Source organism: Lytechinus variegatus, chromosome 8, assembly GCF_018143015.1.
Source record: "Lytechinus variegatus isolate NC3 chromosome 8, Lvar_3.0, whole genome shotgun sequence".
NCBI classification, from domain to species: domain Eukaryota; kingdom Metazoa; phylum Echinodermata; class Echinoidea; order Temnopleuroida; family Toxopneustidae; genus Lytechinus; species Lytechinus variegatus.
The window spans coordinates 15,375,021-15,447,109 of NC_054747.1; the positions used below are offsets into that span (position 1 = coordinate 15,375,021).

Below are 72,089 nucleotides of genomic sequence, written 5' to 3' on the forward strand. Positions count from 1 at the left end.
AATAGGGTTTAATGTTATAGTTTAAGAATAGGTTTAGAATAGGGTATAAAGCGTTAAAGGTCAAGTCCACCCCAGAAAAATCAAACTAGCAAAACGCTGAAAATTTCATCAAAATCGGATGTAAAATAAAAAAGTTTGGACGCTTATTTTTCACAAAACGGTGATATGGACAACTCAAATGAGAAAGTTGATATGTCACTCACTCACTATTTATTTTGTTTCTTATTGTTTGAATTACACAATATTTCATTTCTTACAGATTTGACAGTAAGGACCAACTCGACTGAACCATATAGTTTTTAATCAATGCTAATTCCACATGTTTAGGGGGAAATTAATAGTTTCACTTGACAATGAGGAGAAAAATAGAATATTCCCTTTTCTATATAATGAAATACAAAAGAAGTAGTGGATGACGTCACTAGTCTCCTCATTTGCATACCGACCAGGGCGTGCATATAACTGTTTTGTGATATTAGGCAAAACTTTAAAAACATAGCTTTCTTATTTTACATCCGGCTTTGATGAAATTTTCAGTATTATGCTTTTTGGATTTTTCTCTTTTCATTCAAATCAACTTTTTGTGAGGGTGGACTTGTCCTTTAAATCCAGGGTTGAAATTGGTCATTCCATTAGTGTGGAGCACTTGTCGCCGGAGCAAATGTCATGGAACCCTCTATTTACACCGGTCAGCATGACAACATTAACAATCAATATATGATCAATGTTTGAGGGGTGGGTAATTATAGAGTTTTAATAATGTGATATGCGCTATACAAGAACTGTATATTATTATTATTATCATTATTATCAAAATAGAATACAGACTTTGTAACGCCATGTAGTACATCACTTGCTTAACCACCATGACCACTGCAGATGTCCATTTACTAATTACTAATTAGAAAATTTTAATTGCCAAAACTTCTTATTATTTAACATCGGAATTCTACAGTGCCATAAATGGGTTACAGTCCGATAGGCCGCGGGTCCGATAGGCCGTGGGTCCGATAGTCCGCGGTGTGTGTAAAATTATGATCAGGATATAGTGAGATCCAATGTCATTAAGAGGTCCAAAGGTCAATGATACGAGTCCATGGGGTTCTATAACGATGACCCAATGGACAATCGCCCCCTGACAACTACTTCAAGGAAAATATTATCCCCATATTTTTATCGTCGGGGACTGTTACCCCCCCCCCCGGAAATTTACCCTCTAGACGCCAATTACTCCTAGTACGGAACCTTTCAATTGCCATTGACTTGACGATATGGCGAGATACTTTATCTTGCCATGTCGACTAAATAAGCTTATTATGTGCGCATGGCGAGATACGTTATCCTGCCAAGTCCACATTTAAAAATTTATACGTCAACATGTTGAGATATTTTATCTTGCCAAGTCGACTTGTAACAAGTTATATGTCAACATGGTGATATATCGGAATTCTTGCCGGGACTTGTACACTTCATATCTCGCCATGTCGACATATCGACTTGACAAGATAGAATATATCGCCATGTCGAAATAATAAGCTTATTAATTATACATGGCAAAATAAAGCATCACGCCATGTCGTCACGTCCATAGCATTTTAAAGGCTCCGTACTGAGGGTAATTATCCTGGGTAATTGTCTGGAGGGGAAATTTCCGGGGGTAACAGTCCCCGGCGGAAAAAATATCGGGATCATATTTTCTTTGAAGTAGTTGTCAGGGGATGATTGCCCTAATTGGGTTATTGTTTTAGAACCCAGGCGCGGATCCAGGATTTCGTGAGAAAGGAGGCCTAAATTTAACCTGATTCTTGGCGCCCGTGTGTACTTTTCGAAAAATGGCACCAATTCCCTCCCAGCCAGGCTAACTTAAGTGCTTTATATGGATTTTGAATTATCTTATAATCACATTGAAAAAAAGGCAATTAAAGACCACTCTTTTAATGTGTTTTTGAAAAAAACATGAATAAATAATGAAATATCAATGGGAGCGTGAAGCGCGAGCAATTTTGGGGGGTTTCAATTTGGTTTAACTTCTCTCCAGAGTATAGGCCCTACTATTGTGTGAACGGGAGCTGTTGTTTCTTTACTAGTTGTTTTAGAATATCCTTCAATAATATTAATGATAATTTCTTGGGAATATTGCAATCTCGAAGCAATCGACTCATTCTGCTCATTAGTGGCGTATTTATCCAGCATGTGTGTACGGGGGGCAGGGGGGGGGGTCTTGTTGAACTTTTGTAGAGGGCACCAAGATAAAAAAATAATGAAATTGGGGGTAGAAGTTAAAGAATATCTGATAGAAGTTAAAGAGTATCTGATATTATTAAAAGCACATTGAGGTATTTCACAAGTCCTAAATAAATAATGAGAACGCAAAGCGCGATCTGACTTTTTTTTTATTTTTCAAGTATTTTATCCTAAAAGCCTAATTCCGGGGCGGACACAGCTTCCGCAAATGAGGGGGGGGGGGCGCGATTTTTTTCACCCATATTTTACCCGATCGGCCGCTCAGTGTTGATTTTTTTTTTGGTTTTGTTTCTTTGAAGGGGTTGTTCCAGTAGCGTAATGAGCCAAAAATTTTGAGGGGGCTCGATGGCGTATCGCATAAAATTAATAAGAAGTTTCCAGTGAGCGAAGCGAGCAAGCAAATATACTGATATTTTTAATACAAAAATACAAGGCTGTGATAGATTTTGACATTATATTTGGAAAAATATATTTCATCCTGATCCCTTTCCTTTTCTCTCTTTTTTTTCTTGGTCGTTATTTTTTCTTTTCTTTTCTTTTATTATTATCATTTTTGGGGGGAGGCAAAACGCCCATGTCCTAACAGCCATTTCCTAGCTATACTTTATAAACAACATTAATGTGTAATAGTCTCATAAGCCCTATGCAAGCTATAACAAATGAAATTTCATGTATTTTGTCCTGAAAATTGTAAATTCTGGGCAATGTTTGTGAACCTAAACAGAACGCGTTATGTAGCTAGATAATTACCATGAGCGCGAAGCGCGATCAGAAGTGTTGAATATGCAGTCTGGCCTAGTCGAAAAGGGACCTGTTAAAGAAGTTTTGCAGTTAGCCATTAAGACGATACATATTTCAACGATTACATAATGTGAGCGCGAAGCGCGAGCTGAACATTTTTGATATTCCAACCTAAAAAGATGAAATTTCAACCCCCCCCCCAACAGGACACTCGAGTCATGTTTTGTCAATCATGAAAAAGGATGGGTAATTTTTGGTATCTTCATAATGCGAGCACAAAGCGCGAGCAGAAAATTTTTTATATTCTGATCTAAAACTGGATAATTTTAGTACGTTTTGAATAAGATCAAGCTGCGTATCTCAAAAAACATGCGTGCGCGTGTTTTAGAGTTAGACAGAATCTGCATTCTGAATACATTTCATTTTTCATCATGAAAATTAATAATGCGAGCGCAGAGCGCGAGTAGAAAATAATATTTGAAATTCCGATATGAAATCAGTAAATTTAAGCACTATTTACAGCACTGTGTATATAGGGAAATTGTGACGTCGATGTGGATACACTAAATAAATGATGCCAGTGCGAAGCGTGAGCTGATATTTTATTATTATTTTAACCAAGGATTGAGAATTTTAGGCCTAAGGATATTTTGTCCTTATATAAGAATGATGACTATCTGCTATTTCTTTTCTTAAATCGTGTCGATACTTATTCATGAAAGAGGGACAATTTAGTTATAATGAATTCATAAAAAAAAATATTTCATATTTATTAATCTAATAAGCCTAATGGATGTGTGAAATTTGTTGACAGTGTATGAGGCCTGAAAACTGGAAAGTATTTTTGTAATCATGAATAGGATTAATTGGTTGATATATTTTTAGCAATAACGCGAGCGCAAATCGCGATCCAAAATTTTTAAATGGGGGGAATTTAAGTAGTTTGTTATAGAATTAATATAAAGGTGTACATAACTCACCAAATTGCGAGAGCACAGTGTTAGCATAGGCCTTCATTTTTTTTAGAATCGAGACACCTAAAAAGGAATATTTAGGTAATCTTATATGAAATACAAAAACAGAGGCCTCGAAACCGGGGGGGGGGGGGGGCTGGGGGGCTTCAGCCCCTGTTACACCCACAAATGTAATAATCGCCCACAAATGTAATAACGCCCACAAATGTAATAACAATTTACCCATAAATGTAATAATTACATCCGCAATTGCAATAATGCACTTTACCCACAAATGTAATAATTTTTGATCGCCCACAAATGTAATAATGACTTTACCCACAAATGTTATAAATTTGAAGGGCTTTTGGCAAATCCGTTTTAAACTAAAATCCTATAGTAATTCGTGCATATAGCACACAAGTGCAAAGTCTCTTTTCCTGACCTGGTTATTTAACAAAAAGCCCTTCAAATTTATAACATTTGTGGGTAAAGTCATTATTACATTTGTGGGCGATCAAAAATTATTATATTTGTGGGTAAAGTGCATTATTACATTTGTGGGTGAAATTATTACATTTGTGGGTGAAATTATTACATTTGTGGGTAAAGTGTTATCACATTTGTGGGCGTTATTACTTTTGTGGGTGCAACAGCCCCCCCCCCCCCCCACTTTTTTCCAAACTGTGTACAAAAACGCAAAAATGACCATACGATTGTGATTTTTTGCATGGTCAGCCACCCCACTTTTGGCTCAGCCCCCCCCCCCTCCCACTTTGAAAACCGTTCGGCGGCCCCTGAAAAAGACAAAAGGTAGGCCTACTTATCAAATAGTGCGAGCGCACAAAATGTTGTAAATGTTGATTCACACCATAAAACGGACATTTTCCAGAGCACTTAGAAATAAAAAATTGGTAAATATAACAACAAAAATGAAAGATAGATATCCGAGCTGAATTGTGTTTTGTATATTGACTGCAAAACTTGATATTTTGAACTATATATCAGACTATATTACATAGGCTATGTAGATTCGAATCAGTGATAGGTCAATACGCCATCACGTGACCATAGCTGCGAGGATCGCATTTGTTATATTCTAGGTTTTGACGTCACCTCAGGGAATATACTGCGTAGTATTTTCAATTGCGGCGTTATATCACCTAAGGTGACGTCACTCGCTGCATACAAGTTGCGCAACAAGATTTTAATTTGATGTACGCGCTAGTGTTAACGCATCGATTGCATGAAGAACGCGCTTGATGTATTTTCAAAAAAAATCTATTATGACGTAGACGGATCAGAGCTGTAGCAAGAATTTCGCTCTTGAACCAGATGATGAATGCAATTTCTGATGGCGAATCCACATATATTATATAATATAACAGATATTGCCTGGTCTGTCGTTTTAATAAATAACATTTCAACTCCCCTCCGAAGCTATATTTTTCCCTCGGGATAATATTTTCCCTCAGCGCTGTGCGCTTCGGGCAAAATATATTCCCTTGGGAAAAATATAACTCCATCGGGGAGAGGAAATGTTATATTCAAACTCTAGGTAGGCAATATCTGTATAATATTGACCGAGATATATATCTCTTCGAACAGGCAATGCGAGCGTGATGCGCGAGCGAAATTTTAATATAGTGACATTAAATTATTTTCCAAGTCTTCTCCTGACCTTATTTTATTCACTCGTCTTCCTCCTTTTATGTTTCGTCTTCTTTTTTTCTCCTATCTTTCCCCTTCTTTTTTCTTTCTTTTCCCGTTTTTCCCAATTTATTTGCTCCTTCAATAGGGGGAAGGGCCCTCGGGCCCTGGATCCGCCTATGTTAGTAGTTGTTATGATGAACACGATGCATATCTATTAAGAAATGAATGCGAAAGCGAAGCGCTAGCTGAAAACTTTTATAATGATGAAATGAAAAATACATTTTCAGTTGTCAGCTTAGAATATCAAATATTTACAGCTTGTGCTTCTCGTTCGCATAAAAAAAACTGTGAGGTTGGGATGCGTATATAACTAAACAATTTATTGATGCCAGCTCATTTTTTTATATACTGACTTAAGAAGGACTAAGGTATAATTCCTATTCTAATTGCTTGTCCTTTTTCTCTTCTTTTTTTCTGTTTCTTACTCTTTTTTTGCGCCACCAAGGGGGGGGGGGGGATCTTTGCCCCTTGGATCGGCCATGTATGTTTACTTGAAAAACACTAACACATGTGGGATTGATGCAGAGGATGCATACCTCATTGGTGAAATATTGCGAGCGCGTAGGGCGAGCTGAGTTTGATAATAACCTTTTTTGTGACCCTAAACAGATATCTATCTCGCTAAACAGACTTAAAACTCGAAAACATTGTTTTTGTCTATTATCGTAAAAACGGGATATTTTAGTTCAGCCGTAAAGCTATTTGGGCATGACATATATTTCACTATAAACAGGCAATACGAACAATGTTGCGTCCCCGGTGGAAAATAAATTTGCATGAAGCCCCCCTAAGTTCGAAGTCAATTTGACGCCCTCGGTTGATTATAAACTTTGCGCCCACATGTAAAATATAACTTTGCCCCGCCCCCTCTGAAACATGTATTTGTCGCATTATGGTCACAATTCAAATTGGCGCTCCAATAGTTCGAACATCAATTTGGCGCCACCCTCCCAGTTCAAACATCAGTTCGGCGCCCCATAGATCTAACGTAATTTTGGCGCCGCCTAGTTCGAACATCAATTCGACGTTCAACATCTCCCTTCGTTTCCCATCTCCTATTCTTTCTCTCTTTTTTCTTCTTTCTCTTATCCTCATTCCCTTTCCTTTCTCTTTCTTTCCCCCTCTTCCTCTCCCCTTTTCTTCTTCTCTTCTTTTCCTTCCTCCTCCCTTCCTCTCTCTGTCTCCCTCGCTCTGTCTCCCCCTCTCTCTCTGTCTGTCATCTTTCTTCTTCCCTCTCTCCCTCCCGACTTTTTTCTCTCTTGTCAGGAAAAAGAAACAGAAAATATATATTTAGACAAATGATGTTGTGAGGAAGTGACGTCACAGAAAAAATTGTGTATTTTTAAGTTCTCTCTCTTTTCTGTTTTTTTGATCTCTCACCCCTCCCTGCCTGTCTCCTGTTACAATACCTATTATCCGTGTGAGCTCTCTTTTTCTCAACTTTTCCCGTTCTATTCAGTTGGACATTATTCATATTCATCATCTCATCATCATCATTCTTTCCTCGAAGTACAACATATTTAATGCAGCATTCATTCACCTTGTTTATTTCCATATTTGGAAGGTTTAAAATCAGTAGTACAAAAACTTGAACATTCCTCAAACAGTTGTAGAAATACGTTATACATCATGATAGTATAAATGACAATTTATACTTATATTATGCATGTTATAATAACTTTCTTGTGAAGAAACCAATCAACCCCACAACCAGGCATTTGGCATGAATACCACATCAACGATGCAATAAAAGTAGATGTATATGTAATTAATAAACATGTAGACGAATGTATGATACGTACATGGAACACATACAAATAAACTGTGTACATACCCGTATGGATACGAATAAACTGTGTACAATATCAGTATACGAAAGACGAAAAAAAATAGGCTACCATATATTTATCATTAACCATTCCCAATCCTTTTTTACCACTCACAAACACATCCTCACACACAAAAAATAATCAAGTGTATTGCCTTGATGTGCATTTCTTAAGCCATCGCCAGTAATTATCCTAAAGTAATGACTTCGTGATCTTCCTAGTCGTTTCACAGGTTATATTGCGGGTAAGGCAATACAAATCTAATCTCTTATGCGCTCTTAACCAATCAGACTTTCAAAAGGGGTTTATTTCATTAACTTCTTAAGTGACCCTATTAATGTTCAATGAAAAAAAGAAAGACTTTAAAGCCTGGTGAAATGACATTGTGACCGTTCAGCTCAACTGCGATGAAACATATAACCTGTGCACTCATTCAATTGAAATCTATTTGTTGAAATTCATTTACATTGTATTAGACAATTATTTGCGCAAACAGCTATAATCTTCATTAATACTAATCAATAAATTGAAAACGAAATAGATAAAATGATTTTGAAAATCAATGTGAAAATATATCCGTAGTAAATCATTGTATGAACTGCTCGTAAATCTACAGGAAGTATAAATATTTACAGGAAGTATAATATACAAAAAAGTGATTGTAACAAAGGGAATTATGATGATGTAGTACCATTATGTAGATCATTGAGATAGTGTAATTAGAATTAAAGTCTCTCTAAACTTCTAACGCAAAAATTAAATACCATCACTTACCTCGGAGTATCATCCGATATTCCCATCTTGAAAAGGTGCCATGGAGATTATAATCAACATTAACCCGTTTTAATTTATCTATTCTTGAAGAAAATTGAATATATAGCGCATCCACTTTTATTTATGTTTTAAAATCCGTTCTGAACCGTTATGTTACAAAATTGGTGATTTCATAATCATGTAAAGAAATAAACAAAGAGTATACCCTTAAAGGACAAGTCCATCCCAACAAAAAGTTAATTTAAATAAAACGAGAAAATCCGACAAGCACAACACTGAAAATTTCATCAAAATCGAATGTAAAATAAGAAAGTAATAACATTTTAAAGTTTCGCTTAATAAAAAAAAATAGTTAAATGCACATCCCAGTCGGTATGCAAATGAGGGAAGTGATGACATCTCTCACTCACTATTTCTTTTGTAATTTATCATATGATATATTCTAATTTTCTCCTCATTGTCTTGTGAAACAAAGTTTATTTTGCCCTGACCGTTTGGAACTACTATTGTTTAACATTTTATGTTTCAGTCAAGTCGGTCCTCATTGTCAAATCTGTAAAAATTAAAATATTGTATAATTCCAACAATAAAAAACAAAGGAAATAGTGAGTGAGGGACATCATCGATTCTCCCTTTTTGTGAAAAATTAGCAAAACTTTAAAATGTCCTAACTTTTTTTATTTTTCATCCGATTTTGATGAAATTTTCAGCATTATGCTTCTCCGATTTGTCCTTAATGGTTCAAATCAATATTTTTCTGAGGTGGACTTGATCTTTAAATTATCAGTTAAAATGGATTTTGCCTCAAAGGAAATAAAAATGTTTCGAAATATAAGCATCATAAATTTCCTTTCATTTCACCGTTTCCATAACGGGGACTTTCATATTCATACATTGTAGTAATATACATAAAAAGTGACACCACCGTTCGCGGCGGGTACAAACACAAACTAACATGATTAAGAAATACCAGTACCGGTACCAGCATTGGTTATATCTAAAACAAATGGTCGCGAATTATTATACTTCACATGTGATTACCATAATAGCCAATACAAATTACATTCCATGAATATCGCTATAATATCATACTTCGACTACAAGGTAGGAAGTTAAATGTTGATCTTCACTGATTTCTAGATGTGTATACTTTCACAAATTTATTTTTTTTAGTTCAAATCTCTTTATATACATTTAAACCGTAGCCTACTGAGGTATTTATGGTTGACTATCATGATTGTTGGGGTCTATATAAATGACAAATACATCTTCTTATTTTAAATGGAATTATCATGTTCTGACTTGATGCCTTTTGTAAAAGTAGGGAAGTATAATTGTCATAAATTTCTACATATGATATGTACATCCTATTATGCAAATAAAAATATAAGATGAAATTAATACATACATGTCCAGTGACATCAAAACCGATTTCAATCGATATTGTTATATTAAGATGATATGAACTGTTATAATGATACAGCTACGGCTCATGTTAAATTATCTCTTTAAGCATATTAAAGGGGTGGTCTAGGCTGAAAGTATTTATAACTTAATAAATAAAGTAGAATTCACTGAGCAAAATGCCGAAAATTTCGTCAAAATCGGACAACAAATAGCAAAGATATTGAATTTTAAAGTTTAGTAATATTTTGTAAAAACAGTCGTAATGAATATTCATTAGGTGGGCTGATGATGTCACGTCTCCACTTGTTCTTTTGTAGTTTATTATGTGAAATTAGGTTTATTTAATTTTTTCCTCCAAGAACTAGAAAAATTGGATTGACAACTGATTTGCATTAGATATTTATTGCTGCAACTTTGCAACTTATTTCATTATAAGGAGACACATTATTCACACAAGTATGATATAATAAAAAAAATATGATTTTATGTAATAACATAAGAAAACAGAAAGTGGAGATGTGACATCATCGCCTAATGAATATTCACGACGACTGTTTTCACAAAATACTGCTAAACTTTAAACTTCAATAACTTTATTATTTGTTATCCGATTTTGATGACATTTTCGGCATTTTGCTCAGTGAATTCTACCCTGTGTATTAAGATATAAATACTTTCAGCCTGGACCACCTCTTTAAATATCTTAGTTTCATACATTACCTATTATACATCATGGTGGGAGAAACGGCCTCTGCAACCCAGAATTCTTACATTCAATTAGATTTTTTTTCTGCCGGGTACAACTCATTAACCTATTCCAATGAGAGATACAGATAACGTTTGAAAAATATTGTTTTTAACTTGTTGAACCCCACCCTCAACAAAATCAGCTCGAGAATTCCCTTCTTGGAGTGATATAATAGTCAATTGTTATCATGGTTACTAAGCTTGAACAAGGAAAAGTGAAGCTATGCTAGAGCTGACAGCCAGTTAATATTATTCAACATTCATGATGCAATGTCAATCATACTGGAGTATCACCAGTAAAGAATGGAAATGATCAATAGGGTCATTTAACAATTATGATACATATATAGGTGTACAAGAAAGGAATATTGCAACTTATGCCACAAAAGTCTCTTCTAGTCTTTAAAATAGAGTTCATGTTTGATGTAATCAGAAAACAAGAGGAATAACATCATCGTCGATTTACAGGAATAAAAAAGGTTATGAATTCTTTTAAGTTTTCATTATTCAAAATCATATGCGAGCAGTCATAGTTCATATAGTGCAAATCTATAAGCTGCCATTTATTTGATAGTGAGTTAACATTCAAATTGATACCTTTATTATGTTTTGATGGATATCCGTCTAAAAAAATTATTTCACTTTCTGAGTTGACGTCATGATAGAAAACTCGCATGAAAAGTCGGATGCTTGATTTTCCTCTCGATGCAATTATATTGGTATGCGGTTTACACTATCCATGATATTTGCATGCCCTTAAAGGACAAGTCCACCCCGCCAAAAAGTTTATTTGAATAAAAGGAGAAAGTCGAGTCGGCAAAACTCTGACAATTTTGTCAAAATCGGATGTAAAACAAGAATGTCATGATATTTAAAAGTTTCGCTTAATTTTGCAAAAACAGTTATATACACATCCTTGTCGGTGTGCAAATTGCCAGACTGATGACGTCACCCACTCACTATTTCTTTTGTATTTCTTCATATGAAATATGAAAAAAAAATTCTCCTCATTTTCATGTGAAACAAAATTTTATTACTCCCTGAACATGTGGCAATTACCATTATTTTAACAGTTTATGGTTAAGTGAAGTTGGTCCTTATTGCCAAATCTGTACAAAAAATAAAATATAGTATAATTCAAACAATAAAAAAACAAAAGAAATAGTGATTGAAGGACATCATCGACTCTGTCATTTGCATATTGCTGAGTTGAGTATTTAAATGTTTGGTAAAAAAATAAGCGAAATTAAAAAATGCCATAACCTTCTTATTTTAAATCCGATTAAATTTGTAGCGTTAATTTTGTTAATATTGTTTAATTTTTTTGTTAATCATTCAAATCAACAATTTTCTGGGGTGGACTTGACCTTTAAAATTTCATTTCTTATATTCACATATGACTCCTCTAAGGTCTGAGTTCTCTAGAGCTGTATCAAGATCCAACATTAATCCACCTCTATTTTTCCATTCCTGCAAAACTTCTTTGAAAGCAGCAGTCGAGTCCTGTAAATGTTTGGTCTTTATCTTTTGTGTGTAGTTATAATCAAAGCCCAACTCTTCGCAAAACTCGCTGTATTCTCCATCAGGTAGAAGCCTAGATAACTTGGTGATCTCTCCATTCGTAACTACTCTTCCGGTTGTTCTACAAATGAAAAATATAATATCAAATGTTATGTTCAGGTTTGATTTTAAAAAAAAAACGGATGAAAACATAGATTTGTGATTTCGTTTTGTCCTTAGATGAAAGGGAGAGAGATCAGTGTCTTTCATTTAATCATCATTATGATACTTGTTCAACTTGTCTACCTCACTTTAAAATGTTTAACGCATCGAGCAATTATGGACTTTCAATAACACATAAGCTACGAGCTCTGCATTGTACAGAGCATTCTTGACCGCAAGTGATGTCATGACTAATGAGAAAGGATAGCGATACGTTAAATTGCTTTAAGGCAAAAAAAAGAGGGGCCATACAAGTAATGGTTTGGCGATAAAGAAATAAACGTTACTTTTTTGGCTACGGTTTTTTTTTGCGGCTGCGGTAAGTTAGTTTTGAGCAGAAAAAAACTGAGTGTGATGTTATCATGTGTGGAGGGAATGACAAAAGGAGCAGATATGGGGTGTGATGATGATGACCGTGGGTGGGATAAGACGGTGTATGGGATAACATGATTGAGGGTGAGTGTGATGATGTATGTATGGTGTGTGGGAGTGATGCTCATGGGGGGGTCTCGGGTGTGATGCTGATTAAGCATGTGTGAGCGTGATGGTGGAATGATGAATTGAGCGCGTTTGCGGGTGCGATAATGATTGAGCGTGTATGGGTGTGATGTTGATATAGCCTGTGCGGGGTGTGATGGTGATGGAGCGAGTGCGGGCTGTGGTGATGCTCGACCATATATTGGTGTGACGATGATTAACCGCGTGTGCGTGTGATGATGATCCAGCAAGTGCGGTGTGATGACGGTGATTGGGCGTGTGTGGGTGTGATGATGACTGATGAGCGTGTGAGGGGTGTGATGATAATAAAGTGTGTGAGGGCAGTGGTGATAAATGAGCGTGGGTGTGATGGTATGGAGCGTATGAGGTGATGATTGAGCATGTGTTGGGTGTGATTATTGAGGGTATGTTGGTGTGATGATTAAGCGTGTGTGCGTAGGTGTGATAATTGAGCATGTGAGAAATATGGTGGTTTGATTTCATTTGTAATCATTTTTAAAATATTTGTAATTTAATTGATATATTTATTTGTTTGACTGTTAATTGCTTGTATACATGCAAAGAGTCTTTATTTATATGAATTGTGATTGTCAACTTATTGTTTTGAAAGAGGAAGAAAATAAAATATTATAAAAAAAAAAAAAATGTGTGGATGTAATGATAATCGAGCGTGTGTTTGGTGTGATGATGATTGAGAGTGTGTAGGTGTGATGATGATTGAGAGTGTCTGGGTGTGATGATTATTGACAGTGTGTAGGATGTGATGCTGATTAAGCGTTTGTGTGTGCGTGTGATGTTGATATAGCCTGTCTGGGGTGTGATGATGATGGAACATGTGTGAGGGATTTCATGGTGATGGAGAGTGGGTATGTGTGTGTAATAATTGAGCATTGTGGATGTGATGATGATTGAGCGCGCGTGTGGATGGGATGATTGAGCATTTGCGGGTGTGATGATGATTGAGAGTGTGTGGGTGTGATGATGATTGAGAGTGTGTGGGTGTGATGATGATTGAGCATGTGTGGGTGTGATGATGATTGAGCGTGTGAGGGTGTGATGATGATTTAGAGTGTGTGGGTGTAATGATGATTGAGCATGTGTGGGTGTGATGATGATTGAGAGTGTGTGGGTGTGATGATGATTGAGCATGTGTGGGTGTGATGATGATTGAGCGTGTGAGGGTGTGATGATGATTGAGAGTGTGAGGGTGTGATGATGATTGAGCATGTGAGGGTGTAATGATGATTGAGAGTGTGTGGGTGTGATGATGATTGAGCGTGTGTGGGGTGTAATGATGATTGAGCATGTGTGGGTGTGATGATGATTGAGAGTGTGTGGGTGTGATGATGATTGAGCATGTGAGGGTGTGATGATGATTGAGCATGTGAGGGTGTGATGATGATTGAGCGTGTGAGGGTGTGATGATGATTGAGCGAATGAGGGTGTGATGATGATTGAGCATGTGAGGGTGTGATGATGATTGAGCATGTGTGGGTGTGATGATGATTGAGCATGTGTGGGTGTGATGATGATTGAGCATGTGTGGGTGTGATGATGATTGAGCATGTGTGGGTGTGATGATGATTGAGCATGTGTGGGTGTGATGATGATTGAGAGTGTGTGGGTGTGATGATGATTGAGCATGTGAGGGTGTGATGATGATTGAGCATGTGAGGGTGTGATGATGATTGAGCATGTGAGGGTGTGATGATGATTGAGCATGTGTGGGTGTGATGATGATTGAGCATGTGTGGGTGTGATGATGATTGAGCATGTGTGGGTGTGATGATGATTGAGCATGTGAGGGTGTAATGATGATTGAGCATGTGAGGGTGTGATGATGATTGAGAGTGTGAGGGTGTGATGATGATTGAGCATGTGTGGGTGTGATGATGATTGAGCATGTGTGGGTGTGATGATGATTGAGCATGTGTGGGTGTGATGATGATTGAGCATGTGTGGGTGTGATGATGATTGAGCATGTGTGGGTGTGATGATGATTGAGCATGTGTGGGTGTGATGATGATTGAGAGTGTGTGGGTGTGATGATGATTGAGCATGTGAGGGTGTGATGATGATTGAGCATGTGAGGGTGTGATGATGATTGAGCATGTGAGGGTGTGATGATGATTGAGCATGTGTGGGTGTGATGATGATTGAGCATGTGTGGGTGTGATGATGATTGAGCATGTGTGGGTGTGATGATGATTGAGCATGTGAGGGTGTGATGATGATTGAGCATGTGAGGGTGTGATGATGATTGAGAGTGTGAGGGTGTGATGATGATTGAGCATGTGTGGGTGTGATGATGATTGAGCATGTGTGGGTGTGATGATGATTGAGCATGTGTGGGTGTGATGATGATTGAGCATATGTGGGTGTGATGATGATTGAGCATGTGTGGGTGTGATGATGATTGAGCATGTGTGGGTGTGATGATGATTGAGCACGTGTGGGTGTGATGATGATTGAGCGTGTGTGGGTGTAATGATGATTGAGCATGTGAGGGTGTGATGATGATTAAGCATGTGTGGGAGTGGTGGTTGAGCATGTGTGGGTGTGATGATGATTGAGCGTGTGAGGGTGTTATGATGATTGAGCATGTGTAGGAGTGGTGGTTGAGCATGTGTGGGTGTGATGATGATTGAGCATGTGAGGGTGTGATGATGATTGAGCATGTGTGGGTGTGATGATGATTGAGCATGTGAGGGTGTGATGATGATTGAGCGTGTGAGGGTGTGATGATGATTGAGCGAGTGAGGGTGTGATGATGATTGAATATGGGTGGGTGTGATGATGATTGAGTATGTGTGGGTGTGATGATGATTGAGCATGTGAGGGTGTGATGATGATTGAGCATGTGTGGGTGTGATGATGATTGAGCATGTGAGGGTGTGATGATGATTGAGCATGTGTGGGTGTGATGATGATTGAGCATGTGAGGGTGTGATGATGATTGAGCGTATGAGGGTGTGATGATGATTGAGTATGTGTGGGTGTGATGATGATTGAGTATGTGTGGGTGTGATGATGATTGAGCATGTGAGGGTGTGATGATGATTGAGCATGTGTGGGTGTGATGATGATTGAGAGTGTGTGGGTGTGATGATGATTGAGCATGTGAGGGTGTGATGATGATTGAGCATGTGAGGGTGTGATGATGATTGAGCATGTGAGGGTGTGATGATGATTGAGCATGTGAGGGTGTGATGATGATTGAGCGTGTGAGGGTGTGATGATGATTGAGCGTGTGAGGGTGTGATGATGATTGAGTATGTGTGGGTGTGATGATGATTGAGCATGTGTGGGTGTGATGATGATTGAGTATGTGTGGGTGTGATGATGATTGAGCATGTGTGGGTGTGATGATGATTTAGCATATGTGGGTGTGATGATGATTGAGCATGTGAGGGTGTGATGATGATTGAGCATGTGTGGGTGTGATGATGATTGAGCATGTGAGGGTGTGATGATGATTGAGCGTGTGAGGGTGTGATGATGATTGAGCATGTGAGGGTGTGATGATGATTGAGCATGTGTGGGTGTGATGATTATTTATCATGTGTGGGTGTGATGATGATTGAGCATGTGTGGGTGTGATGATGATTGAGCATGTGTAGGGTGTGATGATGATTGAGCATGTGTGGGGTGTGATTATTGAGGGTATGTTGGTGTGATGATTAAGCGTGTGTGCGTAGGTGTGATAATTGAGCATGTGAGAAATATGGTGGTTTGATTTCATTTGTAATCATTTTTAAAATATTTGTAATTTAATTGATATTGATATATTTATTTGTTTGACTGTTAATTGCTTGTATACATGCAAAGAGTCTTTATTTATATGAATTGTGATTGTCAACTTATTGTTTTGAAAGAGGAAGAAAATAAAATATTATAAAAAAAAAAAAAAATGTGTGGATGTAATGATAATCGAGCGTGTGTTTGGTGTGATGATGATTGAGAGTGTGTAGGTGTGATGATGATTGAGAGTGTCTGGGTGTGATGATTATTGACAGTGTGTAGGATGTGATGCTGATTAAGCGTTTGTGTGTGCGTGTGATGTTGATATAGCCTGTCTGGGGTGTGATGATGATGGAACATATGTGAGGGATTTAAAGGTGATGGAGAGTGGGTACGGATGTGTAATAATTGAGCATTGTGGATATGATGATGATTGAGCGCGCGTGTGGATGGGATGATTGAGCATTTGCGGGTGTGATGATGATTGAGAGTGTGTGGGTGTGATGATGATTGAGAGTGTGTGGGTGTGATGATGATTGAGCATGTGTGGGTGTGATGATGATTGAGCGTGTGAGGGTGTGATGATGATTGAGAGTGTGTGGGTGTGATGATGATTGAGCATGTGTGGGTGTGATGATGATTGAGAGTGAGTGGGTGTGATGATGATTGAGCATGTGTGGGTGTGATGATGATTGAGCGTGTGAGGGTGTGATGATGATTGAGAGTGTGAGGGTGTGATGATGATTGAGCATGTGAGGGTGTAATGATGATTGAGAGTGTGTGGGTGTGATGATGATTGAGCGTGTGTGGGTGTAATGATGATTGAGCATGTGTGGGTGTGATGATGATTGAGAGTGTGTGGGTGTGATGATGATTGAGCATGTGAGGGTGTGATGATGATTGAGCATGTGAGGGTGTGATGATGATTGAGCGTGTGAGGGTGTGATGATGATTGAGCGAATGAGGGTGTGATGATGATTGAGCATGTGAGGGTGTGATGATGATTGAGCATGTGTGGGTGTGATGATGATTGAGCATGTGTGGGTGTGATGATGATTGAGCATGTGTGGGTGTGATGATGATTGAGCATGTGTGGGTGTGATGATGATTGAGCATGTGTGGGTGTGATGATGATTGAGAGTGTGTGGGTGTGATGATGATTGAGCATGTGAGGGTGTGATGATGATTGAGCATGTGAGGGTGTGATGATGATTGAGCATGTGAGGGTGTGATGATGATTGAGCATGTGTGGGTGTGATGATGATTGAGCATGTGTGGGTGTGATGATGATTGAGCATGTGTGGGTGTGATGATGATTGAGCATGTGAGGGTGTAATGATGATTGAGCATGTGAGGGTGTGATGATGATTGAGAGTGTGAGGGTGTGATGATGATTGAGCATGTGTGGGTGTGATGATGATTGAGCATGTGTGGGTGTGATGATGATTGAGCATGTGTGGGTGTGATGATGATTTGGCATGTGTGGGTGTGATGATGATTGAGCATGTGTGGGTGTGATGATGATTGAGCATGTGTGGGTGTGATGATGATTGAGAGTGTGTGGGTGTGATGATGATTGAGCATGTGAGGGTGTGATGATGATTGAGCATGTGAGGGTGTGATGATGATTGAGCATGTGAGGGTGTGATGATGATTGAGCATGTATGGGTTGTGATGATGATTGAGCATGTGTGGGTGTGATGATGATTGAGCATGTGTGGGTGTGATGATGATTGAGCATGTGAGGGTGTGATGATGATTGAGCATGTGAGGGTGTGATGATGATTGAGAGTGTGAGGGTGTGATGATGATTGAGCATGTGTGGGTGTGATGATGATTGAGCATGTGTGGGTGTGATGATGATTGAGCATGTGTGGGTGTGATGATGATTGAGCATGTGTGGGAGTGATGATGATTGAGCATGTGTGGGAGTGATGATGATTGAGCATGTGTGGGTGTGATGGTGATTGAGCATGTGTGGGTGTGATGATGATTGAGCGTGTGTGGGTGTAATGATGATTGAGCATGTGAGGGTGTGATGATGATTAAGCATGTGTGGGTGTGGTGGTGATTGAGCATGTGTGGGTGTGATGATGATTGAGCGTGTGAGGGTGTTATGATGATTGAGCATGTGTAGGAGTGGTGGTTGAGCATGTGTGGGTGTGATGATGATTGAGCATGTGAGGGTGTGATGATGATTGAGCATGTGTGGGTGTGATGATGATTGAGCATGTGAGGGTGTGATGATGATTGAGCGTGTGAGGGTGTGATGATGATTGAGCGTGTGAGGGTGTGATGATGATTGAGTATGTGTGGGTGTGATGATGATTGAGTATGTGTGGGTGTGATGATGATTGAGCATGTGAGGGTGTGATGATGATTGAGCATGTGTGGGTGTGATGATGATTGAGCATGTGAGGGTGTGATGATGATTGAGCATGTGTGGGTGTGATGATGATTGAGCATGTGAGGGTGTGATGATGATTGAGCGTGTGAGGGTGTGATGATGATTGAGTATGTGTGGGTGTGATGATGATTGAGTATGTGTGGATGTGATGATGATTGAGCATGTGTGGGTGTGATGATGATTGAGAGTGTGTGGGTGTGATGATGATTGAGCATGTGAGGGTGTGATGATGATTGAGCATGTGAGGGTGTGATGATGATTGAGCATGTGAGGGTGTGATGATGATTGAGCATGTGAGGGTGTGATGATGATTGAGCGTGTGAGGGTGTGATGATGATTGAGCGAGTGAGGGTGTGATGATGATTGAGCGTGTGAGGGTGTGATGATGATTGAGTATGTGTGGGTGTGATGATGATTGAGCATGTGTGGGTGTGATGATGATTGAGTATGTGTGGGTGTGATGATGATTGAGCATGTGTGGGTGTGATGATGATTTAGCATGTGTGGGTGTGATGATGATTGAGCATGTGAGGGTGTGATGATGATTGAGCATGTGTGGGTGTGATGATGATTGAGCATGTGAGGGTGTGATGATGATTGAGCGTGTGAGGGTGTGATGATGATTGAGCATGTGAGGGTGTGATGATGATTGAGCATGTGTGGGTGTGATGATGATTTAGCATGTGTGGGTGTGATGATGATTGAGCATGTGTGGGTGTGATGATGATTGAGCATGTGTAGGGTGTGATGATGATTGAGCATGTGTGGGTGTGATGATGATTGAGCATGTGTAGGGTGTGATGATGATTGAGCATGTGAGGGTGTGATGATGATTGAGCATGTGAGGGTGTGATGATGATTTAGCATGTGAGGGTGTGATGATGATTGAGCATGTGTGGGTTGTGATGATGATTGAGCGTGTGTGGGTGTGATGATGATTGAGCATGTGAGGGTGTGATGATGATTGAGCGTGTGAGGGTGTGATGATGATTGAGCGTGTGAGGGTGTGATGATGATTGAGAGTGTGTGGGGTGTGATGATGATTGAGCATGTGTAGGGTGTGATGATGATTGAGCGTGTGTGGGTGTGATGATGATTGAGCATGTGTGGGTGTGATGATGATTGAGCGTGTGTGGGTGTGATGATGATTGAGCATGTGAGGGTGTGATGATGATTGAGCATGTGAGGGTGTGATGATGATTGAGCATGTGTAGGTGTGATGATGATTGAGCATGTGAGGGTGTGATGATTATTGAGCATGTACGGGGTGTGATGTTGATGGAGCAAGTGCGGGCGGGGATGATACACGACCGCATGTGGGTGTGATGATGATTGAGCATGTGTGGGTGTGATGATGATTGAGCATGTGTGGGTGTGATGATGATTGAGCATGTGTGGGTGTGATGATGATTGAGCATGTGTGGGTGTGATGATGATTGAGCATGTGTGGGTGTGATGGTGATTGAGCATGTGTGGGTGTGATGATGATTGAGCATGTGAGGGTGTGATGATGATTGAGCATGTGAGGGTGTGATGATGATTGAGAGTGTGAGGGTGTGATGATGATTGAGCATGTGTGGGTGTGATGATGATTGAGCATGTGTCGGTGTGATGATGATTGAGCATGTGTGGGTGTGATGATGATTGAGCATGTGTGGATGTGATGATGATTGAGCGTGTGTGGGTGTGATGATGATTGAGCATGTGAGGGTGTGATGATGATTGAGCATGTGAGGGTGTAATGATGATTGAGCATGTGAGGGTGTGATGATGATTGAGAGTGTGAGGGTGTGATGATGATTGAGCATGTGTGGGTGTGATGATGATTGAGCATGTGTGGGTGTGATGATGATTGAGCATGTGTGGGTGTGATGATGATTGAGCATGTGAGGGTGTGATGATGTGATGATGATTGAGCATGTGTGGGTGTGATGATGATTGAGCATGTGTGGGTGTGATGATGATTGAGCATGTGTGGGTGTGATGATGATTGAGCATGTGTGGATGTGATGATGATTGAGCATGTGAGGGTGTGATGATGATTGAGCATGTGTGGGTGTGATGATGATTGAGCATGTGTGGGTGTGATGATGATTGAGCATGTGAGGGTGTGATGATGATTGAGCATGTGTGGGTGTGGGGATTAGTGAGCATGTGTGGGTGTGATGATGATTGACGTGTGTGGGTGTGATGATGATTGAGCATGTGAGGGTGTGATGATGATTGAGCGTGTGAGGGTGTGATGATGATTAAGCATGTGTGGGTGTGATGATGATTGAGCATGTGTGGGTGTGATGATGATTGAGCACGTGAGGGTGTGATGATGATTGAGCATGTGAGGGTGTGATGATGATTGAGAGTGTGTGGGTGTGATGATTGAGCGTGTGTGGGTGTGATGATGATTGAGCATGTGTAGGGTGTGATGATGACTTGGCATGTGAGGGTGAAATGATGATTGAGCAAGTGCGGGGTGTGATGTTGATGGAGCGAGTGCGGGCTTTGATGATGCACGACCGTATGTGGGTGTCATGATGATTGAGCATGTGTGGGTGTGATGATGATTGAGCACGTGAGGATGTGATGATGATTGAGAGTGTATGGGTGTGATGATGGAGCGTGTGTGGGTGTGATGATGATTGACCATGTGTAGGGTGTGATGATGACTGGGCATGTGAGGGTGAAATGATGATTGAGCAAGTGCGGGGTGTGATGTTGATGGAGCGAGTGCGGGCTGTGATGATGCACGACCGTATGTGGGTGTCATGATGATTGAGCATGTGTGGGTGTGATGATGATTGAGGACGTGAGGGTGTGATGATGATTGAGCATGTGAGGGTGTGATGATGATTGAGAGTGTGTGGGTGTGATGAATGAGCGTGTGTGGGTGTGATGATGATTGGCCATGTGAGGGTGTAATGATGATTGAGCATGTGCGGGGTGTGATGGTGATGTAGCGAGTGCGGGCTGTGCTGATGCACGACCATATGTTGGTGTCATGATGATTGAGCATGTGTGGGTGTGGGGATTAGTGAGCATGTGTGGATGTGATGATGATTGAGCGTGTGTGGGTGTGATGATGATTGAGCATGTGAGGGTGTGATGATGATTGAGCGTGTGTGGGTGTGATGATGATTGAGAGTGTGTGGGTGTGATGATGATTGAGCATGTGTGGGTGTGATGATGATTGAGCATGTGTGGGTGTGATGATGATTGAGAGTGTGAGGGTGCGATGATGATTGAGAGTGTGTGGGTGTGATGGACATTGAGCATGTTTGGGTGTGATGATGATTGAGAGTGTGTGGGTGTGATGATGATTGAGCATGTGTGGGTGTGATGATGATTGAGCATGTGAGGGTGTGATGATGATTGAGCATGTGAGGGTGTGATGATGATTGAGCATGTGTGGATGTGATGATGATTGAGCATGTGAGGGTGTGATGATGATTGAGCATGTGAGGGTGTGATGATGATTGAGCATGTGTCGGTGTGATAATGATTGAGCATGTGTGGGTGTGATGATGATTGAGCATGTGTGGGTGTGATGATGATTGAGCATGTGTGGGTGTGATGATGATTGAGCATGTGTGGGTGTGATGATGATTGAGCATGTGTGGGTGTGATGATGATTGAGCATGTGAGGGTGTGATGATGATTGAGCGTGTGTGGGGTGTGATGATGATTGAGCATGTGTGGGTGTGATGATGATTGAGAGTGTGTGGGTGTGATGATGATTGAGCATGTGTGGGTGTGATGATGATTGAGCATGTGTGGGTGTGATGATGATTGAGCATGTGTGGGTGTGATGATGATTGAGCATGTGTGGGTGTGATGATTGAGCATGTGTGGGTGTGATGATGATTGAGCATGTGAGGGTGTGATGATGATTGAGCATGTGAGGGTGTGATGATGATTGAGCATGTGTGGGTGTGATAATGATTGAGCATGTGTGGGTGTGATGATGATTGAGCATGTGTGGGTGTGATGATGATTGAGCATGTGTGGGTGTGATGATGATTGAGCATGTGTGGGTGTGATGATGATTGAGCATGTGTGGGTGTGATGATGATTGAGCATGTGAGGGTGTGATGATGATTGAGCGTGTGTGGGGTGTGATGATGATTGAGCATGTGTGGGTGTGATGATGATTGAGAGTGTGTGGGTGTGATGATGATTGAGCATGTGTGGGTGTGATGATGATTGAGCATGTGTGGGTGTGATGATGATTGAGCATGTGTGGGTGTGATGATGATTGAGCATGTGTGGGTGTGATGATTGAGCATGTGAGGGTGTGATGATGATTGAGCGTGTGATGGTGTGATGAGTGGGTTGTGATAATGATTGAGCATGTGTTGGTGTGATGATGATTGAGCATGTGTGGGTGTGATGATGATTGAGCATGTGTCGGTGTGATGGTGATTGACTGTGTGCGCGTGTGATGATAATTGAGCATGGGCGGATTGTGATGATGAGTGGGTTGTGGTAATGACTGAGCATGTGTGGGTGTGATGGTGATTGCGCGTGTGTTGGTGTGTGAGTATGTGTTAGTGTGATGATGATGGAGTGTGCGTTGGGTGAGATAATGACCGAGTGTGTGTGGGTGACATGGTGACAGAGTGTGAGTGGGATATATACATGAAGCTGATTGGGCGTGAGTAGCTGTTGTGCTGATGATTAACCGTTATTTTTTTATTATTATAAACAGTTTTGATAAGAAGTGTAATTCATTCTTGTTTGATTTATTGACATGAATGTACCGATGATTATATTGGAATGAAATAGCCTCTTGAAAATGTCGGGTACGAAGGTTTTATTATACCGAAATTGAAAGATAACAACTTACTTTGATGTTTCTTCTGTTTGTTGATTTGGTGTTTCATCTGGAGCACAAAAAAGGTCAAGAGAGAAGTAGCCAGGAAGGTAAATATTGTTATTTTACTAATTTCAAGGGAATTCTGAGTTTCATCTTTCCTTTATTCATGGAAAGGTTATTGTATGAAGACGTCAGTGAAGTTGGTTTTATACTCTGATCATCCCTCGACTGGTTTTACACTCGGATCATCCCTCGATTTTGATTTTTTGTGTTTGGTAACAACATGGGCACAGAGGAATACAGTTACTTTGCCTTTCATTTTAAGAGCTATGCTCCGTTTCCTTTTAAAATGTATGATTTCATTGTTATAACACAATATGTATATATGTATATTTATGTGTGTATATGTATATATGTATGTAATGAAAAAAGTGCACTAAATAATCGAAGAAAATTAAATTTCAACTGGTTTCGATATACTATTTAGAAAAATGGGAACTAATTAGACTAAAACTTTTATTACATTGCATTTTTTTCGTTAATGTTCATTTATGTATCCATGATATGAAAATTGAATTACTTTTTCCGTCAAAGATAGAAAATAATTGAAAAATAGCCGAAAAAATGTCACTTTTACTAAAGAAATTCTGGCTATTATTCAAGCATATACAATATGACGGGAAAATATAACTTTTAAGATATTTGAAAATGAAACACAAGTGTAAGCAATCTAGCGAAACGATGGATACCTTTGTAATGAGTTTTCTTGCTGGAGGATATGCTTTGGGATGCAAATTTTAACAAACAAAGTAGTTTTTCCAGTGGTTGCCCTTCCTGGCCGACTTGTAGGTTCAGTACCACTCTTTCAGGTTGACTGGTCAGGTCCAAATTGAAGGATCGCATCCTGTCTTTACCTCTCCATAAAGTATCGTACTTGACAATCTATAAAAGTTACATTCAATATTTTAAATGATTTATCTTTGGTCCGCCGAACATATTAAATGATAGCAAGAGCCACAACGACTACTGCATTTTTTTTCTTTTGGAGTATGCCGATGATAAAGCCATGCCAACAAAAACAGTGAGGAAGATACTTGTAATATAATACGTCCACTTCTAGTTGTGGGAAGATGTGGATATACAGTGCGTCCCAGAAAAAAAACGAAACCGCAAGTCACTGTTTGTTTGTTTTTTCATCATGATCATAAATTTTCTTCATGGAATGTAATTGAAAGGAAGGATAGTTTCTCTTCTTTCATTTGAAGTTAATTTCAACATTCATAATGCACGCATGGCAGAGTAAGAACAATGAAAGTGGTGATACTAGGTTTTCATTTGCACGACCAAATAACGATTTCTAAAGCCCCTTTTACACCTTCACGGATGCAACACGGATCATCACGGATCTCATCCTTTCCTAGCATTCCCGGAGTGAGTACGGAGTTAACTGGTTATTAACAAGGATATGTACGGAAAAGTACGGAGTCTACAAGGATAAACAAGGTAGCAATAAGGATCCTCTTTGATATGCTCCCGGAGCCAACACGGAATACCCGGATGATCACGGATGTTACTGGGTCTTTACCCGGACCTTACCACTTCTTGTCGCCGGCATCTTGCTAGAATGAAGTTTCGTCCCTTTTTGCAGCATCTGGAGCATGCTCGTGCTTGTTATGTTCTTGTTCATGTACGCAAACAATACAAACATTTGACCCTGGATAAAGCCGGTATCAACAAGGATCACCCGGTTCTTACAAGGAGCCTCCCGGATGCATTCGGTAGCTACACGGACGTACAAGGAGGCTACAAGGATGAACACGGATGATTATCAGTCCGTGTACTCCGGGATGAAAAATTGAACATAATCAATTTTTCTCCCGGACATGCCGGTACATCAAGGATGGCGCCGGATGAGTAGCCGGAGTGTACACGGTAGTCCCGGACTGTACACGGATGACCCCGGATTGACAATCCGGGATGATCCGTGTTGCTTCCGTGAAGGTGTAAAGCCCCTTTTACACCTTCACGGAAGCAACACGGATCATCCCGGATTGTCAATCCGGGGTCATCCGTGTACAGTCCGGGACTACCGTGTACACTCCGGCTACTCATCCGGCGCCATCCTTGATGTACCGGCATGTCCGGGAGAAAAATTGAACATGTTCAATTTTTCATCCCGGAGTACACGGACTGATAATCATCCGTGTTCATCCTTGTAGCCTCCTTGTACATCCGTGTAGCTACCGAATGCATCCGGGAGGCTCCTTGTAAGAACCGGGTGATCCTTGTTGATACCGGCTTTATCCGGTGTCAAATATTTGTATTGTTTGCGTACATGAACAATAGTCTGTATTCATAACCAAGCACGAGTATGCTCCAGATGCTGCAAAAAGGGACGAAACTTCATTCTAGCCAGTACAGAATGTGAGCAACCGTGAAGGTCCGTGTGAAGACCCAGTAATATCCGTGATCATCCGGGTATTCCGTGTTGGCTCCGGGAGCATATCAAACAGGATCCATATTGCTACCTTGCCTATCCTTGTAGACTCCGTACTTTTCCGTACATATCCGTGTTAATAACCAGTTAACTCCGTACTCACTCCGGGAATGCTAGGAAAATACAAATTTGGCACCCCGGATCATCACGGACTGAGATCCGTGATGATCCGTGTTGCATCCGTGAAGGTGTAAAAGGGGCTTAAAAGGGGCTTTAGTGAGTTAGTTCTCTTGCTTTTGCTGCCATCTATCAGCGAAAAGAGTTCATATCTTAAATATTCATCTTGTCTTCTTTCATAATTATGATACCTTATTAGTAAATTATGAATACCGCATGGTCGAGAAAAAGTTGCATAAAGACGTGCTAAAATTCTACCTATTTCGACTGATCGTTGAAAAACAAGCGTTTTGTTTCCCAACAAAGCAGCAGACAATGGGCCAGCGGTGAATGGATGCTGTTCGGGCCGGGAAAAGAAACCCCTTTATTCTTGTCATTTATGGGTTCAGCTACGATTATAAAAAAATTGATAATTATCAATCTCACAATTCCCTCAACAGTTTTATTCGTCGCTACATTTCACAGGGGTGGCGGATTAAAGTTTGAAGGGGTGGGGCATAGCAGAAAGGGGCACATTACTTCCACCGGTGCAAGGGGAGCCCTTTTTGGCTCGGAAGGTTTTTTATAAGGCAGCTCCACATTCAACATTCCGCAGCCCCTGCCTATTCCTAGTCTGCAGGTACAGACCCCGATTGAAACTTTGATCAACAAGTGTGTCTCCACCCAAATACTAGCACATACAAAACCTGCTGTTTCAATTCAGGGCGAGAGCATGGAGCTATAATATGGCTCCATGGCGAGAGGGCCTTCACTTCACAGGGCATGAGTAGGCTGCATTAAATAAATAAATAAATAAATAAAAGTTACATTTATATTGCGCATTACATTAACATTTCAGTGCGCTCTACAATAACAAATTGATTTACATGTATATAATACTTTTTAAAAATCTGAGTTCAACATAATTATATACATTACTGATAACATGTTCTGGTATTATTATTATTACATCAATTAAAATTCAGTCTATTCATTTAAGTAGGACTAAGGTCAAAATGTTAGGTCATTCTCAGAAAAATGCACCAATTGATGGGGGAAAAATCGTCAAAATGAAGTCTACAGAATGGGTTGAAAGATGCATATTGTGAAAGTACCAAAGTACTTATGTTACTCAATTAAATCTCTTTTGAAATGACTGGAATTGAAATGCACAAAATTTAGTTTAAGTGTGGTATCAACAATTTTATTTCTGAAGCCAAAATGTTTGCAAGATGGAAAAATATTCAATATTGTTTTTCAGAAGCAGGATTTTACCAAATAACATATAACAAAAAGTACCATAAAAATCATTGCACATCTTTCGTTCAGTATAATGTTCATAATTTGAATGAGGCAACTTTAAAATAAGTTTCATCCATAACCTGAGATCCTAAGCAATAAATGACCAATGCTGGGAATCCAAAGATAGTTTACCATTAAATCCTCTCGATGTCATTTAACTTTGTCAATCTTCGTTACGGAAGTTAAAATTAATTTTGTTACCTTAGGAACATCGATATCAAGGTATTCGTATAACATTTTTTTAAAGATTAATGTGGAACGCATTTCTTAATTTTCCCACCACCCCAAAAAAAAGTACAAAAAACGGACAACTGTTATTTTTGTTGTCGTTCTTGTTCACAGTTGGAATGAGAAAACCGAATAACCGGGCCACAGAATTGTAGTTCATCTTATACGTTTCTGGCCTCACGTAATCCATACCTGAGATCCTAAGCAATGCATGACAAATTCTGGGAATCCTAAGATACTTCACCATCAAATCCTCGAGTGGCATTTACCTTTGTCAATCTTCGTTACGGAAGTTAAATCAAGTTACAAATGGCAATATTTATTTGTTAGCGTATGAAAATCCATATTTAGGTATTCGTATTACCTTTTTTAATAAATAAAGATAAATGTAGAGCGCATAGCTTTATTTGCCGCTCCCTAAAAATGTGAAAAACATAACAGGAAACGGAAACTGTAATTTTATTGTCGTTCTTGTTCAAAGTTGGAGAAAACCGAATAACAGGGCCACGGAATTGCAGTTCATCTTAAAAGTTTCTGGCAATTAACAAAATATAACAATCGCAGTCCCGTAACCAGGATAAGTTCTCTGGGTTACGAGGAATCCCACCGCTTGCCAATAGCAAAAAAAGATAGAGAGAGAGAGAGAAAAAGAAAAAAAACATCTAAAAAGGTCATGGTGAAATGAATAATAATAAAGTGAGGTGAATGAAAGAAGAGGTTGAAAAAAATAACAAATACATAAATTATTAATGGAATCTATTTGATCTAATCGTGATTTTTGTTTCATTATTTTGTTTCATCGAGATACGCAATTACGCATCCTGTTCGTGATTTACAAAAATGATGAATAGCCAAAATGTTTGATTACCGAAATACGTATTTCATTTATAAATTCTAAACAAACCTTGAGTGTCTGAATACCCCTTTCTACGTTCTCATGTCAGTAGACCTATATCAAACATTTCAGCGCTTTTCATGCGCATTAAAGGGGTCATCCAGGCTGAAAAAAATATGTTCTGAACAGATAATAATCTGACAAACAAAATACTGCAAATATAATCAAAATCGAACAAGGAATAACGAAGTTATGCCATTTTAAATATTTTCATTATTTTAGTGAAACAGTTTGGTCTATGCATACCTTCATGAATATTAAAAGAGTTGATTGATGGTGTACATACATGTAACCCCACCTGTTCTTTTGTATTCTATTGCATGACATTATTTTTTTATTCAATTTATATCCTCTTTATTTGAAAGCGTGCTTAAAATGTCTGGTTTTTATATTGGAATGACACATATTTTCAGCTCGCGCTTTGCACTCGCTGCGCATCAGTTCCTTAGCAAGACACCCATCATTTTAGTATTACAGAAAGTTAATAGAATGTCCCGTTTTGGATTCTAAACCTCAAAATGCACACGTTTTACCTTTTTCAATAATTGTATATTGGATATATATCTTGTTCTCAAATTAAAACGTCAAAAATAATTGTTTTCAGATCAAAACATAACAAATTTACAGTCGCATCAATTAAGATACCCATCCTCGTAATTGGTACAAACACTGTTTAGAATGTCAAGGTTTCAGTCAGAATACTAAAATCAGCTAGCACTTTGTACTAGCATTAATAGCTTATTCAGATATCATCCTGATCATTTTTTGCAAAAAAAAGCTTAGAATCTCAAGTTTTCAGGTTAGACTATACACAAGTTTTAGCTCGCGCTTTGCGCTCACATTTTTGATCGGTGAAATAACCCTCCTCATGAGTCATTGCAAATAGTTTTCCTTTCTCTTTCCTTGTCCATAAAAGCTTAATTGTTTCTCCTTCTTCCCTTTCTTTCCACCGTTTCTGCCGACTTCAGCATTAGACAAAGCCATGTCACCTGTTCTGGAACTAGAATCGTACTATCAATCTCAGTAAAGTACAGCAAAGAAGTGTATTAACTTCCGTAACAGTAATTGTTACGGAAGTTAATGCACTTTATATAGCAAAGGAAGTTAGAAATGTTAAGTTCTAAAGAAGATGCCAATATTCCAAATTTGTAGTATGAATTATTTAAAATTCCAAAAGCATTAAATATCGTATATAATTCTCGGGAAATTGTTTTCGCTGGCAATTTTCCCTCTTTAGAAAGTGATGTTGAAAAAAAGGTGTGCAATAATAATTTTACATGAATAGCTATTGTTTTTATGGGTAAGTAGGTGGAGGGTACCTTATGTGATTTATATCTGTATTATCCGGAGTGATTCAGTATAGCACAAATTTGTAGCATATCCAAGAAAAAATGTTACGGAAGTTAATGCGTTACGGAAGTAAATGTCTTTATGCTTTAATGTCCAACGTGGTCCTTATTTAGCAGCCCTACCTTTGAAAACTGTATTTATTACGAAAAGGTGTCTCTTATTCTATATAATACTGAATCCTCAACAGAACTGCCAAAGTGTATATTTTTTAAGGTGCGTTACGGATGTTAAAGCTGTTTAGTCATACATTTCATTTAAGAATAGTCCTTTATTTTCTTGTAAAACAGGAAACACATATGATAATACCCTATCATTTATTTCTTAATGATTATCACTCTACTTGCAGACACATTGTCATATAATATAATTTAGTTTGAAAGGGAGAAAAAACTTGTGGCAGTATTCGTTTCGGAGGTTAAAATAAATTTGGGACAAAGTTAAAAGTGAAATTAATCACAAAATGATCATCAAATACTAGGATAAGCGCAGTATTTCAGACGTTTACACCATGTTGCCCTCACCAGACATTAATGTGGGTAAGAAATACAGAGTACTTTAAGAGAATGATAGTAAAATCCAAAACTGACCCGAGAGACAAAAAGCAAAAATAAAAGGCTTTTGTAATAAAATTAGAGCCTTACAAGTCACTGGTCGCATATGCTTTGTGAAGCTAGTCTATTATTGTCATTTTCTGGATATTTTTTTTCAAATGTTCAGGGTTGTGAAGCTAGCGGCCATAAGAAAGTCGAGACACGTTTTTTTGTGAATTATATCATTTTTTTTAGAATTACCCTGTTACGCCCTATCATTGGATACACAAAAATTGCAATTCAGACCCCTTACTCTAGTGAAGGGTTTGCACAGCAGACTAGCCTCATCCAATCATTCCAACCAATTTGTTTAGAACTAATCCACACATGGCATTCAAGCCAACCGAGAGATCGCATTCACTGCGCATAGCCTATTATCTACTGCTCTGATTGGGAAAACGAAATTGTTGTTTTTCAACGATTCGTCGAACAGTTAGAAATTGAGCATGTTTCCATGAACGTTTTTCTCAACCATGTTTCATTCATACTTTACGCATAAGGTCTCATAAGAAAGAAGAAAGATTGATATTCAAATAATGATTTTTTCCCCCGAATATTTTGCAGCAAAAGTGAGAAAAAACTCATTCAAAATCGTTACAGTCAGTCGGCAAGCCCTCAAAAAGTGGCTTCTTTTATCCAAGCGATATTCATGACTAGAGTGTTTTTGCATTATTAATGAGCTTGGTGCGAACCAAGACACCTTTTTTTATTCGGCCATTTCTGCTCTAAATATATTAACCAAATTTCATGTTTTTGGTATCTCAATTATAAAGAAAAAAAATAATTCGTTCAGGTTATGTGTTTGGACTTTTAGCTCAAAAAAAAGAATACTGCGCTCTGATTGGTCATAGAGACCACACACCCACGCAAATTCCAATGTTTCCCACACTGGGGTTCTGAAGGTCACACTCACCATGTGGTAATCTTTTCAAATTACCCGCGCCTGTTGTTTTGAAAACATTATTCAGCCAATCAGCCAATGGAAAAATAAAATAGTTCAATATTTTATTTTGATGCAATGTTTTCTTTTCCTGACCAATTGTTTAACTTACCGCCTCTCCAACACAATCATCTTCAATGAAACAAGTCATTGTGACGTCATCTTCTGTCACGTTGATTGGGACTTCTGTAGAAGGGTGAATGTGGGCAAATCCTACACGATTTTCCTTTTGTATTACCATCTGCCATAACAATCAATACAATAAAATAATGGGATAGACGAGATATATTTATATGTTGATAACAATTCAGAATGAAATTATAATAAAGATTGTGTCATATTTTATCAGTTCAGTTCCGAAAATACTTTTTTCCAACGTGTCCTGCTTAACATGATAATATCAAGTTTAGCGTTGATTTAGAGCCCTTAATCATATGCACCCATAGTGTACACAATATCTAAATTTTAACAAAGGTGAAACAAGGTTTGTTTCATGGACGATTTTTTTTCTTCTGTCTATATTTTTTTCATGAAACTTCACACATGGCTTCAGAGTGACAGAGTGACACATCCAAAAAGACACGCATACCAAAATAATCATTCGAAACAGCACAATGTAGGGCCTAGGCTTTGAACTTTCTTCTCATTTGCATGATTTTCGAATATTTTGTGCTCACTGAAGCAGCAGACATCGGGATTTTCGTAAAAATCAAATCAAATGAACTATGAAAGAAGGTTTGCGACAGATATCCATAGTAAGCAATTGCATTTTTTATAACGTAAAAAGAGCTCTTCACATTCCACATGTTCATTCAAGCGCGAATGTTTAACTTAACGCATTAGCATCGTTGAAAATGTTAATAGGTCATGAACTTAACTAAAATGGTTAAGAAGATAATTTCAGTTCCAGAAATGAAACAAAACTTGCCTAGAATATTTGAAAAATCGCATTTTTTGTTTTCACTTAATGTTCATTGAACCATGAAATGATGAACATTGTTGATAATACTCTTCTAAAAAATGAATGTCATCATATTCGATTAGTTTTGTCGTTCTAAATGTGATGAAATTCCAATTATAGGACATTTTGACTTCAAAACGTAGGTAAAGTATTAGTAGTAATTGGTCACTTTTAAAGAGCCCAGCAACTGACAAATCATGGGGAAATACGAAATTTGCAAAAGGCCAATTGACTTGCATAATATAATCCGTCCGTCATGAGCGCCCGTCGGACTAATGCGATAAAAGTTCGGACTGCACGAATTTGACCAAACTCATGATGGTTATTTACTTCGGATCATTGCAGTTCCAGTTCCCAACAATTCCTAGACTTATGGCAGGTCTCTTGATTGCTAAACCAAAATAAATAAACACTGTAAAGTTCCATGATTCAAAGTGAAAACATGCAGTTTACATCTGGTTGGTTAGTCTATTGCTCTCAAGACCTCCCAGACATGCCGGCGTCTATTACATAACACCCCCAGGCATGCAGCCGAGTGGAATCCCTTCTCTGTTCTGAGATAAGCCCCCATCCCAGTATGATCTCGTTCGTTGACTGCGCAATGGGCGGGAAAAACTCATGAACGCTACATGTACGCATAGCAAATTCTAAAAAGCTGGATAGTTAGATTCTCCTAAAATTCTTGTAACCAGCTATGCTATTTTACAAATAAAATTAAGCCAAATAAAGCCCCTAACTGCATTTGTCACTCACGGACTCTGGATCAAATTTCCCTTTTAAAATGTAGTAATAATCATAAACAACATAAAATTGCTTGAGTTCAATCATTAAAAGTTACACAAGGATTTTTTGGGAATTTTTCTCATTATTTTTGTTTGAGGGGCTGGGAGGGTAAAAAAAATAAATTGGATTTATACATGAATTCACATTGACGAGTGGATACCATGCGTGACCATGGGGTATCGAAAAGCACCCTAAACAAATATTTTCCATATTATGAAAATGCACCCCATAACAAGTATTGGCGTGCGAAACCATATCCTTAACAAGTATTGGAAACGAAACGATACTCTTGCAAGTTTTCCCTGAATTGAACCCCTAAACAAGTACGGCGATATTTTTATTGTTATGTCACGGATCGACGTCGGTCGTCGGTTTTATCTTTACCTACATCATTGGGTGTAGTATACGGCCCCCACCTCCGACACCTCGCGTAGATCGTACTCTAATCACGTAGTGTTGACTGTTGGGACAAAAAAGTACATCCTTTATAAAACTTATATTCTCAATATTTATACCCTCTCAAATTTGACCCTAAACACGTAGCTTTCCTAGCAAAATTGATACATTTTTTTTTCATTATTTTAGTGTTTTTGACACCCTTATTACGTTACGTACGAAATCTTGAAAAAGACATCCTTTTACGTGTTTTTTTTTCTTGTCGCGCATGGTATCCACTCGTCGATGTAAGTACCCCCCCCCCCCGAGTTTTTCCTATTGACGATTTATAGCGGAATATATCGAGAAATAGTTGAATCAGACCCCTCTCCAAGTCTTTAAAGGTCAAGTCCAAGAAAATCACACTAGCATAACACTAAAAATTTCATCAAAATCGGATGTAAAATAAGAAAAGTTATGGCATTTTAAAGTTTCGCTTATTTAAAAAAAAAAGTAATATGCACAACTCAGTGACATGCAAATGAGTTAGTCGATGATGTCCATCACTCACTATTTCGTTTCTTTCTTATTGTTTGAATTATACAATGATTAATTTTTACAGATTTGACCATATGGACCGACTTGACTGAATCATATAGTATTTAACAATGCTAATTCCACATGTTCAGGGAGAAATTAATAACTTTTTCACTTGACAATGAGGAGGAAATAAGAATATTTCATATCTCATATAATAAAATACAAGAGAAATAGTGAGTGGATGACGTGATCAGTCTCCTCATTTGCATTCCAACCAGGATGTGCATATATCTGTTTGTGAAATTAAGCAAAATTTAGAATGTCATAACTTCCTTATTTTACATCCGATTTTGATGAAATTTTAAGTGTTATGCTTGTTGGAATTTTCTCTTTTTATTCAAATCAATTTTTTGTTGGGATGGACTTGTCCTTTACGGTTAACCTTCTACACAGAACTTAGACTGATATACGACCAGATTGTCTAAGAGATTATAAAACTGTTATCATTACAATTTTGTTTCTACAATATCTGAAAAAAATAATTTACGAGACCTACATATATTGCCAGTTGTCATAATTGATTTCTAAGTTTGTTTTGCAAAGATTCCAACCGTGACGGTTTTAATAAGAATTGATACCTCTTCGTTCCCTTTGATGTCATCATAGAGATGTACACGCAAAATGACGGGCACCCTTTCCTCTGGTGGTGGCTTTTCGGCAAATGGCAAACAACACATTTGTTTCCCTCTGAAGAAAAAATTGTTGATGAATCCCAAGTTAAACCAAGAGAAATGATCCATCTGCAATCTAAGAACATCTTCTTCGATGATACAGTTTGGTATTCCTGACCTTGTAAGTAGGATTCGTTCCTTGACTTCAGCATCTAAAACAATGCCAGAATGATTTATATACATGTAGTGCGTATCAAAAACGAAGGGTTGACTTTGAAATATTCCTATGATATATTTGTCACATCCTGAAGATTTTTCCCACATTTCCATATTGGCATTTGCTTTCCTTTTTCAACAAGTGCACAACTAGAAGAGCATTGCCTATTAAATGCTTTGCTCACGGGCAAAGGTGCCGTGGCCGGGGTGTTGCACCCACAAATGTAATAACGCCCACAAATGTAATAACACTTTAACCACAAATGTAATAATGCACTTTACCCACAAATGTAATAATTTTTGATCGCCCACAAATGTAATAATGACTTTACCCACTAATGTAATACATTTCACGTTTTTTTTTTGTCGCGCATGGTATCCACTCGTCGATGTAAGTACCCCCCCCCCCGTGGTGGGGGCGAGTTTTTCCTATTGACGATTTATAGCGGAACATATCGAGAAATAGTTGAATCAGACCCCTTGTAACTAGGATTCGTTCCTTGACTTCAGCATCTAAAACAATGCCAAAATGATTTATATACATGTAGTGCGTATCAAAAACGAAGGTTTGACTTTGAAATATTCTTATGATATATTTGTCACATCCTGAAGATTTTTCCCACATTTCCATATTGGCATTTGCTTTCCTTTTTCAACAAGTGCACAACTAGAAGAGCATTGCCTATTAAATGCTTTGCTCACGGGCAAAGGTGCCGTGGCCGGGGTGTTGCACCCACAAATGTAATAACGCCCACAAATGTAATAACACTTTACCCACAAATGTAATAATGCACTTTACCCACAAATGTAATAATTTTTGATCGCCCACAAATGTAATAATGACTTTACCCACTAATGTAATACATTTCACGTTTTTTTTTGTCGCGCATGGTATCCACTCGTCGATGTAAGTACCCCCCCCCCCGTGGTGGGGGGCGAGTTTTTCCTATTGACGATTTATAGCGGAACATATCGAGAAATAGTTGAATCAGACCCCTTGTAACTAGGATTCGTTCCTTGACTTCAGCATCTAAAACAATGCCAAAATGATTTATATACATGTAGTGCGTATCAAAAACGAAGGTTTGACTTTGAAATATTCTTATGATATATTTGTCACATCATGAAGATTTTTCCCACATTTCCATATTGGCATTTGCTTTCCTTTTTCAACAAGTGCACAACTAGAAGAGCATTGCCGATTAAATGCTTTGCTCACGGGCAAAGGTGCCGTGGCCGGGGTGTTGCACCCACAAATGTAATAACGCCCACAAATGTAATAACACTTTACCCACAAATGTAACAATGCACTTTACCCACAAATGTAATAATTTTTGATCGCCCACAAATGTAATAATGACTTTACCCACAAATGTAATAACACTTTACCCACAAATGTAATAATGCACTTTACCCACAAATGTAATAATTTTTTGATCGCCCACAAATGTAATAATGAATATACCCACAAATGTTACAAATTTGAAGGGCTTTTTGGCAAATCCGTTCTAAACTAAAATCCTATAGTAATGCGTTCATATAGCACAAAAGTGCAAAGTCTTTTTTCCAGACTCGGTTAGAGGCAAGGGACAGACGCCCCCCCCCCCCCAGCATCCAGGACCCGTTTCAAGACGGAGGGCCGCCACAATATTTAGCCCACCTACCCGATGTATATTCTCCTTCTCCTGTGTAAAGGACTGCCTCTAAACCGGAGTACTGTTTTGCAACAGCGCAATGAGGTATTGTGTAAGTCACCGGTGACCTCAGGACCAAGTCACCAGGAGCTAAGCACTGTACACCAAAGCAGACTGACATCTCTCCTTTGGTGTCACCAAGATCAGGAGTATCGGTCAGGACATGAAGAGAGATTTCCTGTGGCTCTTTGCTGTCGATTGCACCAGGAGGTATCTCCAGTTCAATCCCAAAGGACTCTAGCTGCAGTCTGCCACCATCAGCTCCAAGTCTCTTGCAGCACTCCTTGGTCGTTTCGACATCTCCTTTATCAGGTACTAAAAATTATTTAAAATATTTCTATTCCACTTCTTATTGCAAACCACTTACTTCAAAATTCTCATATATCATTGTCGCTCAGCACTTGGGGACATTCTGATATATATATATCAAGAGGAATATAGTATTTTAATAAGATTTTTCCAACTTTATAAACATTCATTTCCCCATTGATGCAATGTAGTTTTTGAATTGAATTATAAAAAACTATAAAAAAAAATAGTGGAGTAATATGCTAACCTAAATATATGTTGTATACCAATGACATGACAAATTGTTATCTGATTGTTGTAGTTCAGACCTTAAAATCAAATTATACAGAACCTTTTTCGCGGGGCAGGCCTCCTTGTTTGACGTCAGATTCATCTTGTTTCTCTTCCCATTCCATTTCTTCTTCTCCACCTTCAGGGTTCTGCCTGTCTGTATCTTCACGAAATTCAACTTTTTCCTCAACGAGTTCATCTGAATGCAAAAAAAAACAGGTTGATTTAAAAGACCAATACTCCTGAAAACTACAACTTTCATCTTGTAGTATCCCGTAATTAGTAACCATCTGGACTAAAATTATTTGAAATGTTTTTTTGACTGTATTGAGTAGTTATGGGTGTCAACATTAACCAAAAAAAGTAAAAAAAAAAATAAAGATATAATGATCTTTAATGTATCATGTGTACTTTTAAGAGTAGCAGAAATTATGTAAATTCACAATCAACAGTATTCCTAAATTAGACCTCAAAATAGCCAATCTCGAATAAAATTATTGGAAATAGTTTTTCGACTGATTTGAGTAGGTATGGGTGTCAACATTTACAAAAAAAAGTTAGGAGGAAAACGGGTTGGGGAAAGTTTTTTTTTCTAGGTCAAAGGCCTTTTTCAATATATTGCATCATAGTATCTCCCAGATAAAACATTACAGGTTGGAGATCATGGTGTCAAAATGCACATATTCTTACAAGAATATCAAATTAAATCAATCAAGTACCTTAATGCTCATTCACCCATGAATCTCAAGGTCAAAGCCTTTCAAAGGTCAATGACCTTTTTTACATTATATACCATATACGGTATAATGGTATCTCTGAGATGAAAAGGCGCAGGTTGGTGATCATGGTTTCAAACTGCAGAGGTTCTTACAGGATGATCAAATGAAATAAAATTAAGTACCCAGAATGTACATTAAACATTAAATATCAAGGTCAAAGCCTTTCAAAGACCAATGACCTTTTTCTTTATATATTATATAGGTCTACCATATACGGTATAATGGTATCTCTGAGATGAAAAGACGCAGGTTGGTGATCTTATTGTGAAAATGCAGAGGTTCTTACAGGAAGATCAAATAAAATAAAATTAAGTACCCAGAATGCACATTAAACTATAACATTCAAGGTCAAAGTCCTGCAAAGGTATTTTTTTTTACATTTTGTATAATACTGTATAATAGTATCTCTGAGATGAAAAGGCACAGGTTGGTGATCGTTGTCAAAGGTCAATGACCTTTTTAATATACTGTATCATGGTATCTCCCAGATATCAGAATGCTCATTCACCCATGAAATTTAAGGTCAAAGCCTTTCCAAGGTCAACTTTTTTTTACATTATATATCATACTGTATAATAGCAAAAACAAAAAGATTACAACTGTCAATTGATACACAGTGTAAATTATTTGATAGAATGATTTTACCAATACTGACATATGGTTGTGAATTATGGGGCTATGAAGATTTTCACAGAAAGTTCTTGAGAACAATTTTACGGGTAAATAAGTTATCTCCAGACGCCATGGCATATGGAGAAACTGGGCGCCTCACTTCATTTAGTCATATAAGATGTAGAATGATTGGATTTTGGCTCAGAATTGTGACAGGTGAGGTGGACAAGTACACTTTCTTGATTTATAGCTTGGTTTTTAATATGCACCAAGATCCAACAATGCAGCTCACGTCAAAATGGATGAGTTGCATTGAAGATATACTACAGAAAGCAGGTTTGGTAACATATTTTTATCACAAGGGAAGGGAATTGGGACTGATTGGTTTCTAAAAGCCTTGAAGTTGCGTTTAAAGGATATGTCCGAACAAGATTGGCATGCAGCAACATGGTCTAATCGTATTTGTTCGAATTATAAGATGATGAAAAAAATGGGGTTTGAGACATATTTCCTGATTTTAAGTGACACTGATGCAACTACATTGTATAAATTCAGATGCAGGTCTCATAGGTTACCCGTCAATAACAATGGTTTTCTTGAGAATCAGTGAATGATGATTTACGTCCATTATGCTTGCTGAATGAAGTTGGAGATGAGTTCCATTATTTATTTGTGTGTCTTTTCTTTAGTAAAGAAAGACAGATGTACATACCCAAAGAATATTTTATAAGACCATGTGCTTACCAAATGGGAAGATTGTTCAGTGTAAATAAAGGTGCCATTTGAAATAAAAATTGTAAAGTTCATTAGAATAGTAATGTTATACTTCTCTAAATCATTTAATGATGAAAGGCTTTTTGATAATACAGTTACCAGAGTGAATGTAAATACTAGAAGTGGCAGGGTGGTTAAACAACCAGTGCGTTATCCAATATAATTGTGTTAAACACAGGAAAATATGAGTTTATAGTGGGTTTTATTGTTGTTGTTGTTGTATTAACCTGTTGCAACTTATATTTTTACAATGCAAACAATTGTATTCATCATTGTAAATATGTTCATTTTGATCCGCATATTCATTATTGTAAATATGTTCATGTTTATACGCGTATTCATTAATGTTAATATGTTTATTTTTATACACATATTCATTATTGTAAATGTGTAATAATAATAATTATAACAATAATAATAATAATTATCATTATTATTATTGAATAAATTCATTTTCATACGCAAATTCATTATTGTATATATGTTCATTTTTATACGCATATTCATAATTGTAAATATGTTCTTGTTGAGACTCTCATACTCCCGATCGGGGGTCGATAGAGTTTAATAAGATGTTATTTTACCTCTCAGATGAAAAGGCACATGTTGGTGATCGTTGTGTAAATATGCACAGATTCTTACAGGAATGTTAAATAACATAAAGTTAATCACCTAGAATGCATATTAATCCATAAAGTTCAAGGTCAAAGGTCAATGACCTTTTTACATAGGCTAGATATCATATAATGGTATCTCTGAGTTAAACGCTGCATGTTGGCGATTTTGGTGTCAAAAAGCAATTTTCGTAAGAAGACAAAAAGGCACAAAATAATCATAAAGAATAATCATTCACCTTTGATATCCAAAGTCAAAGGTCAAAAATTAATACATATTTATATATCCGTGCATGATTCCCCCCAAAAAGAAATGAATCCACTATATTCACATTTTATTTGTGAATAATAGAAAGAAAGATAGCTTTTTGTAACAAAAACTTGGTGTTTAATAATTTCACTCTAAAAATAAGGATAAATAATGGCCATGAAAAATATATTTAGGGGTTAGAGGTCAATCAACTATGTTAATAACGTCAGGGAATTTAAGTAAATAGGTCGATAACCTGATCGTGGCATGTAGGTATAGTGATTCTGATGGGATAAAGACGGGCCTGCGTGGAAAATGAACACAAATTAATTGTTGAAACCTTGACTAATGATGATGTCAAAATACAAGTTTGAGATCAAATAACACATTTAAATATGTGTTGTAATGCATTGCCAAAAGTGTTAAAAAATGTATTAAATAATTTGAAATGGTGAAGCTGTTTTAAGTAGCAGCATTTAAATATGCATTTTATGAATGTAAATCACGGTACTAATTTCTCTGTAGCAATAGGTCACTAACCTCAAATGCTACAATCAATACTATAAACTATAACTTAATGTGTAAATGGAAAGGATGGGCCTAACTCTCATGGCAAGCTTCATCCGAGAACATTTTCATATAGCCAGGGGCAATGATGAAGAATTAAAATAGGGAAATGATTAGAACTGCAGCTTTTGTCATAGTAAATGAAATTAAGTGTCTCAACTTCAGCAAAGAGTAATTAAACTCTTGAAACCTTCTGACATTTTCAGGATTTTGATCTGGCCCATTCAATGAAAGCCTCGCGTTCTGTCAAGGGATATCAGACCAGGATCTATATTATTACTGATATGTTGCACAGCTTGATTCTCAAGAACTGGAAGTGGTGCTGCAGGAGTTTTGTTAGTTAGGTCGATGGATGTTTACTTGTTATCTCCTTTTGAATTTCATTATTATATGCCTAATTTGTGCATGATAATAATCAGTTGTTCTGACCAAATACACGATCCAACTTATACCTAGTAGAAATAGCATCATAGGTGACGTAAGGCAGAGAGCAGATAAGTTTTGTCTTGCAGCATTAGCATCTCAAGAGATTCTGGCAGCTCACAATGAGAGGCAATTAATAATAATACGGGAATTCATCTTTGTTGAAGTTGAGATAATGTCAGACACTAACATGCTTAATGCAATTTACTATGACAAAAGCTGCAGCTCTGATGATGGCCTTCATTTCATCTTAATCATCATCCCTCTGCTGTTTGGAAATGCTCTCAGATGATGCTAGCTGTGACATGAGAGTTAGACCTATCCTTTGTGTTCATATTTCATTTGAGAATAATGTAAATAAAGATGGCTAATTTTGAATGAAAAATGGAGGTTTCATAATTTCAGTCTGAAATAATGAAGGTCATGGAGAATGTATTAGGGTCGAGGTCAATGAACTTCCAAAATATCAGTGGAAATTAAGCATAAAAAAGTTGATAACCAAATAACACTTATTGATATAGTGTGATGCGTTGCCGAAAGCAATGAAAAAAAATAAATGAAACCAAGTATACAATTTGAAATGATTGGATCTTAAGTAGCAGCATTTAATGCATCATAATATCTAAACCAAGGTTGTCGTGTATTCTTCTCTCCAGCGATTGGCCACTTACCCAAATGCTATAATACATACTAAAAACTTTTAGCTTAATCTTCTGAAAATGGATAGGTTATTTTTTATGTCATACAGATTGTGTGTAAATATATATATATATATATATATATATATATATATATATATATATATATATATATATATATATATATTGTGACGGAATCGCTCGGCGGGGCGGGTGGTTCTGTCCGCCGGCAGCTCGCTCTTTTCAGGATGCCTGCCGCCGTCGGGTGTGTCGCCACTTCGATTTCCAAACTTTTAGTCGTGGATCCGTTTGGCAGAGATATACTGCCGCAGTTGACACTTGCACACGCCTTTATCCTGTCAGTATGACCATCAGGCAACCTCCAGACGGCTACACTCTTTGTTGTCAGGTCCAACAGCTCTTACGACCATATGCATCTGATTCATGTGGTTAAGCTCTTACGACCATATGCATCTGATTCCTGTAGTTAATCTTTTACGACCATAGGTTTCTATGTAGTCAAGCTCCCACGAGCATACCCATGGACCCTGGTAACTTCCTCCGTCGTCTGCTTACGACCAGCTACTACGTCTGTTCAGTACAGCAACCACGTCTGCTCCGCACTGCAACCACGTCTGAATTCCGTACTGCAACCACGTCTGTTCAGTACGCGACCACGTCTGATACCGTTCTGCAACCACTGACATCTGTTCAGTACTGCATGCAACCACGTCTGTTCAGTACCACGACCACGTCTGAGTCCGTACCGCAACCACTGAAATCTGTTCAGTACTGCAACCACGTCTGTTCAGTACCACGACCACGTCTGAGTCCGTACTGCAACCACCGACATCTGTTCAGTACTGCAATCAAGCACGTCTGATTCCATACTACAACTACGTCTGTTCAGTACCGCAACCTCGTCTGTTACCGTACTGCAACCGGGGACATCTGTTCAGTACCGGAAACTACGTCTGGTTCTTTGACCATATGTATGGGTCCTTCTGTAGTCAGGCTCCCACGACCATACCCATTGGCTCTGCTCTACTTGTAGTTTTCCCCGTTGTCTGCTCCGGACCTCCGACCGTCTGCTTCCAGACCAGCAACCATCCGCTTCAGACCAACCCGTCTGCTCCGGACCACCAGCCGTCTGCTCCAGACTCCGAACCGTCCGCTTCCAGACCAACCAGACTACCAAAAGAGCAAGCCCTGGTATATTCTCTTGCTGGCGTGCAAAATACCCAACATACAAGGAAATCTAACCACAGTCGTCGCCTAGGGTGCTAGGTTTCCCAGTGGAAAGACATGCGAACGATCATATAAATACATTTGCATACTTTACGTGCAATGCACCCCGTGGGCACCGTATTTGAACAGATCATCGGCAGAGCCTCACGAGTTTATGAACTTACTGTACTTATGCATTAATTATACAATATCTGTTATAGTTAACCTCTGTTACAATCTTAGAACAGCTATAACTTTGCTCTCCGAAACCGGATATGCATGAATGACATATCAAATTAAAGCATTCATTTAGATCAAGCTAGTGATAACCATAATAATCAGTTATTCCACAAAAACGGTTCAAAACATGCATAACTTTCATGTTCCTATCTACGTCATTATTAATCTACAAACATGCATGTATATCGCCAGCTACGACAAAATCATTATAAATCACCCTAGTATAATTTTCTAACACGAAATAAAACCCATTTCGTGACAACGTATATAATAATTTATGTACATATATATGTATTTCCTCTGATCTTGGATTGCAAGGGTGAAAGTTTATTCTTTATACTTATTTTGGTGTTGTTTAATCTTCTCGTACAATTCTTTGCATTTTGGCACCAAGCTCACCAACCTGCGGTGTTTTATCTCAGAGATACCGTTTTTCTTGACTGATTTTTATTTCTGCATTCAAGATAAATATGCAACATAACATCTAGGTGATACATTTAAGTTCTACAAAACAATAAAGCAATAGTCATAATAAAGCAATTAAAAAATAAATATCATCAAAAAGCAATATTCAATTAAAAAATAATAACAGTTTAAACGAATGCAGGAGAACGCCATCGTGAGCGGTTAAGCTTGAAAATGATGGTGGCCTCGTAAAATGGTACATAAAATTCTTTCTTCATTGATCAAGTGGGTGCAATGCAGGTGCAGGTGCGGGTGAAGTAAAGGGCAGGTGAATATTTAACTTGAAGAGGGGGATACATATATGATTCGATGGTTTTTCTTTTAATAGTAGCTTTAAATGAGTATATTTTTGAACATGACTTAATATTGTCTGGAAAGTTGTTCCAAATATCAGGACCATAATGTCGAATCGATTTATGAGTTATTAATAACCTAGGTTATATAATTATTATATAATTATATGATTATATAATTATATTATGAATACATTATTATTACATTATAATTATAAAATTATTATAGTCAAAGTTAGTTTAGTTCGCATTAGTTCTCATTGTTTTTACCTTATTCCGATTGATATTGTATTTTTATTTGACTATGTATTGTTTAATTTTGTGATTTGTGAACGGAAAATGAATAAATTTAAATCTAGGGTTGGTGAGATAAAGGTTTCCTGATGTGCGGGTTTGGTAGGAATGAACATACCTGTTAAACCTCAACATATTATTAAAGGACGGAGAAAATTGATTATTAAAATATTTGAAATAAAGAAGGCTACTTGAATCGTATTGATATCAAAGATTTTAAAGTTTTTTTTAGTATATGAAACAATGGGTGAGAATGAGCCAAGTAATGTGACCCTGTGCACATACGGATTGCTCTTTTTTGTACAGTGCCGGCCGCGGGAAACGTCACAGTGCCCCCTAGGGCGGACGCGGTAGCCCGTAGCGGGCATTTGAGGGGAGCGGACGCGGGAAGACGCCCGCGTCCGCTCCCCGGGGCACTGTGACGTTTCCCGCGGCCGGCACTGTAACACTAAAACTTTTCGAAAACTATCTTTCAAATCGGAAGCAAAAGGTAATAAGAGGCTGATAAAAGAAATAGAAAACTGGGAGCCCGGACTGAGAGAAGGGGAAAGGGGAGAAAGAGAATAGAGGGGGGGGGGGTGAAGAAGAGAAAGAGGGAAAAGGTAAAATGGAGAAGGGATAAGGAAGGGGGAAATTAAAACAAGAAGAAGAACCTAGAGAGAAAGAAAACAGAGGTGATGAAAAAAAGCGAAGGTGAGATAGAAAGAAAAGAGGGAAGGTGGAAGGCAAATAAAAGAAAGAAGGATAAAGAGAAGGAATAAGGGGTGAGAAATTAAAAAGGAAGGGAAAATTGAGAAAGATGAAATAGCGGGGATAAAAGTTACTGAAGGCGAGAAAGAGAGAGGGAAAGGGACTAAGAAAAGAAACAAGGAAAAGGAAAGAAAATGATACGACTATTCTTATCAAAATACTGGAACCCCTCTCTAATTTTCATCATTTTTTATCCCCTTCCTGATTTACCTTTATCTATCTCAACCACTAGCTCTCATCTTTTCCCGATGTTATCTGTGGACATCATTTTCATATGCACCTCTCATCATCAAATTTATTTTCATTTATCGTTTAGTTCTTTCTCAATCCCTCTCTAAAACTACTCTTTCTCTCTTCCCAACATATAATGCTATGTTAAATTAAGCTACTTATACATTTCTATAGAATACAAGAAACTGTTGTTTCGCAATATAACGAAGGGGGTATTACAAAAGAAGGGGAAGGGAAAGCAATAGAAAATAAAGGGGAGAAACAAATCAAGGAGTGAAAGGGGGCACAGAAAAAGAAGGGGGGAAAAGGGAACAGAAGGGATAAAGGAAAGGGAAAAAAGAAGGAAAGGGAAAAAAATATATAGAGGGACAGCAGAAGGAGGGAAAAGAGAAAAATATGAAGGGGAGCAAGAAGGAAAAGAGTGAATAAATGGGGGGGGGGTAAAAAGGAGGGGAAAGGGAGAGAAAGAGAAAATATAGCGGGGGATATCGAGCGTGATGATTAAAGGGATTTTCGACTATATTGTATAGAGGTGAACCCGGACGGGCTTTTATTCTTCAACTTGGCTCGACTAACTCCTTTGTTCCCCGAAAAGAAGTTAGGTTTGATAGTTAGCGTTTGCGTGAGCACCCGCTAAAATTCTTAATAAAAGAAAAGAAGGGTTTGTATAGCTCCATTCTTGCTTTGTTGGCAAGTGATAATTAACTCGTTAAGTACCCATTCCATACAACACGTCATAGTAGCTTTCAAAAACATACTTTTGCTTGGGTTTAAGCATTTAAGCTAAATGCGTTAGGAAAGTTTTTAATAGTTACATATATGCAAATAGTTTTGTTGTTCTGCTCTGGAGCACATTGAGCATCTAATCAAGATGGAAAGTGCGATTTACAAATCTCATGTATTATTATTTTTATCTTCCATATAACACTGAATTATGTATTGTACCAAGCTGTGGTTTGGTTTTGTGATTTCGTTTTATCATTTCCAATTCATATAACAAAATATATTCGAAGGAAAATATTGTTTTACTGAAATGAAATCAAGGATATTAATATTCGTTTTAAACCCATCTATAACTTTTTATAAAATTGCGCGTAATAAATGCGTTGGACAAGTAATCTTTACTTTGATTATGTTAATTATTATTATCTTCCCAATCCGAATATCTACCGATGTAACTAACACCGCAATCGAGAGCAGATAATGTAATCAGATGTTTTAGCAAAAAGACAAACTTGCTAAATCTGCAACATTGGGGTAAATTTATATTTTTTACAGGGTGGGGGTTTTAAAGACCCGATTTGAACCGAATTGAAAAGAATATCCTTATTCATTGTTGTTGACGCATCAGATAATTAATACCCCCCCCCCCCATTTCTAAGAACATCCTGTCATAAATTGGGAAGCGGATGTGATCAAAGGAGAGGGGTCGGCGTGGAAGGGAGGAAGACTCTCCCAGACTGCACAATAACAAAAGAACCAAATAAAAAAAAATCGATGAGCACAACCAGTTTTGCTGGGGTTCGCTTTTTGCGCGTCTACTTTTTATGATGTGAGAAAGAACAATTTTCCCCGATATGAGAGGAGTTTTTTTTTGCTCTCCCCCCCAGCCCCCTATATACCCCGCTTATTATGATAAAGGTTTATAAAATATCAATACCGAAATGAGATAAAATGACAATAAGTGGGGCTCTTGCCTTCCGTGCATGATGTGATGTCGAAAGAACACACCAACGTCGGATCGTAATCGACAACCCCCTTTAAAGAAATCAAAGAAAGATCGTGGCACAAAAAGGAGGCGGTGAAATATCATGAGTCGACCTCGCGCATGACCGATGTCATAAACACGTCATAACGTTGTATCGTAATCAACGATCATTGTGACTATTCCAGCGAAAGGAAATGATAAATGAGCACTGAAAAAATGTCAAGACTCGGGGAAGGCCTTCGTCCGAGAGTATATGCATGTATCTATATGTCGAAAAGTTTAGATTCATTGCGATAATAGCTTCGGCGTTCCAGCCGGGGTGACCAGATTTCACAAAATTAAATACGGGACAATCGGCAAAGCACTACATAGGACCGAGCCAGGCCAAAAAAAATCAACAAAAAAAAAAGGCCACACAATGTTAGACTTGTTAACAAAATATATCAAGAAAGGGAAGGGAGGGCTAGTGGAAGAAAGAAGGAAGCAAGAAATAAATTGAGAGGAAAGAAAGAAAAAATTAAGGAAAATTCAAAGGAAAAAATATGATTAAAACGTTGAAAGAAAGAATAAAGGACAGATAACGGTTTCTGTCATTACTTGAAATGAATAAAGAAAGAAATAATTAAAATAAAGGAAGGGAAGATGAATGAATGTGTGAAAGAAAAAATATATTGAGAGAAAAGAGAAAAGTAAGAAAAAAGAGAAAGAAAGAAGGGAAGAACGAAAGAAAAATAATTCCTTCATTATTTGAAAGAAACAAAGACAGAAGAAAAACGGAAAGGAAACAGGGAAGGAAAGAAGGGAAAGAAATAATAAGGGAAAAGAATTAAAAGGGAAACAGAAATTAAAGAATAAAAGAAAAGAAAACAAATAACATCTTAAATCAAAAATTCAACCTACAATAGATCCCGATCACGCTAGTTTAAAAACATAATGGTCTATCACAAGATAATCGAAGTACATGTACATGTAAACATAGTGCAATGTACGTACCCTAGAATTTCCGAGGGTAAGTGCGGGCACGGCCAATATTATATAGCACGCGGGAAACCGCGGGCCCGTCTAAACGCCCTAGACTGCTCCCCTTGAATACCCTCGGTTAGACGCGAAAGCCCCTGTGGAGCCGTGATATGTGCAAACGCCGGGATATGTGCAAACAACGGTATATGTGCAAAATTTCGCCGGGATTTGTGCAAACAACGGAATTTGTGCAAACGCCACGCCGGGAAATGTGCAAATCTGTCAAAATTTATCAACGGCATCTGTGCAAACGTGACGACGGGATATGTGCAAATGAACAATTTTCACGGGAAAAGTGCAAACCTCCGGGATATGTGCAAATCACTGCATTTATCCATATAAAGGCTATTTCTAATGAAATGTTTCATAAAATTACTGTTAAAAATGAGAAACATGCCTGCATAAGGGAGAAGCTATACAGTGACATCGGCAATGAAAAGCTATTCAGAGAGGCAGGGGGGGGGGGGGACTGTTGCACCCACAAATGTAATAACGCCCACAAATGTAATAACACTTTACCCACAAATGTAATAATTTTTGATCGCCCACAAATGTAATAATACCCACAAATGTTATAAATTTGAAGGGCTTTTTGGCAAATCCGTTCTTAACTAAAATCCTATAGTAATGCGTTCATATAGCACACAAGTGCAAAGTCTCTTTTCCTGACCCGGTTATTTACCAAATTATAATATAAATCCAAAGTCTTTATTCCAGACCCGGTTGTTTCAAAAATAATAATATATGTCCAAAGTCTTTTTTCCAGACCCGGATGTTTAAAAAATTATAATATATGTCCAAAGTCTTTTTTCCAGACCCGGTTGTTTCAAAAATTATAATATATGTCCAAAGTCTTTTTTCCAGACCCGGTTGTTTCAAAAATTCTAATATAAGTCCAAAGTCTTTTTTCCAGACCCGATTGTTTAAAAAGTAATAATATAAGCCCAAAGTCTTTATTTGAGACCCGATTGTTGAAAAAATAATAATATAAGTCCAAAGTCTTTTCTCCAGACCCGGTTGTTTAGAAGATTATAATATAAATCCAAAGTCTTTATTCCAGACCCGGTTGTTTCAAAAATAATATAAGTCCAAAGTCTTTTTTCCAGACCCGGATGTTTAAAAAATTATAATATATGTCCAAAGTCTTTTTTCCAGACCCGGTTGTTTCAAAAATTATAATATATGTCCAAAGTCTTTTTTCCAGACCCGGTTGTTTCAAAAATTCTAATATAAGTCCAAAGTCTTTTTTCCAGACCCGATTGTTTAAAAAGTAATAATATAAGCCCAAAGTCTTTATTTGAGACCCGATTGTTGAAAAAATAATAATATAAGTCCAAAGTCTTTTCTCCAGACCCGGTTGTTTAGAAGATTATAATATAAATCCAAAGTCTTTATTCCAGACCCGGTTGTTTCAAAAATAATATAAGTCCAAAGTCTTTTTTCCAGACCCGGATGTTTAAAAAATTATAATATATGTCCAAAGTCTTTTTTCCAGACCCGGTTGTTTCAAAAATTATAATATATGTCCAAAGTCTTTTTTCCAGACCCGGTTGTTTCAAAAATTCTAATATAAGTCCAAAGTCTTTTTTCCAGACCCGATTGTTTAAAAAATAATAATATAAGCCCAAAGTCTTTATTTGAGACCCGATTGTTTAAAAAATAATAATATAAGTCCAAAGTCTTTTCTCCAGACCCGGTTGTTTAGAAGATTATAATATAAGCCCAAAGTCTTTATTTCAGACCCGATTGTTTAAAAAATAATAATATAAGTCCAAAGTCTTTTCTCCAGACCCGGTTGTTTAGAAGATTATAATATAAATCCAAAGTCTTTATTCCAGACTCGGTTGTTTCAAATATTATAATATAGTCCAAAGTCTTTCCTCCAGACCCGGTTGTTTAAAAAATTATAAGGTAAATCCAAAGTCTTTATTCCTAACCCGATTGTTTAAAAAATTATAATATAAGTCCAAAGTCTTTTTTCCAGACCCGGTTGTTTCAAAAATTATAATATATGTCCAAAGTCTTTTTTCCAGACCCGGTTGTTTCAAAAATTCTAATATAAGTCCAAAGTCTTTTTTCCAGACCCGATTGTTTAAAAAATAATAATATAAGCCCAAAGTCTTTATTTGAGACCCGATTGTTGAAAAAATAATAATATAAGTCCAAAGTCTTTTCTCCAGACCCGGTTGTTTAGAAGATTATAATATAAATCCAAAGTCTTTATTCCAGACCCGGTTGTTTCAAAAATAATATAAGTCCAAAGTCTTTTTTCCAGACCCGGATGTTTCAAAAATTATAATATATGTCCAAAGTCTTTTTTCCAGACCCGGTTGTTTCAAAAATTATAATATAAGTCCAAAGTCTTTTTTCCAGACCCGATTGTTTAAAAAATAATAATATAAGCCCAAAGTCTTTATTTGAGACCCGATTGTTTAAAAAATAATAATATAAGTCCAAAGTCTTTTCTCCAGACCCGGTTGTTTAAAAAATTATAATATAAGCCCAAAGTCTTTATTTGAGACCCGATTGTTTAAAAAATAATAATATAAGTCCAAAGTCTTTTCTCCAGACCCGGTTGTTTAGAAGATTATAATATAAATCCAAAGTCTTTATTCCAGACTCGGTTGTTTCAAATATTATAATATAGTCCAAAGTCTTTCCTCCAGACCCGGTTGTTTAAAAAATTATAAGGTAAATCCAAAGTCTTTATTCCTAACCCGATTGTTTAAAAAATTATAATATAAGTCCAAAGTCTTTTTTCCAGTGGAATAAACATAAGAATCAAGCTTAGTCTTCTCTCCAGACCCAGTTAATTAAAACTGGTGGAATCAATGTCTTTGTTGTTGTTTTGAATTATACGGAATGTATTGTGAATATATTCGCCATGAGTAAATTGAGAATCAAGCATAGTCTTTTCTCCAGACCCGGTTATTTAAAACTAGAAACTGAAACCCTCTAGTAATGCCTTCATATAGCACAAAAGTCCAAAGTCTCGTTTCCAGACCCAGTAGTTTCAAGAAATTATAATATAAGTCCAAAGTTTTTTTTCAAGACCCGGTTATTTCAAAAATTATAATATAAGTCAAAACTTAGATACCATAATGATATTCCAGTGGGGAAAAAAAACAAAATCGAGCTTAGCCTTTTCTCCAAACCCTGTTAATCAAAAATTGTAAATAACAAAACAACAACAAAAACTATAAAAACTATATAAAGACTCCATAATCTTATTAATGCTAGATAACATGAACATATAGCGTAGTCTTTCAGCCAGACTCAGTCATTTGTTTTTCAAAATAACGCTAATAGTAAAATTAGAAATAACTCCAAATCTAAGACCAAGCAATCCTTGAACCTAAGAACCTGTTTTTAAAAAGAAGTTTAGAACGTTGTCTTTATTCCAGACCTAATCATTATATACAAAAATTACGAAAAAGAATCTTCTAACATAAGACCCTATCACATTCTTTTGGAATAACACAAGTTTTAAAACGTTCTCTTTCCTCCAGACCAGGTCATATAAAAAATGAATTAAAAAAGAAAATCAAATCTAAAACCAATTTTCAAAAGTTACACCCACTAAAAAAATTTTACCCCACACCCAGTTTTTTTTTTATATAATAATACTAAGACCCCTACAAAACATTGTAATTATGCATGGATATAGCAAACGTCCTTTCTCCAGACTTTGTTATTATTTTTTTTTTTAATAGTTTTTACCCATATTCTAAAACGAATACCCAATAATCTAACTACTGTGGAATAACATGGAGATCGATTGTAGACTTTTCTCCAGACACAATTATTTCATGAATAAAAAAACCCAATAAAACCCAACCCCCAACAGCGAATCTAAGAACAAACAATCTTCCAAATTAAGACCAAGTAGAAAAGCACATGTTTAGAGCGTTGTCTCTTTTACAGACCCAGTCATTAAGAAATTAATTTAAACATTCTTAAAAACATTAGACTTTGTCATATTCTTATTCCTGTTGAATAACATGGATATTATGCTTAGACTTCGTCTAGACCCAGTTATTTATAAGATAAAAAATATTAAAAAAAACAAAGCTAAGACCATTTTTTTAAAATTAAACCCAGTTAAAATGCTTGGGTTTAGAGAGTTGTCTCTACCCCACACCCAGTTCTCTTAAAAATACAAATTAAGCAAAAGAGTAATCAGGAAAATTTAGACACCAGCCTCTCCCAAACTATAAAAAACCTGTGATAACGCATACCACAAAAACGACAAATTAACAAAAGGCGTAAATATTCAGATCTGAATGATACGCGCCTTAAAAACCCAAAATAACAACGTTATTCTACATTAATGATATTGTGGCGTCTTTGTTGATATTGTTTGTCTGTTTTTATCCTTTCTAATAATTTCCTATTTTTAAATAACATGGTCTAGAGCAAAGACTACACCATATTTAAAGACGTTTGTCCCCTGGAAAGATCAAACCTCAAGATGTTGATGGACCTGAATCCATCGACGGGACAGCCTAACCCCGTAACTCTGGTACGGGTGTGGGAGGGGGCTCCTCTTTCTTTGCCTGTCTCTCTTTCAGTCATTTAAAATCATTTTTTCCCTATCTTATCACTTCTTGATCACATAAATCCTCTCTCTCTGTCTCTCTCTTTACTTTACGGGTCAATATAACCCCAGAAAATATATCTTAGGCCTCTGAGATTATTGGAATTGTAACTAATAAAAAAATGCTGAATATATTACAAATGGTGCTTGCCCACTGAAAATTTAAAGTACCGAAGAACTTGTTAAAACGTTATCCCCTATTGTTAGAATCATTTTCTTTTATATAATATCTCATAGATCGTCGATCAACAACCTTATCGTTTTGGGGAAGTAATCCTCATATTGTGTGCTGATATCTTATTCCTCAGCTTTTTGTTTTATATTTTAAGGTTTTGTTTTATTTTTTTCATAGAATAAAAAGGAATGAATATATAAGAAATAATAATGATAAAAAAGAAGTAATAAAAATAACACTAATTAAAATTGTTACCCTACTTCTCATACAGTGGGTGGCAAAAATAGTCAATCATGACTTATTGCCAAATGAAAACATGGAATGGAATGGTTATCCCCTCTTAATCAAATGTTTTTCTTTTATATACTATATCATAGATCGTTGATCAACAACCTTATCGTTTTCGGGAAGTAATCCCCCTATTGGCTACTGATATCTTATTTCTCAGTTTTTTTCATATGTATTAAAAGTTCTGTTATTTGTGTTTTTTTCATAGAAAAAAGGAAGGAATATACAAGAATTTTTTTTATGGTTTGCAGGGTCGTTCTTTTGTTGTTATTGTTGTGTTTTTAATGATTTCTATAACTGGGTCTGACAAAAAGACTACGCTATATTTTCATATCTGAATGACATTCATATCTGAATGACACGCGCCTCAAAACCCAAGCTAACAACAACAACGTTATTTAGCATAAATAGGATCATGGGTCTTTGTTTTTTTAGAATTATTATAATTTTTGAAATAACCGGGTCTGGAAAAAGACTTTGGACTTTTGATATTTGAATTAAGCGGGTATGGAAAAAAGATTTCGCATTTTTGTGCAATATAGATGCATTACTATAGGGTTTCAGCTTTTAGTTAACGGGTCTGGAGCAAAGACTATGCTTGATTCTCAATTTACTATTAGCGGCTGAAGAAAAAACTAAGCTCGATTCTCATTTTTATTCCACTGGAATATCATTATTTTATCTTAGTTTGGACTTAAATTATAATTTTTTAAATAACCGGGTCTGGAAAAAAGACTTTGGAATTATATCATAATTCTTTAAACAACAAGGTATGGAAAAAAGACTTTGGATTTATATCATTATTTTTTAAACAACTGGGTCTGAAAAAGAGACTTTGGGTTTATATTATTATTTTTGAAACAACCGGGTCTGGAATAAAGACTTTGGATTTATATTATAATTTGTTAAATAACCGGGTCAGGAAAAGAGACTTTGCACTTGTGTGCTATATGAACGCATTAGTATAGGATTTTAGTTAAGAACGGATTTGCCAAAAAGCCCTTCAAATTTATAACATTTGTGGGTATTATTACATTTGTGGGCGATCAAAAATTATTACATTTGTGGGCGATCAAAAATTATTACATTTGTGGGTAAAGTGTTATTACATTTGTGGGTGCAACAGTTCCCCCCCCCCCCCTGCCTCTCTGAATAGCTTTTCATTGCCGATGTCACTGTATAGCTTCTCCCTTATGCAGGCATGTTTCTCATTTTTAACAGTAATTTTATGAAACATTTCATTAGAAATAGCCTTTATATGGATAAATGCAGTGATTTGCACATATCCCGGAGGTTTGCACTTTTCCCGTGAAAATTGTTCATTTGCACATATCCCGTCGTCACGTTTGCACAGATGCCGTTGATAAATTTTGACAGATTTGCACATTTCCCGGCGTGGCGTTTGCACAAATTCCGTTGTTTGCACAAATCCCGGCGAAATTTTGCACATATACCGTTGTTTGCACATATCCCGGCGTTTGCACATATCACGGCTCCACAGCCCCCTAGGCTGTATGCGTGCTCGGGCGTGACGTTTCCCGCGGCTGGCACTGTAGTTTAAAGATACAATCGAGTTTAAAAGAATCTCAATTTGCCCAGACAAAATTACAATATGTTATATAAGGGAAGACTAGCGAATTGTATAACAAGAATAAAGTTTTGTCAGGAACAGTTAATTTTAACTTGGAAATTATCCCAATACTTTTGGACATTGTAACATGGAGATTAAAAATATGGTTAATGGTGTCAAATGCTTACAAAGATCGCAAAAAAAGCCAATTACATGTTCTTTGTTCGCTATGGCATTTCTTATTTTGTCATAAATTTGAAGTAATGGTAAGTCTGTTGAATAATTTTTTTCTAAAACCATATTGATTACAATATAGAATATTATATTTGTTTATGAATTTATAAAGTCTTGTCTAAACTATTTTTTCAAGAATTTTAGATATTGTTGGAAGTAAGGAAATAAGACGGTAATTACTTATTTCGTGAGGGTTGTCTTTTTTAAAGATTAGATTAACTTTTGCTATTTTGAATAAATCTGGAAAAACACCTTGAGATATGGAGTTATTAAATATATGAATCAGAGGGCTAGCAAGAAGGTGACTTTTTTGCTTAAGAAGAGACATGTTAATGCCACCACAACCAGAAGATCTAGAATTATGAAGGGAACGAACAATATTGATTATTTCGGAGGGGTTTGTAGGTGTAAAAAAAAGAGATTCTTGATTTCGATCTGAGAGGTAATCTGTAAAATGTGCGTTGGGACTATCAATTTTGTTTGCAAGCTCGAGCCCAATATTGGTAAAGAGAGAATTTACTGAGTTTGCATAATTAGTGGGATAAAGTACTTCAGATCCATTGAGAGTGATGTTATCATCAGGTGGGGGATATGTTTTTGTACCCAACACTTCTTTGATAATTTTCCAAGTTGTATTTGTATTTCAATTGGCATCGTTTATTTTATTAGCAAAGTGCAATTTTCGGGATATTCGAATTATTTTTGTAAGTTTATTATGATATATTTCATATTTTTTAAAAGAATCATATTTATATAGGCGATTACGTGTCTGTATGGATTTTATTATACATTTCGTTATCCAAGGATTTTTGGGTCTGTTACGTTGTTTTTTTTTTTACTTTACCTATAGGGATATTCTTTTCATAATAATGTATTTATGTATTATTTAAATCCCAATAAATCCCAATATTGTATGTAATATTGGGATTTACTTCACTATTAACATCATCTCATTCTTCCAAAACTAGGTCTTGCTTCAGTAAATCTATATATTTTTTTAGATTCTTTACGATAAGTATATTCTTTGTGTCACAACCTTGATTATTTTCCCTATCCTTTGCCAACAGAGTCTGATTTGGTAGTCTAGTTGGGCAGCCTTTATAATGATAATTAAATTCCTTTCTGAGGTGCTATGTAGACCTCCTGTATATTGCAATGCTAGGCATGCACTTCAGGTGTTTTCTTTTGTATTCTTGGCTTGACTGATTCTGCTATGTTGTAATTCAGTGTGATTTAATCAGTCTGCAGCCAGCTCTCCTCCTGAGAGGACCTGTTTTTAATACGAGCTGGTGTAGCTCCGGTTAGCCACACCCGTTATACCCCTTTAGGTGCGAACAAGATTTGCTGACAGTAAGTTACTTTTATTTTGACAAGTTTCTAGAATGAATATTGTGAACCAGTTTGACTTTATTGCCACAATATAAGAGGCATTTCTCTTATTTAATATAAAATATCAAAGATATTTAACATGTTATTTAGCTTGTGAGCTTTTGCTTTTAAAAGGACATTTACTCCTTAAGAGTAGGAAGTGTAATTTTGTTAAATGTTTTAAGAGCATTGGCATGTCTTACATTTATAATAGAACAAGTGCTTGCAGATACATGATAGTTTTATGCCTCTAACTCATGCATTATCGAATTGATTGATTAAGAGTCATATAGGAGTTTTATATAGATTAGGGCGTGGCCTTTAAACTTATGCCACTGCTAAGTTGATACTTTGATATAGACCCTATGTATTCTTATAAATATTGGGTGTCTCCTTTTTTCAGGCGACCGTTACGTTACATTACGTTACGCCACGTTACGGTGTTTCCTACCACATTATTGGTCTTCCGGGTTTTATACTGCGTAGCTACTGTTACTGTAATAATACAGATATTTCTACAAACAGAAGCATACGGCTCTTCATATATTCCAAACAAGGTACATCTAGCGTTCCATAGACGTCTTCAGTTCTTTGCCGCATCTACGGAGAAGAACTTTGGACCACGTAACATTGACTATTGTTCTGCGGTAGCTCTCGGGGAGCTAGTCCTTCAAGTTCAACTTCAAGATTCTCCAAACCTCCTTCAAAGTTTTAGTGACTGTTTTGAAGAGACATTTAGAACACTTTACAACTTCAACGGTATCCTTATAAAGAACACTCGCGACGTAATATTCATTTTGGGTTAAAAGAGGGAGCTTGTTTTTTTGTAATTTGCCATTAGCCTAGTCTATGTGATTTTCTATTGATTTACACTTCGTACAAGGCTCTGTTTTGTAAAGACTTCGCTATTTTTTTATGAAAGGATACAGTGATTTTTTTAAAAATAAAGTTTATTTAAACTTTATTTGATGGCTGTTCTCTAGTTCTTGAGTCATTTGTGAATTGTGGGTTGTCAAGCAACCCGGTATTTAGATTTTTAATGAGTCGACACAATTGAGTTTTTGACCTGAATTTATTTAGGGTGAAAATACACTTTCAAAGTTAATTCGTGACATTTTTGGGGGCTTGTCCCAGTACTGTTTGACCATAACTTACCCACTTCATAATGATTGAAGAATTATTGTGAGAATTATTGTGAGATATCATTGTTTGATGTGACATTTACATTCTGTGTTAGTGGTTTTCTTTGCCAGCATAAAAGTGCTTCAAAAGAAATCATTTAATTGAAAAGCTCAGTTTTGATACATTTGGAAAGTTTTGGATATTAATTATCAATTTGATCTTTAGCGATCATTTAGCTTTTGCCAAAATTTATTACTGTCATGTGAATCATTTACCATTTCTCATTTGCTATGCTATAGTCTATATAGAGAGGAATTTCAGAGTTTGATGTCAGAATTTTGAAACATTTTCAACATCTGATTAGTGAATATTTACTGTGTATACTGATGCTTGTGTACGGTACATGTAGTTGTCTTTGAAGGCACATTCTATTGTCGGGTGATATAGTAGGCAGTATAACAGTTTGTTTTCAAGTTATAGTTATAGTTGTGGTATTTCCTTTCTGAAATGGAGGCTAAGTATATTGAGTTAGGTGAAAAGATAGGATTGACAGGTGAAGCATTACTATCATTTGTAGATAAAAGAACTCGTGATGAACGTCAGCAAGCTAGGGAAGATAGAAAAGAAGAGGCATTACTTCTTGAGAAAAAGTTAGAGTTAGCACGCATGGAAAAAGAAAATTTAGGTAATTCTAGTAATGGTAACGGTCGTTGTTCAGCACCCTCCCCCAAACTTCCTCCATTTATTGAAGGAACTGATAGTATGGATCCATACCTTCATCGGTTTTAGAAGTATGCTGAGATCCAAGGTTGGCTTAGGGCAAATTGGTCACTTAGTCTTAGTGCATTGTTGCAAGGGAAAGCATTGGATGTTTATTCTAGGCTTCCGGTAGATAAGGCTGGGAAGTATGAAGTACTCAAAGAGACACTTTTGACTAGATATGAATTAACTTGTGATGGTTTTCGAAAAAAAAAATCGGTTTTCGTCTCCTGACGCAGGCGAGACCCCAAGTCAGTACATGGTTAGAATAGGGCACTACTTAGATCGGTGGATTGAGCTATCTTGTACAGATAGGTCCTTTGAAGGTCTTGTAGGTATGTTGTTGAAACAACAGCTCATTGAGAAGGGTGGTCCTTCGTTGGCAATATTTCTAAAAGAAAGAAAGCCTAAGTCCGTTTCGGAAATGGTAGAGTTAGCTGATACCTTTGTTAAGGCTCATGGTGGTCAGTTTGGGATTGTTAGGTCCAAACATTTTGATAATAGGAAACAGAAATTTCCAGATAAAGGTCATGAGGCAGCTAAGTCTAATGGTAATAATAAGAAGAGTAATGGTGAGTCTAAGTCTCAGTCGATGACTATTAAGAAGGTTGGTCCCTGTTATGTCTGTAATAACATGCGTCATCTTGCTGCTAATTGTAAGTTTAGGTTACATGCTGCAGGTCTTATAGACAAAGGTCAAGTTTTAGACAAGGGTAAACCTAGGAATTCTGGTAGTGAAGCGAAGAAAGGAAAGGTTGACTGTCCCCATTGTTTAGCTGATAGTCCAGAGCTAAGTAGTACAGAAATGTGTGGACTGTTGTTAGTGTCGTCTGTAGTTGTTGATGCAAATGTTGCAGACTATTCCCAGGAAAGTGGAGAAGTTCAGTCGGTACTTTGTGCTACTTGTAAGTCTAAGCTAAGGAGCGAATTACCAGTTGTAGATGGGAAAGTAGGATCCCAGGTTGTTAGTATTCTGCGCGATACTGGATGTTCAGGGGTAATTGTTAGGAAATCCTTAGTTGCGCCTGATCAGTTCACTGGAAAGAGTAGATGGTGTGTTCTTATAGATGGAACAGTTCGGCGATTCCCTATGGCTAGGATAGACATTAGGTCCCCTTTCTTTCTTGGAACTGTAGAGGCTTTGTGTGTTAAATCACCAATATTTGATCTTGTTCTTGGGGAAATAGAACATGTTCGTTCTGTAGATAACCCTCTTCCAAATTGGAAAGATGGTTCACCTCAGACAGATGATTCTGAGGAAGGATTATCCCAGAGTGATAATTCTGAGGGTAGGTCTCCTCAAAGTGAAGTTTCTGAGTAAAATGTGAATCCGGATAGTCATACGGCTAGTTTAACCCAGGTAGTTAGTCATAAGAGTACTTTGGCTCAGTCGGTTAGTCATGAGGTTAGTTCGACTCAGACAGATAGTCTTAAGAGTAGTTTGACTCAGACAGATAGTCAGAATAGTTTAGCTCAGATAGACAGTCATGAGGATAGTTTGAATCAGGAAAATACTCCATAGGGTAGTATATTTCAGGCTGATAATTTTGAGGGAAGTGACACTAAAAATAGTGCTACTTTTGGAATGGCTGTGCAAACAAGGTCACAAGCTAGAGAGTCTCAGCGTCCCCAACGGCCTTTAGTTGTGCCGTCTGCTATTCGTAATGTTTCTCCAGAGGATATTTAGAGGGAAGCTGTGTTAGATCCTACATTAAAAAAAGCTAGAGATCAAGCTCAAGCTGGGCCCAATGATAATTCAAGGTCCTATTTTGTAATGGAAGATAAGTTGTTGTATAGGATTTTCAAACCTGCATTGACTTCTAGTAATCCTGTAAAGCAGTTAGTTGTACCACAGGTTTATCGGAGGGCATTATTGAAGCTAGCCCATGAGGGAATTCTCAGTGGCCATCATGATATTGGGAGAACAGAGAAGATATTGACATGCTTCTTTTGGCCTGGTATTTCTGCTGATGTTGTAAGGTTTTGTCGTAGTTGCGATATTTGCCAAAGAACGATTCAGAAGGGTAGAATTAGTAAGGTGCCGATAGGTAAGATGCCTGTAATCGATACTCCTTTCATGAGAGTTGCTATCGACTTTGTAGGTCCCATTAACCCAGTGACTTCCAGGAAGAATCGCTATATACTCACTATTGTTGATTTTGCATCTCGTTACCCTGAAGCTATTGCATTATCTAATATAGAAACTACCACAGTGGCCGATGCTTTAGTCGAAGTGTTTTGTCGTACAGGTGTCCCCCAAGAGATTCTTTCTGACCGTGGAAGTCAATTCACGTCTAATTTAATGCGGGAGATAAGTAGGTTGCTATCTATCAAGCAGTTGACTACAACTCCGTATCATCCTGCTTGTAATGGTTTGGTCGAACGATCCAATCAGACATTGAAGCAAATTGTTAAGAGGGTTTGTGCCGATAGACCGACAGATTGGGATAGGTATTTAGGTCCTGTGTTATTTGTGTATAGGTCTGCGCCCCAGTCTTCGCTTGGTTTCTCACCATTTGAGTTAATATATGGTAGACAGGTTCGAGGTCCACTTGAAATCCTCAAAGAGTTGTGGAGTGGACAACCTGAGGATGCCGATGTCAAGTTGACATATCAGTATGTGGTAGATCTCAAGGAACGATTGGATAGTACTTTGAGAGCAGCTCATGAGGAGCTACGTAAGGCAACTTCCAGGTATGCAGGCAATTACAATGCCAAAGCAAGAAGGAGAAAATTTGTTGTTGGAGATTATGTCTTGATTCTTCTGCCAACGGATCACAATAAGCTACTCCTACAATGGAAGGGTCCATTCAAGATAGTAGGAAAGCTTAGTGATCGTGATTATCAGCTTGATTTGAGTGGGAAAGTGCGTACTTTTCATGTGAATCTCTTGAAGAGATATGTTGACAGAGTCGATGAGCAGGTCAGGCATGATAGTGTCCATAGGGCTGGAGCCTTAGATGTTATTAATCAAGCTTCTATCATTGATGAGGATGATGATGGAGAAGAAGGTCTTGATGATAGTTTAGTCTCTGGTAGTTTGCGAGTTCAAGTTCCTTCATTAGAGGCTAAGGAATCGGTCAAAGATGTTAAATTTGGACCGGATTTACCTCCTGACAGAAGGGCTGGTGTTAAGAGACTAGTTGGTAACTTAAGGGATGTCATGACGGATGTTCCTGGAAAGTCGAAGATAGGAACACATTCTATTCGACTTACGTCTGATGATCCTGTCAGACTAAGACCTTATCCTGTTCCCCATTCACTCTGTGGAGTTATTGAGGAAGACGTAGAGAAAATGCTTGACATGGGTGTCATTGAGAAATCAGAGTCCCCATATTCTTCTCCAATAGTGATTGTTAAGAAATCCGATGGATCCAACAAATTTTGTATTTACTTTCGTCAACTGAATAGAATAACTGTGTTTGATGCAGAACCTCTCCCTAGTGTGGATGAGTTGTTTGCTGGTTTGTCAGGGTCGAGATATTTCTCAAAATTAGTCTTGAGTAAAGGCTACTGGCAGATTGCACTGTCAGACGATGCCAAAGAGAAGACGGCTTTTCGAAGTTCAAGTGGTCTGTATCATGGCCTTAAATTTTATGGGTGAATGTGCATTCTAGGTACTTAGTTTTATTTCAGTTGATCTCCTGGAAAGAATCTGTGCATTTTTACACCGTGATCACCAACCTGGGCCTTTCCATCTCGGAGATACCATTATAGAGTATACAGTATATGAAAATCTCATTGACCTTTGACCTTGAAAAAACACTTTCCCCAACCCGTATTCCTTCTAACTTTTTTTGTAAATGTTGACACCCATACCTACTCAAATCAGTTGAAAAACTATTTCCAATAATTTTATTCCAGATTGGCTATTTTTAGGTCTAATTTAGGGATTCTTTTGATTGTGAATTTACATAATTTCTGCTACTCTTAAAGTACACATGATACATTATAGATCATTGTAACAATGACCTATTTACATGCGAAATGATATTAACGAATTACCGAAATCATTGTACTTATGAGGAAATGATATCAGTAAGCGCACAGTACAGTAAGTGCATACGGTTACACTTCGTAATTCCGAAGGTTGTTTATTCCGATGGGTCGTAATTCCGAAACACGTAAATCGCCTATACCTCGATGTTCGTTAATCCGAAAACGAAAAAGGGTTCGTTAATCCGACTATTTGTGGCGTTATTCCGAAAACGAAATAAGGTTCGTTGTTCCGAAGGTTCGTTAATCCGAAAACGAAATAAGGTTCGATGATCCGAAGGTTCGATAATCCGAAAACGAAATAAGGTTCGTTGTTCCGAAGGTTCGATAATCCGAAAACGAAATAAGGTTCGTTGTTCCGAAGGTTCGATAATCCGAAAACGAAATAAGGTTCGTTAATCCGAAAAATGAAAACCGGAAAGCAGAAGAAGGGCAAATGTGGTGGTGGGGGTGGGGAGAAACACCGTTGCTGTTCAATTGTTATGAGGATGGGAAGGCAAGGGCGGCCGAATAAATTTTCGTTTGGGGAGCAAAGCCAAAAATGACACTCGTACGTCAAAATGGGCACTTTGGTGATATTTTCACAATGAAGTCATTGTGTGTTTTATAGTAAATAAGTAGAGAAAGGCCTTTTTGAAGTGACTTCTGATTATGGAAAGATGTATAATAGGCTTTAGTTTTCGAGAAAGCTGAAGTTGTAAAACTCGTTTTTGGGGTCAATTACTGTTAAAATGTCATTAATGCGAGATGTTGCGAGCGTGAATCACATGCTCAATTTTAGGGCATTTCAATAAAAAATGAAAATAAAAAATTCCGAGCAGGTTTCTGCTATCATTAAACCGTCGGTGGACCCTAGGGTCCATGATCTAAAAAAAGAGTTAACACGAGCGCAGAGCGCGAGCTTTAATATACTGACCAGAGAAGGAACCTGTTAAGGACTGCAATTAGTGACCTCTGAAGGATACATAATTATTTTACCAATCGAACAATTCGAGTGCGAAGCGCGAGCTGAAAAATTGTAATATTCCAGCCTGAAAATCAATCTAAAATGTATACTTTAAAAAGACTATTTATTTTGAAAAAAATGGAATTTCCCATTTTGGAAAAATAGTATTTCCCTGTTATTTATTTTGGGGGTGCAAGTGCCCCCCCCCCCCAGCGGATCCAACTTTCGCCAATAGTGGGGGGGGGGCGAAATTTTTTCACCCATAATTTCCCCGATCGGCAGCTCAAAGTTTTGTTTGTTTGTTTCTTTGAAAGGGTAGTCCTAACAGCCAATAATTAGCTTTATTCTTATAAAATAAAGTAAATATGTAATAATATCAAAAGCCTTTTTTAAAATAATGAGCTATATTATTTGTTGAAAATATGATGGGCAATGTGTTTGTGATCTTCAAAACCAGATGCCTATGTAACTAGATAACAACTGCGAGCAAGAAGCGCGAGCAGAGATTTTAAATATAAGCTCTACCTGATCTAAAAGGGGCATGTTAAGGAATTTTTGCAGTTAGCCGTGAACACGATACATGTTTCAACCAGGGGCGGCGGAACGTATTTTCCTTGGGGGGGCAAAGCCAAAAAAGGTGCACTTATAAGCTACAACGGGCATTTTGGTGCAAACGGATGTTTTCACCATTAAATTATCATCTGTTTAAAGTTGTGTGTTTTGTCGTACTTAAGTTGAGCAAAGTTTTTTAAATTGATTTTTGATTGATAAGATATATATTTATTTTTTATTTTATAGCGGTTTGGAAAAAAATCAAATGTGAAGTTGCAAAACTCACTTTTTGGTCAATTATTGACCTAATTACTCTTAAAAGGGCATCCTTTTGAGATATTGCGAGCGAATCACGAGCTCAAACCTTGGAAATTTCATGTAGGCCTTATAAGACATCATCATCATCATCATTATAATAATAATAATAATAATAATAATAATAATGATAATGGCATTATCTACCAAGGGAAGCCACTTCAGTTCTGAAAATTGTTCTCCCAGTGGGCCCTGCTATTATTACTACCCCGGCTTTAGCTGGGCTGCCTAGGCGCCCAAAGGAAGGCATTTAATTAATTTCTTCCTACCGGGTACCCATTCACCTCACCCGGGTCGAGTGCAGCACAGTGTGGATGAATTTCTTGTTGAAGGAAATTACGCCATGGCTGGTATTCGAACCTACGACCCTCTGTTTCATAGTCAGAAGACTAATCCACTGGGCCACATCACCCCACATAAAAAGTAAACATTCTGAGCAATTTGTCATAAACATGAAAACAGGATTAACATTGTTAACACTAGACGTAACGATCAATGAAATTTGATTATCATTTATATTCTTTATCACCATTTTTATTATGATCACCGTTTGGGATTATCATGATCATCATTAGTATTATTTTTATTTTTATTACCAGCAGAAGCTCTTATTAAAAATGACATCCCCTCCAACACAAGTCTTATGATCTGGAGGTTACTCGCACGTGACCAACACACTTAATCCCCTGCATCTTAAACCATTTGCTTGGGCAGCAATTACTCAGATAAAATCGAAATTAAGCGTATGCTTGTTCCGGACGCCTATTCTTAATGCAATACATGCTTTGGCCACAACAAACACATGTATCATCGTTCGTTATTTTACTATTGCATAATATCATGTTATCTTGGAAGGACAACACCGTTCTTATTACCAAAATGAATTAGTTTCATTTTCGGAAATACAAGACTAACAAACCTTCGGATTAACGAACCTTATTTTGTTTTCGGACTAACGAACCTTCGGAATTACGAACCTCATTTCGTTTTCGGACTAACAAACCTTCGGAATTACGAACCTCATTTCGTTTTCAGATTAACGAACCTTCAGAATTACACTCTAAAAAATGAAGTAATAATTTAGCTCTTAAAGAGTGTGTATAGTGACTGCACTTCGGAGTGCTGATTTGTCTAGTTCAAATTTGAACTAGACAAATTTGTTACCAAAATGAATAAGTTTAATTTTCGGAAATACAAACCTTATTTAATTTTCGGATTAACAAATCTTATTTCGTTTTCGGACTAACAAACCTTCGGAATTACGAACCTCATTTCGTTTTCGGACTAACGAACCTTCGGAATTACGAACCTCATTTCGTTTTCAGATTAACGAACCTTCAGAATTACACTCTAAAAAATGAAGTAATAATTTAGCTCTTAAAGAGTGTGTATAGTGACTGCACTTCGGAGTGCTGATTTGTCTGGTTCAAATTTGAACTAGACAATTTTTTTCTTCGGAATTACGAACCTCATTTCGTTTTCAGATTAACGAACCTTCGGAATTACACTCTAAAAAATGAAGTACTAATTAAGCTCTTAAAGAGTGTGTATAGTGACTGCACTCCGAAGTGCAGTCACTATACACGCTCTTTAAGAGCTAAATTAGCACTTCATTTTTTAGAGTGTACGAACCTCATTTCGTTCTCGGACTAACGAACGTTCGGAATCGCGAACCTCGTTTCGTTTTCGGATTAACGAGCCTTCGGAATTACGAACCTCATTTCGTTTTCGGACTAACGAACCTTCCAAATAACGAACCTTCTGAATAACGAAGCTTCGGAATTACGAATGTATGCGAGTGCATACAATGTATCTCCATATCATAATTTTGCATAATGGGAAAATAGTTCCAAAAAGTTCGATGTCTGCAGAACTACATTTCCTAATAACTCAATTATTTTTTAACTAAATGTTATCTGTCAGTGAATGCCTATTGTTAGATTCGAGCTTTTTTCTTTGAATAACATAAAGCCTTGTAAATATCATTATTTTTCATAAAGGTAAATTTGAATAATTCAATATCTAACTGGTTATATATGATAAAGAGCAGTCAACATCAACTCACCTATTGGAAATGGTTTGAGTGATTGAGAGGAGGCCTTGTCCCACTTGGATGGTATCCATGCACCCTCCTGAGATTCTTCAGATGATTCCTGACTCTCCTGGTTTTCTGTCACTTTGACATGAGGATACAACTCTGAAAGTTTGTTCCTATCACATTCGGAAAGTGGGTTTTCTGAACCAAAGAACCTGATTTCCCGCAGCGTACCAAGTTCCTTTGGGTTTTGCGGGGACTGACTTTCAGACTGACCGAAATCAATTTTGCAACTTTCAAATGTAAGGACAGTAACCTCTTTAAGGTCACTAGTTGTAAGATCGATTAAGTCAGTTATGGGTACAGCCGCTGATGCACCTTTAATTTGCAACCCAAACTCTGAAGATGTTCGGGACCATTCAACACTCTTCATTACTACATGCCCTAGCTGTACACTTTCTACTTTGACACATTTCAAACAAGTACTCATCACACGCCATTCATGTAGTAAGTTTGTTATCAATTGAAAAGCATAGAGGTTTTGAGGCCGACTCTGAAGATGAATATCAGTCAGATTAGGTAATTTACATTCTTTAATGGCTGTGTTTGACTTATCCCAATTGAGAGTTCTATAGCTTGTAACGGTGAGGGATTCAATGTTCTGACAGGAAGAAGAAAGCAAGAGAAAGAGGTGGTCAAGAGTATCGAATTTATATAGGTTACGTACTTCCAATCTTCTCAAAGAAGACATCGGGGTATCGGAATTGTATCTGTTAATCCGTGAAAATTCTGCACGATCACAATACAGAACAAGATTCTCTGCATTTGGAAAACAATCACTGACGGTCAGTATTGTATCTTGAAGAGATGAATGCACGTTTATCAAGTAAAGGCAAACTCTGAAAACTGATATCATTGAAATGAAAGGCTTTTCTGTATGTTCATGTAAAAATGCATGGTCAACAGTAATATCTCCCACTGCTTGACAAAATGGAGCCAGTGCAGATATCATGTCTTGGAGGTTTTGTTGTCCTGGATGTCTCCATATGATATAAGTCAAATAGCCATCTTTTTTCCAGTATACAGTTGTACGTAATTCCTGCCCGCGATATCTAAAAACGGCGGTCTCGGCTAAAAGAAAAAAAAAATAATATAAATTCTAAAGAATATTTTTTCAACTAGGTTAAAGAATTTAGTGATCAATTTAGAAATCTACTAATGACTTAGTTTAAAGTATTGATATCATCATACAAAGGGGTAAATAAGGTACTATACCTATGTACCGAAACATATCTGAATGAAATATAACAGTTCTGCTCAACAACTAGATTTAAATTCCTTTCAATCTGCGCGTTTCATTAGCCGTTCGTCATTTATGAAGAACCTTCAAGCACGACGTGAACATGTTCTTAAGTACAAGATCAGCTATAGTATATACAAAGGGATACATCATGGAACAAAGGCCACAAATTTATTCCTGTCTAAAGTGTCTGTAAATCTTTATTTTCCATTATTTTATATATATTTTTTATCAGCTTGATCAAAATGAACAGCCACTCGTGAATGTTCGAATAAACAGTGAAATGGACTATTTATTTGCATTTCCCACAGGATTCAAGTTTCAGGAAACTACTATCACAATTACAATAAATTTGTAATGAGGCGTATATGTATATTCATAATCACATGGACTTTCTGTGCTGATCGTACGTATGATATAAGGAATGTAATAAGAGGACAACTTTTAAATCAATAATTCTCCATAAAGAATGCTTGATGTGTACAATGAAGAAGTCCAATTGCAAGAAAAACATTCATAGTTGTACTGTAAATGTTACTGTCTTTCAACGCCACTTTTTTTTTTACTTTGAATCCACTTACTGGTATATTCTTCAAGCTCCTGTAGAGTACGATACCGATACCAGCTCTCACTAGCAAAAACATGCAGAGTCCGTGTGTTGAGAAGGACGTCATTTAAGTTTGTTGACTGCAGAAATTGATATGAAATTCGTTTCTTTGTTAAATGGAAAGGCACTACATAAATGAAATACATTATTATTATTGTTATCATTATTACTATTATTATTATTACTATTTATATTATTAAAGGACAAGTCCACCCCCCAAAAAATGATTTGAATAAAAAGAGAAAAATCCCACAAGCATAACACTGAAAATTTCATCAAAATCGGATGTAAAATAAGAACGTTATGACATTTCAAAGTTTCGCTTAATTTCACAAAACAATTATAAACACATCCTGGTGGGTATGCAAATGAGGAGACTATGACGTCATCCACTCACTATTTCTTTTGCATTTTATTATATGAAATATGAAATATTCAGTTTTTCACCTCATTTCTCAAGTGATACAAAGATTAATTCCTCCCTGAACATGTGGCATTAGCATTGTTAATAATATATGGTTCAGTCAAGATGGTCCTCATTGTCAAATCTGTAACAAAAAATGAAATATTGTATAATTCAAACAATAAAACACAAAAGAAATAGTGAGTGATTGACATCATCGACTGACTCACCTAGTTGTGCATATTACTGTTTTGAGAAAAATAAGCGAAACTTTAAAATGTCATAACTTTCTTATTTTACATCCGATTTTGATGAAATTTTCAGCACAATGCTAGTTTGATTTTTCTTTATTTATTCAAGTCAGCATTTTCCTGGGGTGGACTTGACCTTCAAGAAAATAAATGGTTTCTCTGTTAAAAGTACCTGCCCCAAAGTTGATTAAGTATAGGCCCTACAAAAATCTTAAAAAGAAGAAAGATACACTATCCATGTTTCTAAAATCGGCAATATTGAGTATAGATCGGACTTAAGATTAGACATCGGTGCCACTTTATTTCCCAAACTGTTCCACCATGGAACTTTGCCTGACATAATGTTATCATATCCTGCACTTTAAAAAATTCTGAGCACTAAGCTGGAAGGTCAAGGTCTCGTTCCCTTTGGTATCTTTTGGTTGAGGATTGAACCCACTGCCTCCTATCCTTGCAGGGGGGGGCTCTCTGGCAATATGCTCTGATGCACATGCTGCACGGTTTAGGTCATACACTAACACACACAAAACACTTCTGGTGTCAATTTTGTATGGTTTAAATAAAATGAAATTTAAAGAAGTATTACTAATATCAAACGTACAAACATGAATTCTATCGGTGACTCGCCTTGTAACTTTACTTTTGTCAACTTCTTAACGTGAAAATATATGAGATGTGTGAAAAATATTGAGAATTCTTGATCTGATACAAAACAATTATAATTATTACATAATGCTGCTATGGGACAATAATTGATGACGTAACAATAAACTAAGCAAGGAATTAATATTATGCTGAAGAAAAGAGGAAGATATACTTACGTTTTCTCCCTATACAATGCGTCCCAAAAAAACTATACACTTTAGAAATGGCTGCCAAATAAAAAATATATCGCTTTGGGAGGGAAAAGACTTATATGTATATATATATATATATATATATATAGATAGCAAAAAAAATCAACTTTTAAATGACACCAAAACGTTTGACAACTTTTCATGCTTGAGCGAGCACTGTCCACTGAAACAAAGGGTATGAAAATTAGGCTGGCTGGAATTAGCATTCCAATTTCTTTCAGGTTTTTTGTTTGGAACTTGCAAAGCTGAGGGTTTTGTGATGAATTAGTGATCAATTGTGATAAGTTTGTTGTTTTAGAAAATTTCATGCGTTACTAAATTGAAATTTAATGCATGAGTGATTGTCACATTGAAAATACATTTTATTTTATTTATTTATTTGTCCCTTTTTTTGCAAAACTATTTAACCTTATCTTGTACTCTAGCCAGGTTGCAAAGAGACAGGAATTTGATTTTATTCTTCATTGAGCAGAGCTTCTTTAATTTAGGTTGCCATCGATGACCATAGCTAATTGAAATAGTTACTTTTGTCCAAGGCAGTGGATTTTTCCATGCCGTGCTTGGATAGGTCCCTTTTGTCCAAGGCAGGGATCCATTCCGTTTGACCAGCTGCTTGGGATAGTTTAGGGCAAGGGTGTGTGTGCAGTAGTTTTCCATTAGGTTTTGGCAGACACCATTTTAACTTCGGTGAGCACACAGCTTATGTGCAGTTTTGAAGCCAGTAGAGAAATTACTATTTTTCCTTACCATTCTGAAGGCATATCTCTAGGCTTATTTTCTTTTGGAGCAGCCTTATTTTCCAGTTTGTGAGCTGCTAATCTTTATTACCTGCATGAGGTCAGAAAGCAGTATTTAAATTATTTTTGAGCCTGTTTTGCTGGAAGTCATCGGTGAGTGTAAATGACTTTTCCATCCTTAAATTTTGGTATACAAAAAAAGGAAGAAAAATAACCATTATAATATAATGTGAAATAAGATGTGATTTATTTTGATAGTTTTGTAAAAATCAAGATACATTTTCTTGGGTTTATAGAGACTGTTTATGTTGTTGAAAATTTACATTTTGAAGTTGAAGTTTATACTAGTTTAATAGTAATCAAATGTTTTGAAAAATTGAGATAAATAAATGTATGAAAGTCAGACAAGTTTGAATTGGATTTATAAATGCTATTTACAAGTAAGAAAAGACATTTGTTTTAGGATATATTGTAAAAAAGGGTTTTGGTTTATTTAAATTTTAGATGGTGCCAAGGTGGGACGTAATTCCCTGACGACTTCTAGTCATTGAAGCCGAGCATTTCCGAAAGTCGCGAAGGACAAAGAAATTCCCCGAGATTCACCGAGAGTAAACGAACAAGAGATACCATGATTTTGGTGACGTATACACGTGATTGTTTGTCGAACTGAAGCAGGAATGATTGATAGAACTATGAACACTAATGAGAATGATAATCTGATGGACATTAATTGTTCAGTTATTTAGAAACTTGATTTTATGGGGGAACTTTCAACATATGTTGCTTTTTATTTCATCTCAGTCCTTGACTGATGTTGAAGATAAATACTTGTGTTCGTGGATGGATCAATACAGGATCCTCACAGTTGATGTTAGTGTTGAGATGAGACAAATGATGCTTAAGAGGAAAAGAAGACAGTTTTAGAGAAAAAAAAAACTCTGATGATAACAGTGAAGTTAAGATTATATTTGAATTTATGATGTTCTTGGTGAAATGGTAAACTGCATGGAGTTCGCAGTGTTTGCAAATGAAGTGTTTAATATTGATATGTGATAAGAACAAGGGTCGAGAAGTTTGAGTTAAGTGTTATATTGGTTATATTATATTTGAACGTGATTCAGGTTATTGTGAGTGGATCAGCACAGGATCCTTCACAGTTAGAGTGAGTGGTGATATTGAAAAACAAAACAATTATTTTGAAGGTATGTTGAAGATAGACAAATGAAACGTTGAAACAGGTCGATCAAAGGTATATTCAGTTGTAGAAACATCAGTTTTGGGTGTCTCGAGACAAGGTAAATTTGAAGTGGAAATAAGTGATCTTTTTTTTTTGAGAATCTACATTGTATTTTTTTTTTGTCCTGAATTTTATCAGTGAGAAACCATTTTTATTTCTAATTGGAAATCAAACAAAATTAACTGAAATAAATTGTAAATAATATCATACTTAATGGCACAAGTTTCATGTGAGTTTTATTTGAGTATATCCATGTGACAGTGATCATGAATTGCAATTTTGACTTTATCATGTGGATCCCAGCAATGTGTTCATGAGAGTCAGGAGAATAGGGGGTAAGATGGTGAAGTATGTTAATGGAGAAAGGTCGACAGAACATTTAACGACCCCTCCATCTCTTACCCCCCCCCCCCCCCCCCACTTCTCTCATCCTGAGAGACTAAACTTGGCTAGGCTGAGCAGATATTAGCCTTACAGTTTTTTCAGTGGTTAGTCATTTGGAACTTGCAAAGTATGCTAAATTAATGAATGAGATAAGTTTTGGTTTCTTAG

At 37.1% G+C, this 72,089-nt stretch overlaps 1 protein-coding gene across 1 annotated transcript; it reads right to left on the minus strand.

Moving 5' to 3' along the window:
- Positions 1–11,785: 11,785 nt before the first annotated feature.
- Positions 11,786–38,042, minus strand: LOC121419509. The gene is made up of 8 exons (XM_041613963.1): positions 38,039–38,042; positions 37,365–37,502; positions 36,695–37,039; positions 34,782–35,026; positions 31,597–31,725; positions 24,336–24,528; positions 23,617–23,653; positions 11,786–12,050 (listed from the first exon to the last, which is right to left on the minus strand). The coding sequence occupies exons 1-8, from the start codon at positions 38,040–38,042 to the stop codon at positions 11,786–11,788; spliced, it is 1,356 nt and encodes a 451-aa protein (XP_041469897.1).
- Positions 38,043–72,089: the final 34,047 nt, after the last annotated feature.

Coding starts and splice junctions, on each gene's coding strand:
- LOC121419509 (XM_041613963.1), bottom strand. Junction 31,726..34,781: donor ACATCAAAGGGAACGAAGAG/GTATCAATTCTT, acceptor TTGTTATGGCAG/ATGGTAATACAAAAGGAAAA. Junction 23,654..24,335: donor CAAGAAAACTCATTACAAAG/GTATCCATCGTT, acceptor TTTGTGCTCCAG/ATGAAACACCAAATCAACAA.